The following is a 72089-nucleotide window of genomic DNA, read 5'->3' as shown; positions in this document are numbered from 1 at the left end:
ATGATATATCTTGAGACCTGACAAAAATCCAAGTAATACATAGTTACCAAGGAACTTTGGCAGCTCATGGCTCAGGGGTACTCTTCACTGGTTAAAAAACTGGCTGGACGGCCGAGCCGAGAGAGTTGTGGTGAACGGAGCTAAATCCAGTTGGCAGCCAGTCACGAGTGGTGTTCCCCAGGGCTCAGTGTTGGGGCCAGTCTTGTTTAATATCTTTATAATGATCTGGACGAGGGGATTGAGTGCATCCTCAGTAAGTTTGCAGATGACACCAAATTGGGCGGGAGTGTTGGTCTGTTTGAGGGTAGGAAGGCAGGAGGTTTAACAAGGCCAAGTGCCGGGTCCTGCATTTGGGTCACAACAACCCCATGCAACGCTACAGGCTTGGGGAGGAGTGGCTGGAGAGCTGCCTGTCGGAGAAGGCCCTGGGGGTGTTGGTTGACAGGCAGCTGAACATGAGCCAGCAGTGTGCCCAGGCGGCCAAGAAGGCCAACAGCATCCGGGCTTGTATCAGGAACAGTGTGGCCAGCAGGAGCAGGGAGGTGATCGTGCCCCTGCACTCGGCACTGGTGAGGCCGCACCTCGAATTCACTACAAGGACATTGAGGCGCTGCAGCATGTCCAGAGAAGGGCAATGAAGCTGGTGAAGGGTCTGGAGAACAAGTCTTATGAGAGGCAGCTGAGGGAACTTGGGCTGTTTAAACTGGAGAACAAGAGGCTGAGGGGAGACCTTATCACTCTCTACAAATACCTGAAAAGAGTTTGTAGCGAGGTGGGTGTTGGTCTCTTCTCCCATGTAACTTGTGATAGGACAAGAGGAAATGGCCTCAATTTGCATTAGGGGAGGTTTAGATAGGATATTAGGAAAAATTTTTTACTGAAAGAGTGGAACTTTCTTTACAGAAAGATTGTTCCAGGCATTGCAGCAGGCTGCCCAGAGAGGTGGTGGAGTCACCACCCCTGGAGCTGTTAAAAAAACCGTGTAGATGTGGCACTTTGAGACATGGTTTAGGAGACACGGTGGTGTGGGGTTGACAGTTGGACTTGATGATCTTAGAGGTCTTTTCTAAACTTAATGCTTCTATGATTCTAATTTTCTCCATGCAACAACTTAGTTCTGTGAAAGTCCATCTTCCTGAACAGTCAGTATAGTACTTGTAAATTTGCAAATCACCAGGGTGCCAAATGAAAATCCGATAATACTTAGAAAGACAGAAATAAAACCTGAGTCAAGTGACAAAAGGCTATTAGAGGAATACTAGGTACCTGGACAAATCCCTGCATCCTTCAGTTTCCGAGTAGTTTCATCTTCCAAAATATTCAGAACTTCTTTTGATACTGCAGGTGTATCTCAAACAGCTTTTACAGTTCAGCTAAAAAAATGTCACCACTGTAAGAAAAATGCTGCATCTGGTAAAAGTACTTTAAGGAATGTGGACCCTGATCTGCAACCCTTTTCTCACACAAACAATCTTCATAGCTTTTATTATGACATGAGTGGCATTATTTATGTAATAGATAATGCCAGGTAGGCATAGGAAGTTACAAATTGCACTAGTATAGTAAAGCACTGTAAAATGACAATAAAAATGGTATTTAGGCTCTCTCAAGTTACATCTGTTCTGCAGTGCAGAAAAGGGACAGTAAATTGAACAAGTAGCTTTTACAAAGCTGCAGCCAGCAACTAGTGGGACCTTGTAAGAAGAAATCCCAGGTCTAACCTGAATGAATAACCATGTAAAAAAGAAAGTACTGGAAACAAGCAGAGTCCATACAGAATGCCAAAGGTACTGTCCACAAACTAAAAACATCTGAGAGGTCAGGAAGTACAAAGACAAAGTTTGAATTGCCAGGAACCCAACTGAGTAATATCTTGCAAAGAACATGAAAACAAATAGGAAAAGGCTCTTTGGTAGTATAAATTTAAAAAAAAAAAAAAAGACAAGGAAAAACGTTGTGCCACTGTGAAGGAAGGATGGAGTACAGATTAAAGACAGCACAAGGAAAAGCCCTGAATTAGTATTTTGCCACAGTCTTCAATAAGTTTAAAGTTGAATTTAGAGACAAAGTTGAATGTGGGTATGCAAATAGAAACTACCACAGCTAACACAAAAGCTCGACTCAAAGAGTTAAATGCATCAAGCTTGAGGTCTGGTTAATCAGAGTCTCTGACTTCTAAAAATTTCTGACATGCATAATGCTGGTCCAGTGAGAAATATTTTTAATAGCACCAGCAAGTTGGCAGTGAAACGGAAAAATAGTAAATATGGTTTCTTTCCTTAAAAAAAAAAGTGAAGAAAAACAAGAGGAGAAGACAGTTCAGAAATCACAAGCTGTTTCATTTGACCTCATTAGTATGAAAGGTCTTAAAGTACATTTTGAGGGAGACAATATATAAAGACACAGAGAAATGAAAAATGGGATAAAATGCAACAGCAATTTACCAAAGGGATACCATACAAACTATCAGATAGTTTTCTTAGATGAGGTAAGTGTTTTTCTGAACAGATGAAGTGTAATAGATCTCATCTTTCAGGACTTTAGGAATGCATTTCACTTCATGTTATACATTATTAAGGAATCTGAGCAATAAGGAGAAGACTTTTGGTGGTTAAAAAACAGCTAAAGGAGAAGTAGTGACAGGTAAGTGCAATTAAGAAGGGATGCATCAAGTCGATTGAGATTAGCAGCGAGGGTCTTCAGGATCCATCCTGGGGCTTCTGCTGTCCCTTCATAGCCCTTCATCATTGTGACCCAGGCAGAAGAGTGCTTGGGCACTTTTGTACTGTTAATGCAGAAGAGTAGTAAAACTATACAAATAGAGCAGCTTGAAGATGGGAGCCATAGGAATGGTGTGAACAGCAAGGTCACGTGCAGAAAATTCAAATGTAACCTGGGAGAAGACCAGGTACAGACAAATGAGGACTGTAGTTGCCAATGAGAGGATGACTAAATGGGTAACATGATGAAAAAGGCAAGTGAGACTGTAGGACATGAGGATGACGATTCTCAGTAGAACCTGTGAGACATCTCTGATCATGTACAAAGTACCTCACCTGAAATCCTATACACATTCAAGAAAGATGAAGTCAAATGGGGGAAAACGCAGACAATAACTTCTAAAAGTGAAGGAACAGAGATCCTCCATCCAAACATACTAAGAAGAGCGAAGTTGTTTAGCCTAGAAATAAAAAAGGTAAGTAAAGATATAACTGCTGCCTAGAAATGCCTTGAGGAACACACCTCCAGGTGGGAGAAGTGTTATTTAAGTTAAAGAGCAACAAGAGCATGAAAGCAGGAAAAAAAAAAAAGAGGCAGTATACATGCCACACATTCATTCAGGCTGTAAAGAAGGGACCTAGCAATAGGTCTGTGAGCTTCTCAAATAGTCTCCCAGATAGAAGAGTTAGGGCAAAATTACCACCTTCAAGTTGGAGCCTGAGATACAACTGGAAGCGTCACGTGCTAGAACGCCCTTTACAATTGCCCAGTCCCATTGCTTGCATCCACTGGTCACAGAATGTCCTTTAGCTCCTCCACGAATAACGTGGTGGTGACATTTTTACTGCTTTGATGTTACTGGTGTCATTTTAGGGGACATATCCAACACCATTTACCATTCCATTTTTCACATGCAGTCTTTGTTACAAAGTCCATGTAAAACTAATTACACAGATAAAGGTTTTTGTGATAATGCAGGCTACTTGTAAGTGAAAAGAAATAAATAGAAGAATGTAGGGCCCAAGATTATTTGAATAGCTAGGGCTCAAAAAAATATAATCAACAGGAGATTTAATTAAGAATAATTAAGTCTTTTATGAAATAATCCAGCACAAATGATGAAATTGTTTTAAAATTGTTATTAGCTGCCCAGGTGGAGTTCGTCAGATGGGTTTTCTGTGCTCTGAAGCTGAGAAATTTAACATAAATAGTATGTTGCTGTATTTTCAGAACTTGTGGAGAGATGCATCTCTCCTGAAGAGAGTGAAGATTTGGCACTTTGTACGAGCAGAGAGGATCTGGCCCAAACATTCCTTTTTTCAGATGCTGACTTTACTGTATTATATACTTTGTCTTCGCACAGTCAATCTACAGGGGAAGTGCAGCGGAAATAACAAAGCCTTTCCTTTATTTGCTGATAAGATTTTTAGCAGATTTAGGGAGAAATCTGAAGAACCACAGTCATTTTTGCACCTCAGAAGAAGTGCTGAGCAGAGAGAACAGGACAGAGAGGACATCTGTACTTGCAAAATACCAGACAAAACCCAGAAAAATGTCTCCAAAAGGGGAATGTGAAAAAATAACTCTTAAAATACATTTTAAGGAACTATTTGAAAGTACCTTTCCAGGACACAGTGCCTATTTACGCTTGCTAAGTTTACACCTATTTGAACACAAATCATTGGATTTATACTAGGGATGAATCTAATCTGTGCTATGTATTCAAAATAATAGGTTCAAGGGATAAGCCAGGACATCAGCATTTTATCAAATAGAATTCCTTCGTATCTATCCTCACATTACCAGAAACAAAGCTATCTCCTAATTAGCACATCTCCAACTTTAACCTTTTGTCTTGACTGCAGTCTCTTAGATTAGCGGTGATGTTCAGCCTCCTCAAAACTTCTTTCATAAATTGACTATTTCCATGGTAACAGCTGCCACTTTCATTCTACAAGCATCAAGAAAATGTGATTTCCTTTATATCAGTGGGCCAGGCTGAGTACACAACTTTGGCCTTTGTCAATGCTCTTTTCAGACAAAACTGTTTATTCCAGAAGAAGAGGAAACAGGTGCAAGCACAATTCAGGAGGCAGTCGTTGGCTGATCCATGAAGCAGGATTGGCAGCGGTCCAAAAGGGAGCTGTCGGATGACCCACCTGCAATGCCAGTATGTTCTGCAGCTGCAAGAGGGAAGGACATGCACATTCAACACCAGCCACCAAACTTAAATCAATATTTTCTGGGGGGGTTTTTTGTTTGGCTTTGGTATTTTTTTCCCTTTTGCTTGTTTCTTTGGTGGCTCCAAACAGTAGCAAGACATCGGCTTAATACCCCCACAAGAATAGTTGAGAAACATTTAATGTAAATCACGGGTTCTCATTCAAAGAGCATTGAACTTAAGCCAAAAAGAACATCAGTTCATTGCTGAGAAGCTGACACAGCTTTAATGATCAGTGTCTCCATCTTCAACACTCACACCAGTCTATCACCAAAGTCCTAATCTCAGCTGAAGTAAATTCCCAAAGCAGCACCAACTTCAGTGGGACCAGCAAAGATTCACAACAAAGGTACTCTGTCTCCTGCCAGTCATGGGAAATTTTTCTGGAGGTTTATCAAATTGGAGGCTTTTTCCAGAAAACCCATCTGTTCCATATGAACTCACTCTGACACCTTTGCCTTCTCTGAAACTGAAGGTTTCCAAGTCGATCTGTTAAGATGAGAATAGATAAAGTGAGATTCACATCTACTTCTCCAGCAATCCACTGAAATAATCGAGTTTTTCCTTAGTCACAAATGTAGGATTGTGTCAGAAATAGGGCTGCAATTTTCCAAAGTTAGTACTGCATGTTCATTTTCTTAAATTGGTCTTTAAAATGTATTTTTAAATTTTTTATGAAATTTTTAGCACTCATGTAAAGGACTGGCAGATGGCAAAGAGACTGAAAAATTAAACACAGCTCTAGCAGCCTTCTTTCATTTCCTCCTTAATTCCTTATTAACCCTTGCACTAGACCAGGTGATTGCTTTCCTTTCCTTACCTACTTTTAATTCCAGGTGTACCAATACCTGTTGTTAATTAGACACTTGGAAACTCTGTTTGGATTTGGGCCTACTGTTTTAAACCAAAATTACCAAGCGTTTGAGGATAGAAAATCACAGACCTGCTTTTCTGAAAGTGAGCAGTCAATGGTTGCTGTTGTGCAACCTACATAAACTCTTTCTCTGTCCATTCCAACAGACGTTGAGATTGTTTAGAAGTGGACTCATTTCTGACCCTCATATCTATCTGAGCATTTATCTTGCTTCTACCTCTGCAGATTTTGTTACCATCATGAGGTACCAAACCCAATACCAAAGGTAAAGCCCACAGCTTCTCCAACCGTAGCCAAAAAGGAAATTACCAGTAGTTAGAAACAAATAGCAGGCTATAAATATGCTGCGAGCACTAAGCTAGTATGTTTACACGAGTATCACAGAACCTGGATGCCATTCAGACTCAAAACCTAACTCTGTTGCTGGATCATAATCCATAAAGGGCCATATTAGAACTCTCAGTTCTGGGCGCACATTGGGAAAGCCTGGGTTTGAGTTTGAGATCATGTTTATTTTCACTTCAGCTCACAAAAAATTGGTGAATAATCCAGAACTGCTCATCCAGGAAAGATTCCAAAGGCTTGCCAAATTCCAGACAATAGTTCATGGAAAAAAACAAGTGCACAGATCTGCTGGCAGGAGATGCCTCTATCCATGCTCAACCCGCATGTGTTTCTAGGTGGTTCTCAAAAACGGAACACCCTTGGGAAGGGAAGGATGAGGGAGTTAATTGAACTGTACCTGTTAATGCCATGAATACCCTTCAGATTTAATGCAAAGGAACACCAGAGAAATTACTGCAGATTAATGAAAAAGAGAAAATCATTGGCAGGAAGGGTTGCCTGCATGACTGGCAACATCCCAGCAACAAAAGCATTTTACAGGACAACTCACAGACCCTGAACTGTAGATGTTTGCCGTCTCAGTAGTAGCAGTCTATATTCTGATGCCACAGCCCAGTTTTGCAATCGTACAACAGGCACCAGGATTGTTAAGGCATATACTTTGGTACTCCACAATACTAGCCTGCACCCTGTTCAGTGGCTTCTGGCACAGCCTGGCCTGACGTCCACCTGGGAGAGGGGTGCAATTGTACCTGCACTGGCTTCTGGAGTCAGGAGAGGCACAGGAGGCAAGCAGTGCTCATTTTCTACTTTCCTCAAAGGCTGTCCTTTCTCCCCAGTAAAATACCAGAGCAGAGCAGAGTTGCTGTGCCTGTACGTTTTCCAAGGATCTGTGGATCCTAGAGAGTTCATGAACCAGATGGTGCCAAGGGGGAAAGTCCCGCACTGCAGAGGACAGAGAGGAGGGGATGTCACTTCTTGTGCCTTCCAAATTAAATCCTTAGAGGGTAAGTTCTGGCTTCTCTCCCACCACCCCTGCAACAACATCAGCAGATCTTAGAGGAAGCAGGCTAGGGAGGAGACTGAGCTGACCCACAAGTTCCATTCACTCTTTGCTCAGAAATGTTAACAGGATAGCCATATTTAGCATCTTTACTATACTTTTTTTCCTTTTTTATCAGTAATATGGGAGACTTAAATGGTGTTGCTTTGTCTCTACACTGCTTGTAAGTATCTCCAACTTCTGGCAAGCTGTGCATCACAGGCCCTTCCTACCTTATGCCAGGGAGACATACACAGCATCCCTGCATCACTGTCTGAGTTTTGAGCTTTTCTGCATGCTTTCACCATATATTAATGGAACTCGGCTCACACCAATTGGTGAGCTAATTGCTGTCAGAGCAGATGGTAAGACAGGCCTGAAAAAAAAATACTTGGTACTTTTTTATCATGTGAGGGAAATGTAAGAGGGAAAAGATGTCTTTTCCATTTTGTAAGCACTGCAACAGAAGTTAAAGCAAGCTTTTATAATCAGCGGAGTTTGAGGAACAATTATCTAGCTCCAGTGGATGCCTACCTTACATCTAGCTCTATCTGATTCCCTCCTCTGTGGCTTAGTTTGCCCCCTGGGCACGTCATGTGGTGAGGGTTCACAGACTGCCACTATGCTAGTTCAGCCTGCTCCAGGCACCAGTGTTCAGTGAGCAGTATTGTGAAGCAATTCAAGATACCAAAACCAGGAGCAAACTCATAAGGTGCTCGTGATAAAGAGGTAACATTTGTTTCTATATTCAGTGCAGTTGTCTTGGAGGGATGCTAGCACAGTAATGCCCTCTGTGGGAAACTATTGCTCAGTGCTAACTTTCCAGTGGCGGACACCATAAATATTCAAACAGAGATATAAATAGCACTGCACTATAAAAAGTAACAATGGCAACAGAAGTCTGTGTGAGGATCAGACCTCAAAACGTGATACTGCAGAAGAGATGCTGCATAGGAGCTATTCAGGCAGAAGGCTTCATATTTGGACAAGAAGGAAGAATAGCTTGCCAACTGGCATTCCAGCAGTTAGCTGCTGGCCACGATTTTCAAAGTTGCACTTTATACCCTTAGTTTCACAAAGGTCACACTAGCAAACTGGTGGGGCTTAACAGACCACAGATGCATTTGGCTTTTATTACAAGGCCCTTTCCCTGATTTTCATACTGATGTCAACGGAACAAACATCTCAATAGCTGCACAGTAAGGCCAATGCACAAATGTGCTATAATCAACATATGGAAGAAGTCTGAAGCCTTTCAAAGTACTTATGTTTTTATGAGAAAGCTGTGGATATCAACAGCAGAATGAAAAACCTAACATGGGAGGAAGAAGCCTACATCCCACCATGCTGAATTGTATTGTTAGAGAGGAAGGTATACGGCAACATTCTCTATGAGGATGTTTTTATTTATTTTGGGTTTCCTTTCAAAAATAATGTTTTAATGAATATGCAGCATGCTGGGTCTGTGGCACTGGTACTGTGTCCATCACCATGGTACCTGAGCACTCAAGCTAATGTTTAACCAGCAGAGCAAACGAAACAGAAGCAGAGCTCCAACAGGCACTGTGACAAGCTCTTCACAGACCTGCCAGTATCTCTCTATTTGGACCTTTACTCCTTCAGGCTTTCCACTGTCCTTTCTTTCACCCATGCTCTTGTGATAACCAGGTCTTTCTTTCTAAATAGTGCTAAGGAATGCAGAGATCTCAGACTGGCTCAGAAGGAAGGGTGAGATTAATAAAAAAACCCAAGACACATATATTTCCATCAGGAAGACTTTGCCTAAGGACACAGTAAGCAAAAAACCAAAAAATTTCATTTGCACAAACTAAGCCCGATTATGAACTGACAAAATTTGATATGCCTGCTATGCCACCAGCCTGGCCACTTTAAAATGACTTTTCTGAACAGGGAAAACAAGCCTTTCCATCACTGAGGGCAAAAATGACCTTTCAGGAGGCTGATGCAGACCATACATGAACACTACCGTTAGCGTTATCTATTAATAATGAAAAGAATACACAAAAACATATGGCTATGGGCCTTCTGGAAGAAGTCTGGAGATTGCATCAGCCCCTCTCCACACTTCAAATAAGCAGCAAGTTAATGACATCTCTGATGACATTTGTTTAACAAACGTGCATATAACTACTTGGAGCTTTTTCTGACTTGGGATGCTTAAGCAGAGACCTCTGGGGTTTTAGAAAAAAATGTTCTATTGAATCATCTACCCCTTGCTGTTTTGTTTTCTGTACAAAATCTCTGAGGAGCACAGGAAAGCAGAAGGCCTTGCATGCGCGCCAACTTTAGAAATGCTAGCTCCTTTCAGTATTGGGGAATTATGCAGCTGTAATACAAACCTCACTGAAGAAGTTTCCTGTTTTCCATCACTCCTCAGGACAATAATATTGCAGTGTAATTAAATTACTGTCACGTGGAGTTTTTCCTCTTTACTGTAGCTGCTTCAGCCTTATGAAGTAGTTACATCCTCTCCATTCCAGTTTTTCCTTTAAAAGAGAAATAAGTTTTGGGGGCAGTGCTACATCACTAGCAGTGAAGACTCAAGTGCTCTCTTCCCATTGTAGATAAAATATGCTCTGCTACCACTGTGCCTCAGCGGCAGTTTTGAAGCAGATAAGAAGCACTGCACCACCCACCCATATTTGACTGTGAAACTCTGTCTTAAAGTTCACTCTGAGCATCAGTCTGATTCTGTTACCTCTCTTCTGTCTAAATTATACCCATCACTGTCATCTCTAAAGATTCACATCTTCTGTGCACTTTATCAGGCTTTATAATCGAAGCTAATGGAAGATATGTTTGTTTAGCTGTTGTAAATGGCTTTGAAGATCTCAGTCTCAGCAAGGGTGATCAATTAAGGATGCCAGCTGGGCAAACAGTTTAATTTTGAATGCATTTAGCCAAAATTGATTACTGAAAAACTGATATGAATCTTTCAAGTTCGTATTATTTCACATACCCTAACAGTAAATATTCCGCCCCTTCTTGCCATCTGACTCACCGAGCATACAACTGGAAGAATCAGCAATGATGGCAGTTTCTCAGGCATAAGACCAACTTTGGACACTATAAACAGGTGTGAGAAGCCACTTTTCAACTGCAGCAGGGAGTACAGCCCTCAAACAGTTTAGCCCTCAGCTGACTAAATTTCTGCACAAAAGCAATTCTGTTGAGTAGCCTAAATACAATAGCTGAAGCATTTATAACACAACCCAGAAACACAAAACCCAAAATCCAACAACTGCAAAGAACAATTCCATGACATGGTTATTTATTGGAAGTACCTGCTTTTCAGTCTCTCTGGTCCATTTTCAAATGAATTAAAATAATAACTTAGGGGGGAAAGAAAATTATCTTAAAATAGTAATGTTTTTTTTTCCTCTGCCAGGTAATTTGGAGTCAGGAAGAATCCAAAATAACAGCATGAGTATTGAAAATTACACGGTAAGGTTGGAAACCTCTAGAGGTCACCTAGTCCAACCTCATGCTCAAACCAGTGCCACCTTCAAACAGGTTGCTCAGAATAAAAGGAAAAGAAAATAATTTAAAGCAAAAAGAAATTAAAAAATGAAGACTTCCCTATCCCCTTTTTGCACCAGAAGAAAAAAACAAAGGCAAGAAATGTTTTCCTGAAACATATAGCTCTTGGGTTGTTCATAAGTAAATACAACCACTATGGAAAATACCTACAGGTGCCACCTTTGCTTGACTTAGTTCCCCTTCCATCTTCATACAGCTAACGTTTAGCACAGAGTGTGGAAAACTCCAGCTCAGTTGCCAGAACTGTTCTGCCACACTCCAGGCCAGAAAAGGCTAGGAACGCTGCTCGTTCAGCTCCACTGACAGAGAAAATGCTCCGTATCATTCATTAGCAGCCCCCTCCACGTTAATTCAGGAAGGGAGCTGACAGCTGCTGAAGAAGGTTCCACCCCATCTTTTGGTTGGGAAAGCAAGGCCTCTAGGGCAGGGGCTGGACTACAGAGCAAAGAAGAAGAGGGTGGGAGAACCTCACAAGATCTGAGTGAGACCCAGATGACTCATCAGAAAGTAAAACGTTCCCATCCTGGCAAGAGGCTGAAATAGCAGCCCTGGGTTGTGCTGCAGTACAGCAATAAATGACCCTGAGCGCTTGGGACAAACCCCTGTGCACATTGATATTCCTAACAGTAGGGGCTATTTCACATCTCATTAAGCAAAGAGGTTTACATGACAATTAACACATTAATTAGCAGCATCTTTTTCACAGGTGGAACTTCGCCTTGAGAATTTAACATTTTTAGACAACTGTTTCGTGAGTGAAAATGAAGGAACAGTTTCTTAGGACTCAAGGTGACAAGGACTCATAACCAGAACTGGCATAGGAGTGTATTTGTCTGCATGCTGAAGGACACTGCAACCAGATGATGGCCTTTCCCATAACTTCTGTGGAAGGAGGCCCTCCTTGTACATCTGCAGCCTGCCATTCAAAGCCTAGCCCTCAATGTGGTCAAGATGCCAGGCTGGCCACTTCATAAGCTGACCATAAAAAGGCCCAACATACCGCAAAGTCACACAGAGGCAAAGCAAAGCCTGGACTTGAGCAAGCAGTGGCTCCCATTTCTCAGCCCCAGCTGCTGATCTGTGTGGCTCGCCACTACAAAACACCCTTAGAGTGTATCTGTAGAGGTACGACCCGTGAGAAAACTCTTCAGCGAACGCCAACAATCAATCATGCTCATTCACTGAAAATAGGTATCAGCTATAAGAGAATGTTTATCATCCTAAAGTTTCCATTTTAGATACGGAACTAATAATTTCTACCAGAGACCGCTTTAAAGAAGAGTTGGTACACAAGTATGTGTTTCCTTAAATTGCAGGTATGTTTCTCTTTGAGGTTTTTGTTCAATACCATCTTTAATTTCTATTATCTTTTGAGAGAATGGATTTGCAGGTATGCAAGAAAATCTAGAGCACTGGAAATGGAATAAAAGGAAGAAAAAATTGGAGACTGGAACTGGAACATGTAGCTGTCAAGACCAGAGGGATTCTATTATTCACTGAGTCCCTTCCCTGTCAGATGGATGTTGCCAACCCATGGAAAATAGTGATATGCTTCATATATGTTATCCCTCACTTCTCTCAGGTACATAGCGCAAGGTTGCTGCATTCTAAACAATGTATAAACAATCAGTATATTAATCTTTTACACATTTTGGCACTCGAAGCACAGATAAATCACTGTGCCGTAGCATTACCTATCATACTACTTCCAAAATAAATCCAGGCTCAGAAGGAACACTGGATAACTTTTCCTTTAACTAGCTTTTCAAAGCTGATGGTATTTTTTAGAATATGATTTATTCCTTTTATTTATCAGCCTGCCTTCTTTCAGATGGGTACTGTCTGACTGACCTCTAGATACCCTTGCACTTGCTCTGTGATATCCCCAGAATGTCAATGCTTCAATCCTTCATCTTTCATTTCCCAAACGTTTCTTATTGGTCACTTCTGGTACCAGCGGCAGCTGAAGTGGAAGTTTATCCTCTGACAATCTGTGCTGCTTTAATGGTTCCCAGCCTCCTGAGGATATTTTCCAAGTGTTACGGTGACATCAGCTGAGATCTTGGCAATAGCAAAGTATTTCATATGCTTATTTCCTAACTTAGTCTCTTGGTTTTTTCTGCTTCCCCAACCCTCTGTCAGCCCCTTGATTTCTGTGGCTCAACTCTTTTTGTAATTGCTTTATTCTTTGTTATCACTTCTCAGTATCTTTCTGATAATAAAGCCTTTGAAGAATCTCAGGGCATTCCCCCCATGCATCCAAAATCTCTTAATATATATTTCTCCAAACCTCCAAGTCACATTCGTCCAAAAGCTTAGCAAAAATCCCCTCTAAAAGGAACAAGAGTAACATCTTCTTTATGTATTTCTGTGTAAACTAGACTCGAGGAACTGTAGCACATAAACCATGTAAAATAATAAGCATGTTTCAAACAGTTCTAATACGAAATATTAAACATAAAACCAATCACCAGTTTTAGCATGTCTCCAAAATAACATATGCTTAGAAATGCTTATCCTTGTAGCATCACTATCCTTTTTTTTTTCCCCAGGATAAAATTAATCTTGCACAAACATGCCTGAAAAAGCAAAATTCTCATATAATTTCAATCCCTCACTCAGTTTGCTCATGACTTTTATACCGCTGACTGAACATCTATTATCTCACCTGAAAGAGAAGCTGTGAGTTTTGCTCACCTCAGTCACCTGCAGGATCTTTGAAATGCCTCCTCTTCTGTTCCTTCCGATGGGTGCCTTCCCGCATCTCCCAGCCCATTCCCGAGTCCACCGAACATGCAGTCATCAATAAGTTCTGGCTAAGTTATCCTACGTAACTCTGAAGAAAAAAGGAGAGACTTGCAGATGCCACAGAAGGTCTTCTTCGCTTCCTTTGAAAATTTTGTTTTCTTGGTGGTCTGTCACAGTCAGGTCTCCAGTAGTAAACTGAACAACCTATCCTCCTGGCTCTTCTTTTCTTTTTCTTTTCTGTAAACACATAATCAGTGCTTCAAATCCTTTAGGTACCACAAACTGTATTTCTCTATTGCCCTCTACTGACTGCTAGCTACCACCGCCTTCCTGGGGAATGGGCACGCAACAGATACACAGTACGCTTTCCTCCACCGCCCTCCTTCAATCAATAATGATACACGATGACCAAAAGTCAACACAAATCATTCTATTTTTTCCTTTGTTACAAAACACTAGGCAAGATTTACAGCTTGTTGGTCAGCCATAGTAGCTACAAAACACTAAACAACAGAAGCAGGAAGCAGTTAGTAACATGGGTTCGCTGATGTGGGATTTTTGGTGAACAAAAGCCAGGAAAAAGTAGACACAAATGCATTCTGCCTTGAAATGTGGGTGGGTTCACCTCACTGATGCCATAAATACTGTAGCAGGGAGATGAGGGCTATCTGGTTTTAAGGGTCTGGTCCTGCCAGCATTGGATGCACAGAAATACTGACTTTTGATGGGAGTTCTGCACAAAGGGGCCCATACAGAGCCATGAATTGGAAGCCCATGGTTTCTTGGTCACTTTCCCTTTGTCTCTAGTTTTATTTGTTCAGCACATTCAGCACCACATGAGAAACACAGCTTCTGCCTCATGAGACAGGTTCTGGGACAAGACATATGATACACTGTATATGAATGGCACTGGGAGGTGCTGTTCGCACTGCTTTTCAGGCAAAGATGATCTATAATGCAAAGAGAAACCAGCAAACTAACGTAAAAAAGGGAATGGCTCAGTGTAATTTCTGGAGCAGAAGGGGAAAAAATATATAAGCATTTCAGACTGGAAGAGACTGAAGGGCAAATAAAAGGGATAAGAAGAATGTAAGAATGGAGTGGAAGGGAGAGAAGAATTAATCCTTTGCATTATATTAGTCACGGTACAGTGCTTGTTAACCGCGTTGCTCCGGCGCTTTTTCTCACAAAACCCAAGTTATCCCAAGGTGCAAGTGCTCTGGCCCAGCTGCAGCACCCCAGGGGCAGACAGGCAGGGGGCAGGCCCCAGCTCCAGGCAGCAGACGACTCCCCAGCACCCACAGCTCCCTTTGCCAGGCACAGGCCGTGAGAGAACACGGCACCATCTCGCCCCGCCACCCCACCCCTGCAACCCAGTCCCCTAGGGGGCAAACAGCCCCGCGCGGTTACAAATCATAAAAACTGGCCCACCCTGCAAAAGAAGCACTGGAATTATTTTTACTTACCTATCTTCAAAACATATTTTGGTTTTTTTTCCCGCCACTATTAATAAATGGGAATATTTAATTTGCCAAAAATCTGCTGACTGATGAACACTGGTTGTGTTTTAAACAGATGTTACGTGACAGCCCTGTAGAGTTCGCACAAAAACTATCATCGACAAACCCAGCAACTTGGCAACAAAAAACCATAATATTGAAAGGTCCACCGAAAAATGTATTTTTAATTCAAAAATAAAGTCAGCAGAGGTCCTAATTGTAGCTATTATGAACGTTCCATTAACAAGCTCAGATTTATTGACTGTACTGTAAAGCTCTCCTATTAAAGGAAGCTCAGAAATTCAATTTTTCCTATGCTTTTCTACTTCTAAAGCCCCTGGCTACTCAATGTTAGAAAATAAGAAATAATTATATTTATTCAAATTCCTTGATAGAATATTGAAGCCTGCTCAGATGAATACCCCTTCTAAATGAACACCATTACCAATAGATCAAAGAAGAAGAATGTCTAGCAAATGAACGGGGCCAAGGGAATTAATAAAATACACATCAAACATTGAAAAACCGAGGGTTTGGTGGGTGTTTTTTTTTCTTTTCTCCTTTTTAATAGGAGCACATTTGCGGAGTGATAAAGCAAAGGATGTGGTTTTCAAAATTCATAAAAAAGCATCCAAACAGAGCGGGAGGTAGCTGATGTTCAGCACTTTTGAACATCCAAGCGGCTTGCTCGAGCTGCTGGCTGAAATTCTTCACGTAACAACTCTTGACAGAGAAGTCAATTCTCTCTCCCCCCCCCCCCCCCCCCCAAGGTAAAAGTTTTTCTTTCCACAAGGAAAATAAGAACAGGTAACGCCGCGGGAGGGAGCGGCAGGCGGCCGCGCGAGGCGGACACCCCTTCCCCGCCGCTTCTGAGGGGAGCACGGTCGGGTGAAGGGGGACGGGACCGCCCCGCGCCCCTCAGCCCGCCCCTCACGGCGGCCCCGCCAACGGCCGCGCGCAGCCCTTGCCGCCGCCCTAGCGGCCGGCGTCGGCGCGAGCCCCAGCGCGCCCCCGGCCTCCCGGGGGGAGCGGCGGTAGCACCCCGCCCGTCACCGAGCCTTCGCCAACGCAGCCCGCCCCGGCGGCCGCCGGCCAGCGCGGAGAGGCCAGGGGTGAAACGCGGGCTGCTCCACCGGCTGCCTCCCCCGCGCCCGTTCCCCCTCACTCGGCCGCACGCGGCCCCGGGGGACGCCGCCCCACCCCGCTGAGCGGGCAACCGCGGGCACCTCCCGGCCCGGAACCATGGTGCTGCGGCCACGGGTACCCGCCGGGCCTCGGCGAAACGCTGCACATCCCCCCCCCTCCGCCCCTTCCCCTCCCAGCCGCCGGACCTGGCTGCCGGCGGCTTCCGGCGGGGCGGGCGTTCGGCGCTATGGGGCGGCCGCGGCGGTTCCTGGAGGTGGCGGCAGAGGGGCTGGCGGGCGCCTGCCCGGCCCAGGCGCGGTTCCTGCTGTAAGCGCCCCACGGCGGGGCGGGGCGGGGCGCGGCGCGGCGACCCTCGGGGGGAGGGGGGGAGCGGCGAGGGACGGCGCGCGCGGGCTATTAGGGGCAGGGGCGGGGAGAGAGCTAGCTGCTGACGCACGCGGGTAGCCCCGCCCCCGGTCCTCGCGCCTGCCGTGGCGCGCCGCCGCGTGGTCGGGGCGGGGTGACGTGCCGTGACGTTGTGCCTTTCTCCCGCGCAGGTGGACGCTTCGCAACTCCCGAGGCGAGTGAGGGGGCCCGGGCGCAGCCGGCGGTGCTGGGGTCGCTGCCCTGCTGCTAAGGAGGAGGAAGAAGAGAGGGGCTCCCGCTGTCCCTGACGGGGTCCCCGCAAGACCATTGCAGCCCAGTGGGCGCTCCTGCAGTGGGAGAGCAGCACGTCAGGGTTGCCCGGGCAGCTGAAGGGCAGGAGCATGGCCCTAAGAATGAGGCCAGGCTTTCCCCTTTTTCTCCATTTTCCCCTGTGCTGCCTCCACAAAACTGTGCCAGGGTGGGCTTCAGGGCTGCTGGCAGAAATGGCATCCTTGCTAGATAGCGGGATCCAGGTGTTTCCTCAGGGTTTTAGAGAAAGATGCTTGAGCCCAGCTCTGGCAGCAGGAAATAAGGCAGACACAGGACCATACCTCTTACTGTTAGGGCTGAAATTTCTCTCAGAGCGTTTCTTCATCCCAGGCTGAGATGCTGGTCATCTCCTTGCACTTAAAATGGGCAAAGAACTTTTAAGAGGCTTTGGTGTTGCTGATCTGGCAAAAGAGTGTGCCTGGATGAAGCTCCCTGAGGAACTGTGAGCCTCTGTCATTAAAGATTTTTAGGAAGGAATTGCATTTTTCCAGTAAAATTTACTATTACATATTGTGTAAACTTATGCTGTGCGTAAAGTTAGCATTAATTGTGCTCAGCTGAGCCCATACTGGTACACATACTGGTGGTCAGCTTCCTTTTGTGTTCTAGTTGTGTCTGAAACATACAGTAAAATAATCTCTGCGTAGGTAATGTTAAAATAGAAATACACAATTTTAATGTTTGCCTACAAAACATAATTATTTCAAGTTTTACTCTTTTACCTTTATTAATTTGTAGATAATGAAGGTGGATTAGAAGGGGTATGTCCTTACTGCTTCCAGTTCCTGGTTCCTGATAGCTGCCGGGTGCGTCTCAAACCAAAGATGAAAGTGACTCCACAGATAGAGAAAATTCTTAAACGAGAGGCAAAGAACCGTAAACTTAATATGAAACAGACAAAGCTTTTGAAAAAGTACAGGGAGTCAAGAAGCATTCTGGTAAGGATATTTCCTTGGAATTGCCAAATACCTGATAACTTCCCTGAAACCTTTCAAGGGTATAAAAAAGAAGATATGGAAATCTTTCTCTTAGAAGCAGAGTTCACACCTAGACATTTTTTTTTCCATGAGCATATAACTCTTCCTTTCTCTTGGGATAACTTCTCTGTTGACAGCCAAAATTTTTTAAGTCTACCCTCCACAACAGAGAGATCATGAGCACAACGACAAGAACAATAAACTTCCCCCCTCCCCCCCCAAAAAAAAAAAAACAACCCCATGTGTCAGAGAAGCTACCCAAACAGCTCTTCCCTCCCCGTGATCGCTTTAGCAGCGGTCTGGGTAGACTCTGCAGATGTCTAAGAGCTTGCTGAAAATTAAGTAATTTCTTCCTGTCAGGAAGGACATTTCCACTGTTTGTGCTGTGTCATTTGCATAGCTTTGCAAAAACGGCAGGAGTGGCAGATTTTTTGCCTGTTCCTTTCTGCCTGTGCATGCTGTAGAACTAGGACCAGGCAACTCCACTAGATGCAGAACCTTAATACAGCCATGTAGATCCTAACATCCACTAGAATCCCTAGAAATCCATTGCTAAGAATACCCCAAAGCATACCTAAGAAGAAAAAGCTGCCATTGAATGAAGTCAGGCTGGTTTTGCCAGGATGCAAAGCTTGATGTTTACTGCCTTTGTTTCAGCTGTGAATGAGTGGGCTTGAGTGATGCATAGACTGTCAGTTTTATCAGTTGTCTAAAAGTATATTTAAAACCTAAAAGCTTTACTTCGTTTATCTCAGTAGACCATCACAGCTACATCAGATTATTGTTACCTTGAGTACAAATTGAATTTTTTACATTTGTCTGAATATTACCGTTTGTAGGAAGCCTTTCAAAACTAAACCACGTAGGTAATTTAAACAAGTTAATGTTGCTTTTGGGGCTTCAGATCTTTTTCCTAAAATTACTCAGGAATATAAGGTTTAATCACTATTTTTTATAGTAATTACTATTATTTGAAGAATAATAGTATACTTTTGATCTAGTGTTGCCAAGGCATGCACTACTATTAAGACAGGTTATGTGAATGAATGTTTTAATAAATGAGGCAGCACCCTGTTGTGCCCAGCAGTAGCTGGCATACTTGGCATTTTCTCAGATGAGAGTCTGCTGCTCTGGGGAGTAAAATTTGCAAAACCAAAAATTACTAAAGAGTCATTAGCACAAACTGAGGAAATATCACAGAGGTTCTCAGCTGTCAGGGCAAAAAAAGGTCCTCCAGAAAGGCACCCTTGCTATTACTCTCTCCAAATTGTAGATCACAGCTGAGCAGCAGAAAGGGCATCTGAGGAGCTGGAATCTTTGCTTTATTTTTCTGGCATCACAAGCCTTTAGTGTAGGTTAAGAACTGCCTCTTTAGATAACTGAGTAACAGTGTCCTACAGAGTTACGACAGGTCCTTAGATTTATTCTGTAGCTGGAGAGGTTCATAGGATGCACTGTGCATTCATATGAGTAGTTTAAAATTCAGTTTTAAATAGGTCCAGTTTAAACTCTAGGTAATATTCTAATCTTGGGATGTAATTAAAGTTTGCTGCACTTGTGTTATGCTTGGTTCTGTTTGCATTTGTGCTGTGGGTTATGATTTAAGTATTTTTGGCCTTAAGTATTTAAAATACTGTCAGCAACTTTGACAGCTTTCAAAATTAGCAATGTAGATCCCTAGAATCTAACACCTGAGACTTGAGAAAATGAAAATTCAAGTGTGGTTGAAAATTAAACCAAGCAACAATATGACAGGTTGTCCCTCTGATACCTTTCTTAGCAAGTAGAACTTGATTTGAGAATGCTTCTGCTGTGAAATGGCATATAACATGAACTGTTTCAAGGCTTTTAAACTTTTTGGAGTTAACTGTATATGCAATTCAGAATGGAAAGTAGCTGTGCAGTGCTGTGATTAATCACTAATTCCTGCGCTGTAAGGTGCTCACCTCCATTTATATTCCATGGAGTGCTAAATCATCATGTGATGCTGGTTTTTTTTTTCCCATCTGAATTTCATTTGGAAGAACTAAAAATACATCAATAACTGAACTGTATAAGTTAATGATCTTTCTCTCTTTTTAGTTTGTTAGGCTGGCAAAATAACATCTAGAGACCGTCAAAGCACCTTACTGAAAACATTTCATTTCAGCATCTCTGAATGTAATTCTTACTAGGCAATCTGAATTTAGGTAAATTTACACACTTTGAAGTGAAGACCGATTTGGTATGGATGTTTTCAAAACTGCGTAGACGTTTTTGTCACATTCTGTTGAGTAGGTTTTTCTAACCAGAAACATCACGCAACTGTGTTTTTTCAGTCAGTGTAATGGTGTGCCTCAAAAAGTTGTCTGGCTGTATTACCCTCATGTCTCTTAATCAGAATAGTTGCCATGGCAGTCTCTGTGGCTGTCTGACATTATCTGTTCTGATGCACCTCTGCAACATACTGTGCTGCTGGAAGTTCCCTGCAGCCTAGAAGCAAACAGAAGAGAAAGTGCCCCTTGTTTAGAACCTTCTCTGTATTAAGTATTTTTGCACTAACAGAAAGCCTCTTCTTGTTCAGTAAGGCTTGCTGTTGTTAGTTATGGATGACTATTTTTGAGAGTTTGGCAATTTAAATATTTTATCTCAAGACTCCCTGGAAAATGTGTAATATAACTTCACCAGGGATAGAATATGCTAATGAATTTAGATCACACTGTGTATCATGTTTTTTAGCAAAATATGAATACCCCTTATTTATACTCAAGATATCATATCTCCGGTTCAGGTGCTGTTTCATCTTTCTGTTTTGACACGGCTGTTTTCCACATTTCAGTGTACAATGTTACATTCAGAGTTATGGGTCCCCTGAAATTAGTTGCTAGGGGACTGGAGTCGTTTCTAGATAAACCCACAGAATGTGCTTGGCTTAAAAAGCCTGAATGAAAATACTAGGTGTACAATGTGTTGCTTTTTAATATCTCTTGTTTCACTTAAGCAAATACTTAATTTGCATCAGGATATTTGGAGAATAGTTTGGATGATTCTTACAATGGCTTTATAACATAAATGTGGAAAGACTGAAAGAATGGTTGATATCTCCTTTCTTCTCTCTGTAGCTGGTAACTTGCAACTCATGCAACAAAACAACAAGACATTATGGTAAAAGCAGGGATTTTCTGGCTACCACAACACATAATTCTGGCACTCCAAGTACTAAATCTAGCCTGAGGACACCAGATGTAAAAATGCAGCCTGCAAACAAAGCAACACCTGTGAGCGGCAGTAGGTTGGGATCTAAAGGGAACACTCCCTCATCACTTCCCAGGTACCAAGGGGCACTTGCTGAGTACAGCATATTCCGTCTTGTTGGGGAAGGGCGTCATCTACTGATTTCAGATCAGTCACTTTGTAAACTTTAAATTGATAACTAAGTATTTTTCTTCAGTGGTCTGATTGAGGAGGTCAGTTTTAACTGTTCAACCTTTAAAATCAAAGATTCTAATGAAAAGCAACTGTGTGCAAAGAATGCACAATTACGTTTTTGTCATGCATGTGAAATGTCGGGCTTAAAATTTGCATAACAAAGTTATGCTTCTGAGTGCTCATTTTCACATGAAAATATGCTATTTATGTCCGGAATTTTTCACTCTGGTAATATATCTGCACTTTCATAGCTACTTTATGTTAATTCTGCTTCCTCACCTTTAAGACATTTGAGTCTTTGTTTTTCAGAATGTGTGTATCTGGACAGGCGACAACCGGCTCTGCTTCCAAGACTCGCCGAAATTCCAAATTTCACTTTTCTAAGCTAAAACGGATGCTTAACCTAGAAGAAAAAGAGAAAAGCCAGAAGGCAGATTTGAAAACCTTCTTGACTTTACTTTAGTTATACATTATTTTAAAGTAATAAAGATAACAGCAATAAGATTTGTTCCAGTTTTAGTAAATCATTGGTGACTTCTTTAAGACTCAGGCTAACAGCACGTACCCTGGGAAAGCGTAGACCATCATTTTTAGAAGGAAGCCCTGGTTCCAAGGGGGCTGACTGTCCGCCAGAGGGAGATGAGAAAACAGCCCATCTAATACGCTTGGGAATCTTGAACATGCTTTGCAGTCTTTAATGGCCCAAGAATTAAAAGCCAGGATCTGTGCTCTGAGGAAGCTGACAAAACTGGATCCATCAGTGGGTCCAGCGGGGCCAATGGGTAAGCTGGCAGACCTGAAAGCAATTTGGGGGTGGGGAGGTGGCAGTCTGCGCCACCTCACTCTCCCACTGTTTTTAAGATAATGCATCGCAACAGAATTTAAAAGATCTTATCCCTGCTTTGCATGTTGAAGTAAAACAAAGACATTTTCACCAGCACTTTCTGCAGGTACGATATTTTCAAGGGTCTAGTGTGGTGTCCTGTAGCGTTCCTGTCTTTTGATACCTGTGGTAATTTAAGCGCAGTCCTTTACATGGCCTTTACAAAGGCTCCAAAATAACTTACTCTTTAAGACAGTGTACATACACAAAGAGACATAAACTAGTGTATCACCAGATTCATTTTCTTCATTTTCTTAAGAATGTTGTCTGTGATTTGGACTGCAGACAATACTGCTCCCAGAATAACACAGAACCTTGTAAAACTGCGCTCCAATGTGGGTGTTCTCAGTAGCGACTGGCAGCCCCACGCTCAGCTGATCAGCAGAGGCCTGATTTGTTACTGCTGCCAGAGAGGAGGCACAGTCATAAGGAATACGGGATGTTCCCTTTGAAACTGCTCTGGTCTACTGAAGTGGGTCACATTTGTCTCGTTCAGAAATGACTACGGAGAGAACCTCTTTCTTCAATGTCGTTTGCTTTTATTGCCCTTCAGAGTTGCTTCCTTCCTGGGCTAGGTTTGCCCTGGACAGCAGTCAACTCGTCGCACCCAAGCATTTTGATGTGAATAGACCATTGTCAAGGTTAGAGCGGTCTCTGCTATCAGATTTTACGTTTTCAGTTTGGCACAGAGGTAAGAAAGGACGCAGGAAAGTCACCATTCAGGACTGAAATTATAGCCTGCCCTGTGTATAGTCTGCAGCGACAGTTCTGCAAATTGTGCTTCAGATTTCCCCTCTGAAGAGGGAATCAATCATTTAAAAACATTTAAATTCTTGGGTTTAAAGGTCTGTATTTTCCCTTTTCTTTTTTTTTTTTTTTTTTTTTTTGTATTCTAATGAATAGTTTCTTTTCAGTGTATTCATACACCATGAAGACTGTGTAAGAAATAGGACCAGCAAATAAGTTGGCAGACTTGAAACCAATCCAGGGCGGGGGAGAATAGTTTGTTGCAAATTCTACTGACAGTCTCAGAGACTGGCATGCAACCCTTTTATATCTCCTGTACACTTGCACAGTAACTTTGAAAGGTTCACTGCTGTGTGTTTCTTATGTACGTGTAGGATCAAATTAACTGTCATTCTTTGATCAAAATACAGACCGTGGAGTTACGCCTTTTCCAATGTAGAACTTGGCACCTGTTGTTGCTGTATTTATGGTCCGGTCCTCTGGAAAAATACTTCAGTCTTGTTGATAGAAAATGCATTATACAAAAGTATTTGAATAACAAGTTTTGCAATAGATTTTTGTATTAAAAGTACACGTATTAGGTCCTCTGCAGCTCTGCTTCCTACAGGGCTCGCGTGAAACCAGCATGGACATCTGCTGTGCTTTGAGGTGTGCCAGCATTAATGTGTTAGACGAAGAGTATGCTTTTGAAGGTGTCCCAATTGTCCCTGTTTACTGTGCTTTTTACACAATACCGAGTGGTCTCAGAGGACATGAGTCACATCCCTTGTGGAAAAAACAACAGATAATGGATAAAAGACGTGATCCAGGTCACAGCCAGGGTTCTGGAATGCTAACAGGCAATCTGTCCGCAGGATCACAGGGGAGCTACTCTGAAGTACGCATCTCTAAAAAGTGTATTGTGGCTGCCGGGCACTGAGCTTCAGGTATGCAGCACTCCAGGGGTACTGCTGTTACAGTGCTGTTTGTTAGCATAGACAGAGTCCTGCCATGCTCCAAACAACATCTTTTTCTTGTAATTACCAGAGTTGTCTGACATGTCCAGATGTGGTGTTATAGGTGATCGCTACTGCAGACTATCAGACTTGACTTTGGGAAAAAAGGAAAAAAAGCCACTCAGTGTGTGCCATTCCTTGTTTTACAAGCGTGCTTCAAAATGCTGGTGTTTTCTTTCTATCTGAAGTGCTTCTGTGTTATTCCTGAGCCTCTAATATGGGCTTTTTCTGTTACTGGGTTTTCACAGAATCAGGGTATTGAATATATTAGTTCAACAAGGAGAAGTATAAGATCATGCACCTGGGAAAACATCCAGGAGTGCAGCACAGACTGGGATCCACCTGGCTGGAGAGCAGCTCTGTGGAAAGGGACCTGGGGGTCCTGGTGGACAGGAAGCTCAACATGAGGGAACAGCGTGCTGCTGCAGCCAAGAAGGCCAACAGGGTGCTGGGTTGCATCAAAAAGGGCATCGCCAGCAGAGATAAAGAAGTCATTATCCCACTCTACTCAGCGCTTGTCAGGCCACACCTGGAGTGCTGTGTACAGTTCTGGTCCCCGCTATACAAAAAGGCTGGAAGGGGTCCAGAGAAGGGCCACCAAGATGATCAAAGGACTGGGAAGCTGCCATACGAGGACAGGCTGGGAGAGCTGGGTTTGTTCAGCCTTGAGAAAAGGAGGCTCAGAGGGGATCTCATCACCATGTACCAGTACTTAAGGGGCAGCTACAAAGAAGATGGAGGTTCCCTTTTTACACGGAGTCACGTGGAGAGGACAAGGGGGAATGGGCACAAGTTGCTCTTGGCGAGATTCCGATTGGACTAAAGAGGAAAATTTTTCACAGTGAGAACAGTCAACTGTTGGAATAATCTCCCCAGGGAAGGGTTTGACTTGGCCACGTTGGACACCTTCAAGAGTCGTTTGGGCAGGGTGGTGGGCCATCTTGTCTAGCCTGTGCTCTTTACAGAAAGGTTGGACTAGATGATCCCTGAGGTCCCTTCCAAGCTGGGATTCTGTGATATATATCTATATATATACACACACATGCATATGTATATACATATCTATATATATGATGTATATAGTTATATACACACATCAGATGTATATCTATACATATATATATACACACACATCCCTATACACGCATCTGGTCCTCTCTTCCGTTCAGATTATATTACATTCCTGTACTCGATGAGACACTGAAGGTTAATTACTGGCTGTGACAGACAATCGCTGAGCCTCCCTGCTAGGCCTCGCCACACAGTGTGACTGGTTTGTGACTGAAGAGCAACTCTTTACAGAGGGGAAACGGCCTCGCTGATTTCCGTGAGGCCAGAATTTCACCCAGACTTTGTGAAGCAAGACCAAGGCAGCTCTCTTAAGCGTACACCCCTGCGTACAGGTATTTAATTACAGAGCGAGTTATTTCCCAGCTCGTACAAATTCTACTTACACAATGGTATGTTATCATGGACATTAATAGCATTATACCATATATTGAAAATGTTACAAAGTCTGTCTTAATATAACCAGCCCAACTAAAGCTGTTTTATTTTGAAACATCTGTTTGAGCCACTTTCCATTTTTGAGCACTGGGAACCTCGTGCTGGCACATTACAGCTGGTTCCCTCATGCCCAGCCCCGCCTCTGAAGAGATGCAGACTTCAGCCGAATGATACGATATATGAACAATATTTCTTCTTAAGAAATGTACAGTTCCAGAGGTATGACCTCAGACTTCTTAATGCACTGCTTCCCCACTGAAAATTGTCACACAAAATACAAATCCAGAGAGTAATAGATTTCGGAATTAGTAGCGGCCACTTCCCCAGCATCGCCGTGAAATTTTGTTTGACTCGTGTAGGGAGCGGTTTACATTAAAGCCATCTCACGTCACGAGATCGACTAGGCAAGCAAACAATGACTTCAAAGATGTTTTTACAACATTTTATTCTATTAAATATGAAAGAGCGTACATACAGGTGTTATTCCGAGGACATAAATTACACAAGGATTACACGTTCTGTCAGAAAAGCACAATAATGAAACATCTTTACATTTCAAACTTCTCTTGTTAGCTTTTAACAAATGAGTCTATTTCTGTTGCAAACAAGTAACGAGTGCTATTGAACTTTTGCAAATTCCCACAAAAACATCATGCTTAGTAGGATACTTCAAATATTGTAAAGATGAAATCAGAATTAGATTTCTAAATAACAAGATGGAAGAGATTTACTACTTAATCAAGATAAATGACACACTGAAATAGGAGCCGAGACAAAATTGGTCATTCATTTAAAAAAAATTCCACTTCAGACACTACATTTGAGTCTGCTTTCTTTACTTGCAGGAACAGTCACTGTGATTAAATGCATGACTAATGAGCAGAACTGGCCCTAAATATTTATAAATGTAACTGTCAAATTTCAGACGTGTGGGTTTTCTAGTTCACTAATTTTTCCACTGAAAAAAGCCCCCACACCCATCAGTCTATTGGCTTCCGTTTCAAAAGGTTGAAATCCAGCTCTTCTATAGAGGCCAATCAGGCCTATGTGTGATTTCCGTGTCTTCCGTGGGCCTCTGCACAGGGGGCTCCTGCATCCTATCTACATGTTTTGGGTCACCCTTGAAGTACCAGGCTGAGTTAGCACTGACTTTGTGAGAGCAGCATTAGCCTGTGAAAGTCCTAACACATTGTCTTTTTAAACTTCAGGTAAACAGGAATGTAATTTCGTCATAATGAAAGCTCTCAGTTCAACATTCAAAAGACTACCCAGATAAAATACATAATAAGCATGTAATTTGGGTTGTGTTGCTAAGGATTAACTGAGGGGTTTTAATATATTAATACAAATATTAACAGAGTGAAACAGACAAGCTAATGTTACCTGCAGGCTGTAGTTTAATTTTCAAAAGGAGTAATGAAACACAGTTTCTAAGAATGGTAATTTTCGTAACTAAGGACTCCACATCTATTTTTAAAACCACAGAAGTGGGATAATATTCCTGATATCTTTCAAAACATTCTGCAAAAACACAGCTTGAGCCTGCAAACACTAGAATATACAAGCAGTCCCAGTGACCTCCAAGGTAAGCATTCTCACATGGCAGAGAGCTGCAAGAATCTCTGCTTTTTTCAGAGAATGCTCAATAAAAGTGCAATATAGTGAAGCAAATTATCTATTATGCTTTTATTATTAGATGAAAAATGTTCAGACGTTTTATAATTGTGCCTTTTGTAGGGTGGGCTTTCTGGTTTGGGCAGAGTCAGACCACGGTAGAAGAGACAGGCAGGGTACAGCCACACATTTTCTTTCCCAGGGTGGTATCACCCCAAAGCAGTTCTATTGTAGAATCCCATCTACGGCTAAAACATTGTGCTGCCCAGCTTCACACTGGTGCTTCTGTCCTGAGGAAAGCGGACATTTGTTTTGCTTTTCGTTTCCACCCAGGCACGTTCTTCCTTTCAGCTCCTAACCACCCCTCCTTTCTCGACCCAGCCTCTTTTCTTCCTGAGATGTCAGAAGTACGCATGTTAAGCTTTGGAACCTGAGAATTTGGAGGTATTTTTTGATACTACAGGGCTGCATTCGTATCGTACCATGTTATCTCCTGCTATACTATTACAGTTACAATATAAATCTTCTAACTAGTTCATACCTGATGCCTTTCCCATATAAATAAAAAACAACGTACCATTCAGCCACTAATATATGACACTTGCTGTAAGAGTGACCTTGACCTTCCGCAAGTCCTCTTTTCCAAACAAATATTGAGGGATCATTTCCAAAAACCCAGCTATGAAATATTCCTTGAAGTAAACAATTTCACAGTCAAATAAAGAGAAAATATATCCATAAAATAGCACTCTCTCAAAATTAAAACTTATATACATCAAGAAGTTCAGATTTTTCCTCATTCTTTTATAAGTTCTACATTATCTGTAGATAAGCAACATTATCAGTAAGAGTTATGAATAGGAAAAACAAGTCTAGTGAAGTGTCATGTCTTTTTCCATACCCGTGGGAGATAAAGGAAATTCAGCATTCCACTTCATTATAATTATTTTTAATTAAGGTAGAAAAAGACTGTTTAAGCTTAATTCCCTATGGTTTTGAGTATCCAAGACTTAGATCCTTCAATGCACCCTCAAGAAGCCACGCCGCTGCACTTATAATCACCTCTGGGTACAAATTAAGTTTTCCATGGATGGGTTTCAACCATGAACTTGCTATTTATCCTCCTTGTTTTATGATTTGTTTTATAATTCTTAATAGATAAAGCTGTTTTAATATTTATCACAGATTTGGTGCTATTCTTTAGCAAGACTGAGCTTTAACTGCAACTGTAATGCACAAACATGTATATAAGAATTTATGAGCTGAGTTTAATGTACCGGAACAGAAATATTTAAAATATAAAAATTGTACCTGAACATTCATTTTCTTATCAAGAATCTAAGCTGAAAAGATGCCAATAAGCATTATTTTTATTTTTCATGTTAGACTTCAGAGAAACACTCCTCTGGATTCATTACAGTTAGCTCTTTTTTCCTATGGAGTGGAAAATTGCCACTCAAAAAACTTACAAATCTTTGGACAGCAAGTGAGCTCTGAGGAACTATTCTCAGCAACCTTATCTGTCAGTCAGAATTTTTGATGAAATTAGTATTCTACATTGCTTGCTATGGAATGCTATGTCAACAGCTTGTCATTTTGTCTTTTGGGTTTTTTTCCCTACTTAATTCAGGTCTAGTTCATGGCAGCTTCCATGAGAAAAGATAATTGGACTGAGGTGCTTATGTTCAGGTGTATCTATTTTAAAGAGAAAGACTATTCTCTGTTCACATCCAACAAGTATTCTAGCAATTAGCCCTGTAGAAGTCAATACCAAGTGACAGATCGCTATCTTCAACGATTTCACTCCAAGACTATTTTGAATTGTTGTGGTTTTTGAAAAGGAAGAATAGATTTGTCTAAAAAAAATTGCTATCATGTGAGAAGGAGTATTCAAGCTTGTAAACTGTGACCTTAACTTATGCAAAACAATGTCTGACAAGTGCAAACACATGAGCAAAATGCAATCATTAAATACTCCAAAGATATATACAACTCAAACACTTGCATCCCAGGTTTTTAAGGTCATCTACATGCCAAAGGTACAGGTAGGCATTTTAAAAATCATTCCTCAACAATTACGTGCCTAATTCCGATCGGCTGAAAAGCCTAAACTTTCTGGCAAACTGCTAGATGCCTGTCTGTATCTTTAGGTTTTGAAGTGAACTTAAAAGCTGGTGCATAGTATGGTAACAAGGACTTTTCACAAATTCAGCTACCTGTAGACAAATACCATGTTTGTGCCACACAAAGGACTTTTTTAAAAACAGACACTCGGCATTAACTTTCCACTGTTTGACTTATACACAGGCCTGAACTCTCTCCTCCTGTTCTGTGAGAAAAGAGGATTAAGATCTAGAAATGTTTGCTGGATCGGGTGAAGGTGGGGGGCTGGAAGCCCACACTGGCCTCCAGGGCTTCTCAGTGGAAGATGATGTACAGCATGGCTGTATCATCGTGTTGCTGCGTGTATGGATGGTACATGGCATTGTCAAATTTTAATAATGGGCATTTAACAATTGGGACAGTTTAGAGAATGACCTTTCAATTTAATTAAAGCGGTAAAATGGCTTCACATTTCTGGGATTAACCTTTTTAGATGGAGACGGATGTTCCAGAAAGGGACTGGAGTACAGATGAATGGTCCCTCAATTGAGAAACTAAGTAGGTGTAAAAAGAAAGCTACAATTTTGAAACATAATTAAACTGGGCAATTGTATAGTTTCTTACTTTGACTTTTAAATGATACTAAAATATTGCAATATTTTGAGTCATTTCAAGATCTGCTCAGTGTAACATTATTTGTTTTCCAATACAAAATTGGTTTCTAACCTTTACTTCAAAAAAACCCACCTGACTTGTTTTGGGAGTGGGTAATTTAAATGTAACGGACAGTAAGATCACTTTTAACTTTGCCTTAAATTGCATCAACCTTCTTGCAAACATAAGCTTGTGATTTCCACATCTCACTCCCTCGCTAGCAACTGAAATGTCTCGAGTCAGAAGTATGTGTTGATTATATGTTGATCTACCTTAAATAAAGGGTACGTAAGAAAAATCTTAACATGTTTTTTTACAGGGCACCCAACTAAAATCTTTACAAAAGATAAGATAATTATCCATTCTTCAATGTAATAGACACAGATGCCACTTTTATAAATGTACCCTATTGTTCACTCGCCAATAAAATAGTAAACAAATCAACTTTTTTAAACCATTTTTATAAATTATTAGAGTATTTTTACTGACACTCTCCAACAATATACAAAAATAATACTACAAGAGTACCAATCAGTCTGACCTACCCCTCACTTCACAGAAAAGTAGAGGTTATGGAAGGATGTTCTTGTAGATCAATCATCGTTGTAGATGTCTCCTGCAAACGGTAGGTGTACGTGGCTGCCCGTGACATTGGGGAGTCGAGAGAGATCAGGCAGGTTCTGGATGCGTGACCTGAGTTCTTTCCGTACTTGGGACACTCTGGCTAGTTTGCGTTTGTACTCCTGTAATGCAGAAGAATTCAACGTGAGGCTCTTCTGCTAATACCATTGCTACTCCTTACTGCACTTGATGTTTTCCAAATAAAGTATTCCTCTGCAAGTTAGGTGATTAACCATCCTTTAACAGGTGAGAAGCCAGAGAACTAGGTATTTTGGAGGCAGAGGCATCAGCTCTAGCATTTTCTCAGCATCTTACTTCAGAATCAGAGACATGAGATTATTTTGCTTTGAGTTTTAAGTAAATAAATGCTAAACAAGGAAGACAATCCCAGTTAACACAACTACACACGCCTAGTAGAGTGGGATTATTCTTAGAAGCTGTATTAAGGATAACTGATGCACATACTCTATCACTCACAGAATATGGGAGGATAAACTTACTGATGTCAAAGAAGTTACTTTAAGTCATACCAATGAAAGAATAAGAAACAACCAAATACCACCTAACCAGGCCTGTTGATCAGCCCCACCAAGCTGACCAATCACAAGTATATTGTATTAATTTCTGAAATAAAAACTGTATTACATCAGTGTATATATGGATCTAACCCTGCGTTTTCAGAAACTTTGAACTCAGAACCTAGGATCTCACATGGTGTTGGAATACAGGTCAAACCACTCATAATTCATATATGTATATACGTAATGATTATGAGGCACTTTCCACATGAAACAACATTATACAATAAATTATTTAGCGTTGTAAACCAGTGCACTAGAATATACTTAGTGCACACCTATGAAGAATACGAGACATAATGGAGAATATCAGCTTGTATAAAATGAACAGTTATTCCAAAATGTAGGAAGATTAGGGTACAATTTACAGGAATATTTACATTTCAAAAACTCAGAAACACATTTCTTTGGAGAGCAGAAAAGAGTAAGCATTAGCAAGCAAAGCGGCGCTTCATGAAAATGTACTGTAATTCACAACACATCAAACGCAGCTGCGTTCCAGTGCGGCTGCGGGTTTTGCTGCAGCCTGGGAATGGCTGGAAATAACAAAAAATAGTTAACCTACAACTCAGATAATCAGCCCATGGGTAACCAAGATCTCACAATTACAACCGCTTCCAAATAACAGTGGGGGGAAAAATCAATATCATCCTGTAAAAAGTGCCAAATATAAACACTTGAAAGTTCCAGCAAGTATAAAAACACCATGCAAATGTCTATAAAAGATATCATGCTATTTACAAGGTCTAAACATAATTTTTAACATTCTTCTACACTGTTAACAGCATGGACAAGGCCAATGAAAAGACGTTTTGGTAGTGAAGTCCAATAAAGTAATACAAATGTTACACACCTGGGGCTGGGACATGATCAAGATAATCTGACACGGTCCAAGACACATAAAAATGAAGCTTGTAACTACTAGCAGCAGTGTGGCCTTCTTACCAAGGGCAGTAAGACAACCACAAGAAAACTTAAATTCTTAATGAGAAGGTAATGCATAGCTAAAAAAAAAATAATTAACTCTTTACATAGAAAGAGAGAAAAAGGTGTCCCTGAATTAGGATCATCAATTCCTTGATATAATTGATATTTAAAAATCAAATACTACATACAGTTCAGAGTTTTGAGATACTAAACACAGTGAAAATACTCTAGATGCCTAGCCAGCAGAACTGTAACGCTTGGTGATGGTACGCAGGGCAAAGCAGTGTTCCTTTTATGATACAGATGACCAAAAAAGTCTTACAACTGCAAGTCCCGTGGCCGTAGTAAAACTGTCACTTGCTCACATTTGTCCAAAACATTCCCTCTGGTGCAAGTGACTTCAGGACGTGGCTGTGGAAATGAAGGGCTGTATCCTGATACTGCACCCTTACAGTAATGCCCAAAGGCCACAAATACTTTACTGTCCCATATCTAGTATTACAGCAGCATCCAGAGACCTCAGTGAGCTGATTCTGTGCAAGAGTCAGTCCTTTGCCAACATGTAAACAGCCAATACCAGAATGCTTCTTGCCCTTTTCACTATCTTAGTCCAGATTGCAGAGATATACTCCTGAATATTATTTTAGGGAATAGATTTTAATGTCAAAGATAGCTTTCAGTGTATAGTAAAACAAACAATTTGGCAATATACAGACTACGAGTTAACCAGAATCACTATTTCCAGAAGCAGGATGGCTGGAGATTGGCATTGGGCAATGGGGGCTTTGAGCAAGCTTGAAGCTAGGAGTCCTGGCCTCCTTTGTGAAAGATGTACAGAAGAGGATGAGTAGAACACTCAAAAGGCACAAAATTAGCAAAAGAAATTAGCTATAAAATCATTCCAGCAGTTTATTCCCGTAAATGGTGTTTGAATCAGCTGAATCCTGACTAAGTTCATTCTCTGTCAATGAAGAATGTGAAGCAGTAAATCAGTATGCCTTCATAAGCTCGAAGCGTGATGCTAGGCAAATATGCACAGATCACACTTAGCATCTATATTCTCTCAAGACTTCACTCCAAAACCTGAAATGTGCCTTAAATTAGATTGCCAGTTGCTTGACTCCATTAAAATTCCTTTTAGGTGATAATGATTCATTTCCATAGTAACATCACATTTCTAACATCCAGCATTTTCCACATAAATTTTGCCTGGGACTTGTTGCCTAGTGAATATCAGCTAGATCAGTATTACTAACAGTAGGTTCCTCTCTCTCACCATGGAAAATGTTCTCATAAATTTGGTCTCCCATATAATACAGCCTTCCTCGTCTCACCAACACCTTTAGCATAATGCGCCCTCTCAGGAAGTCAAAACAAGTGTTCCTTGTGCCTTCTCAGAAATACACACCTCTGAGAAAGTTTGCTCAAGGTTTTTACTGTAAAACTAGAGTAAATAAAAAATTAAATAATGTTTTATAGTTGAGTCTCTTATTGATGCAGTATAAACTACAAAATGCAATTTTAATACAAGATTGGTAATCCAAAGCACACGCGAGATCTGCAGCTACAGGTTAGATGTCCACGACAATCCTTCCCCACAAGTAGAAATATCATTCGCCTTATCCAGAGCACATCGTTTTCCATGACACTCCCAAAACCATTCTAGAAACCACTGGAAATGTCGTTTTCATCCTGGTGAGCAAGTCCAAAAGAGGGCTAATTTTCAAGTACAGTAACTTAGCAGTTTTGAGGTACTTTCAGAGGGGCTGCTTTTCACTGTTTGATTCTATTTAACATCTCTGGTCACTTCAGAAAGGGTTTGCTTATATATTTTTAAGGCTGCTACCATAGTCCTGGCATTACCTAAGTAGTCCTGGACTGCTGGAATACAAGTATCAAGTACTCATTATCAACAATACTCATTACATGTACAACTTTTATTATTTTATAACAGCATGCACATGTACCTACAACCTTCTCCTTCAGTGTGTATATTGAGAGTGTGACTTAAAGCAGAGGAGTGAGAACGGGGATATCTAGGTGTTACTTCTGATATTGTTGCTCCGTTAGAAATGCTGTATACTATGCGACCGAGTAAAAATTTACCCATATTGTTGACACTTTTAACTACAGAAATCCTCATGGAGAATTTCCGTTTCATTTTCATTATGTTGATTTCAATATATACTTCAAATTATCCCTGTGTAAATGAGCCAAGATTCAAGCTATTTACTTGAAAGTGCCAAGGACAGGCAGAAGTATGATGGGGTTTTTTGCTACTCAGAACATAATTTCCATTGCTTGCTACCTGTGGAGAACCTTACTCTTGGGATATATGGGCAACCTGATGTATGGAACTGAAGTCTCTTCAATTTCTTCAGCAGTCTAAGACAACACTGCTTTCAAGCAACAATTTTTTTGTACTTCCAGTCATAAAAGTAGGTTTATGAGATAAGTAGAACTTATTTTGCTCATTAGAATCCCACTGATTACTACAGTTTCCATTACTCGACAGTGCAGAATACAGATATTTTGTGAAGGCAATGTCAACAACATATGGATTCCACACTTAAATAGTAATTCTCTATCAAGTAAGTACCAGGCAAAAAAGCCAAATAACTTTTGATTAGACACTACAATCATAATGAATAATAAAAACGTGGGCAGGCTAAACAAGCCGTGCGCTGCAGAGAATGTTTTCCCTTCCAACTGAAATAGGCTGAAATAGATCTTTATAATATAGAGTTCCTGCAATTACTGTAGAGAGGTGCTACAGCTAAAACAACTTGGAACTTCACATATACGCTTTCGCTTTACAACATTAATAGGACTTTGAACCCTCTTCTGATCACTAAGGCCATGGCATGTATCAAAATACTGTGTGGCAGAAAATGCATAGCAAAGCGAAAGAAACAAAGTCTGATTCCAAAGCAAGAAAAAAAGGTTTGCAGAAAACACAAATATTTAATCTGCACCCTTGTTAGCTACAAAAAGAAAGGTAAGGTGGAAATCAATACTCTCAACATAGAAAAACAAACCCCAAAATGTTTAAAAGGCTTTCAAGGTGTTGAGGGCATGTGTGGACATCAGCATCCACGGTCTGTATGTACACTGTATGTAAAACTGACAACCTTCCAGTTTCAGGTGCAGACATCGGAGCTGTGTCACAGAGCAAAGGCTTCTCATGCACTGTGTCCAACAGCACAGAAACCACTAGAAATCTTCAAAGGCTCAGCCGAAGGCAAATGGCATGTGATACCCTGATAACTAGATTTTGAAGTTTAGAAATGCGGTGTTTATAGACTCCACCTTGTTAATATCTAATGCCTCACCCAGTCTGGGTATTTTTCTGCAAAGATGACTGACAACTAGACTTGAAGGAGTCAGGTAAGCCTCACTATCACCCTGGAAAACAGATGAGCAGGGTTAAATTTTGTGCTGCCTTTAAAAATTTGCCATGGGTCACGTTCCGCACCAGTATGATTGAAGGCTCAACCTATTTACCAGTGTTAAGGATGAACAAAACCCTGAAATAACTTTCATTTAAGACACTGAACAGAGTCTGAACACATCTATATGCTTCACACACACCCCCAAGGTTGAAAAATCAAGGACAGCTATGACAAGCTTAGGAACGGACTGACTTGGATAACCTTCCAATAGACATTTTGCCTGTTTACTAGAAAATAGATTTTTGGAAGAAAGCTTCAGCTTCCCAGTATGTTAGCATCTATCACTTTTCCATTATGTCTTACCACATTTAGAGAAAAATAAATGCACTGAAGCAATGAGCACCTACCTAGTGACTGCTTTATTTTCTATTGTTCTATGCGTTGCCCCACACATTACTTACTGTACACATTACTCTATGCAGATTTACTAATATTTTCATAGGTTTTCTAATGGCATACTTCACCATTACAAAGCACAATTTATTCTTCAGAAAAATTCTTTGAGCTAACAGATCAAAATGAAATGCATCATCTAATTTTGAGTATCCCATTTTTCTTAGTACTTAAAACTACCATGAACTTAATCCTTCAAAGCAAATATTCTAAATTAAGTTAAAATATTAGGGACGACTCAGCTTGTCTGCAAATGCAGCAACAGAAAGCAATGAACTCAGAAGTTTGAAACCCACAGACTAAACTAGTGACCATCTGGGGAAAGCTTGATTACGTCACTCTGTCTACCACCACCTGTTACACTGTGGTACAGACAGGAATACACTGCAGATCTTCAAATCATAAATTCCTGAGTGCAGCAGTAGTAAGCAGGAACAAAGCATTTTACCAGGACATTTCCCATCTGAAGGGTGATTATCAGAAATGTGAAGACCTTCACAGTGGTCACAAACTATTCTCCCATTGCTTGAAAATGCGGTTCCCTTGTCCAGCTCCTTCCAGCCTAGACCTGGGTCTCATATCTCATTCACCCCAGTCTTGACTCCTGGTTTCCATCTCCATTCCTTGAACACAGCTCCTAGAACCTGCCTCTTTGTCCAGCAAGGCTGTTCAACGCCTCTCAGACTCCTGTCATGCCTGCATTCACATGCAATAAAAACACTTACACCTGGTTTTTGCCTAACTGTTCCCATTTCCTTTCTTTCTGGCTCCATATCTGAATGCCTTCCTCTCCAGTCCTGGGCTGCACTTATCTCTTTGTCTACAGTTTTGGCTGCATCTGGTTCCAGTTGCACCTATTTCTCCCCAGTCCTATACTCAGCCTGTCCCTGCTCTCTGCTTACATATCTCCATCAGATCTATCACCTCATACCAGTTTTTGCTTCTATTCTCTTAGTCCAAAGGAATTCCAGTTCCTCCCATTTCAGTCCTGCATGACATGCCTCTCTGGCTGGTCACTGCCTTTCTTCTCAGACAGCTGATCTCCTATTCCAGTCTCTACTGTAATGTCTAGATCTGGATTCCTTTGTAATCTCTGCAGCCTCTGGTGCCAAGTTCCATGGGAACTTGTCCAAGTTTCACATTCAAACCCATCGGCTTCCACCTCCCCATTACGAAGACTCATGGGAGCCATGGACAGCCCACTCATGCAAGAAGTGCTTGGCCCATGGCCAGCCTAGCGAACGGTATACAGTTAGAACTGCGGGAGAAGCCTTCTTCAGCCCAAGCTGGAAAACTCTCTGGCAGAAAAGCTCTTCATGGAAGTTATTAAAGTTTTAAGACATCTCTGATGAGCATATTAAAAGTATTCTCCAATTTACTTCCATTAAATTCAGGTTGATTTTCATTAGTAAATCAAAATGCATGCCCCTGACAGAAAGATTTCCTCATGCCATAATATTTTGAGAAAGAGCATAAATTATGTCATCCTACGGAAAAGGTCACTTTGTAAAATTGTTTTATTACAAATTTGTCCTTAGCTTTATTCTTGAAGATTGTGTTAGCAAAAAGTTGGTCAATGTTTGGGAAACTTAAAGCAAACAGGGACTTACAAGCTTAATTACCAGGCTCACTTAGTTTATATTTACCTCCATTGAATCACAAAAGGTCCACAGTGATGAATATTAATTTATAATATAAGTTTCTATTTAAAGACATTGATTTAATTAGAGAGTGTCTATGGGACAATGATTTCATTTAAAGCATTTCAGGATGACAGACATAAGCAGCAGCTTAGAAATAGCTTCTTGAAAATTTACCTATTCACAAACTATCTGGAGGAAATCCAAATTAAAGGATATCAGGGTTCAATTTTGAAGGAATCTACGAATGAAAAAATGTGATGGTCTATTAGAAAAAACACATCTTTAGCAATGCATTGAAGAACAGTTGTGTAAAGGCTGTAGGCTGAAATATTTACTGACCCTAACAGCTGAACTGTAAAAATTGTGTACATCAGATGCACATTTCTCATTTCATGCAACCCTTGCCTGCAGATCATTACAACAGTCTCAGTTCCAACTTCAGAACCCACATGTGCAACTCATCTTTCTAAAGCTAATGCTGTGGGTGTCAAACCACAAAAATGTAGACTTTGATGTTCATTATTGAACAGAGACAAATGGGCATCTGAAAGTATGAAGAGTCTGTAAAACCCAGACTGCATGTAACTATTTTGAAGATGAAAAGTGTATCGGAGAATGGAAGTAACACTGTAGGTCACTAGGTAGGGGATTTATCTGTAGCTAGCCAAGAGAAAACTGTTTCAGATCATCTTCTTTTGTCAAAGACAGATCTACATAAAGTAGAAGCATGAGACCTAGTTTTAATGTAAAGAGGTTAAGTACTAGTAGCAGTCTAATACAAGCAGCAGAGAGCTTAAAGCAAGCTAATGTATATAACTTTTACAACTACAGTGTAAAGCCACTCAGTGTTAACTTGTGAGCAAGAAAAAATGAATGAGAAGTGTTTGAATCAAAAGCGCTTTATTAACCTGAGATTGGGTATTAACTATATTTCAAGTGAAAGAAATAGAAGTGATACAGATAAAGGACCTCAACTTTCTGCTACAGGTGAGCCCAGGCTGTTGACCTTGTTCATGTAAGTAATCTACCAGTGCAGGCCTATCTATGCAAAGCTGGTCTTGGATATTTTGAATAAGCTCTTCCAACTATTGCTTTTTAAATTATTTCTGTCTTTTATTTTCCCAGTTCATAAATTACTCCTATCCAGCCTGAGGAAACAGCTGTGAAGGACAACTACCTTACAATTCCAGAACAGTCTTACCTGAAGAGCACGTGGCTATTTCTTAAAGAGATTTTTTAGAGACTGGTTGTCAAAAAAAAAAGCCAAGAAATGCCAGGGGAGTCATCCAATGTGTGTACACTCTAATAAATTTTATCAGCTATAGAGTTTCATATTACAATTGTCAACTAATTCTCACAATTTCATTAAGCAGGTTGAAACATCCAGTTTAGAGACATGGATTCTAAAGAGGATTTAGTTACAGCTCAGAGATAAACATTTGCAAGCCTGATTTGCTTTAACGGTAGTTGGAAGTGCTCAACGCCACTTGAGAATTGAAACTATAGTTTACATGACTAATGAGAATAATTATCTGTGTAAGACAAACTGTTGATATGCTGCATGGTAATTTTGTTTCTCTCTCCTTTATGAGTGTGAAACAGATATTTCAAATGCAGTGTTCAGTGATGGGGACGGGAGCGTGAGAAAGGTAAAGCTGGAAAGGGAGAACTACACAGCAGCAGCAGATATTCTGACTTATTCTTGAAACTGCCCTTCATATGTCCTGTGGGAATATCTCAAATGAAAACTCCACCATGCACGAAGCAAGCAAACCGCACCCTTTTTACAGCCAACAAGAAAGGAGCAGAATCTTAATTTCCTAGCTATACACATAGATACAAGTTCTGTCATTTAAAAAACAGCGCTTACCCTCAAGCTTTAGTATTAAAATATTACGATGAGAAAGTTTTGCATAAGGGAAGCGATACCAATAGATAGCACAGAGGAATTACAAGAAAAATTCACAATGTAGAAGTCTCTTATCAAACAACAAATTTCAGGCAGCAAATTTGGCACCCCCACCCATTTTTTACATTACTTACCCAATTCTAAATTGATCAAATAGCTAGTTTTATTTTATAATAAAAAGGGTATAAAAAGAGGTTGTCAGGGCAAAAATTATGAGCAACCAGAGAAGAAAAAGTCTAGAGAGAAAACAGAACACAGAACAAGTAAACAACATTAAATCAAACAAGAAAAGACATTTACAGTGTTTTTCCTGAAGTTCTCTTTCCCATTATGAACCACTTTCCTCCCAAAAGCCTACAGCTTGCAATAACCCCACTAATGCACATCCTTCTGTGATCTACTGATAAAAGAAAATATGTATCAGAGGTTAGCAATCATTTCTATCTAAAATGTCTTAGATTTTTAAAGCATCTTTCATCCATTCAAGCCACCTGCATTTCATTAAAAAGGTCTTTAAAATTATTATCCTGGTTTATATAGAAGCTCTAAGAGTACCTGTGGGGTTTCTGTTTTGTAGGTCTGTAATTCTATCTAGCTGTGAATGAAGTGACCTTGGAAGATCGGATCATCAGGAGAACATAGTAAGTTAAATGTTGTTAAAGTAATTTATTACTATGATATTTACAAATGAAATCACAAGTAATTCAGTAGACACGTTACAGAGGAAAACTGCAAATAATGTACAAAATTCGTTTGTTCTTTCAATTTTCACCCAATTTTTAATAAATGTGTAATTTTGGAATGGAGGGGAACACAGGGAAGAATTGTTTGTGAAGTACAGCATTTCAGCTATTCCTGATAAAGAATCTAATGACTGAAATTTCTGACTATTGAGTAAGCAGTAATAAAACATCTAAACACAGTTACTCTTCTTCATCAGTTCTTTTACTGTATTACCTAAACTAGTTATTTGGATTTCCACAGTGTTGGAAAAAAATTGAATTATACAAAGTAGTAAATCACTTAAATTCCCTGTTTTGCCATGTGCTTCTTGCATGTCAGTATGCAAGTACTTAGGTATATGTTCACCAGGTACGTTACCCTGGTTTTTTTTATATGACAGACACTCCAAACTGCCCTCTTATTCATAGAAAATTCACTCTCACAAACTTGATACCGTTTTAGATTTGTATCAAAGGTTCCAGAGAAAAACTTATGCTCTACTTCCATTTGTACAGGCTAAAATAAGAACCTAAAATCTTTTAAAATGCTGTTTTTCCCTACAATACCTCAGGAAAGCAGGGAAGTATGCGGCTTTATCAGATTTGATGTCCAAAATGCAAAATAATTACATCTGTCTTATTTTGCTGGTGAGCTGCTCCAAATTTCCTGGGAAAACAAGACCTGAAGTAGCAATGGAGACCGTACTCTTGCTGCAGAAAAGGGCTTATCATTGTGGCAAATTGAATTGAATACAGATTGAATACACATGGCTTGTAGGGCAATTTAAGAACTTTTAAAATACTTGTCCATCTCTTCCCTACTTGTTCAGTAAGCTCTTAGGACTGGTCTGTCCATAAGCTCATGTTTCCAGATCTCTCATAAACACGAAGTTTGAAAGAAAAAATAAAACTGAACTACACCTAGCACCTGACAACTGGGACTTCCATCAAGGGAAACAAAACCAGCAGGTCTGAACCTGCAGCTGAAGTTCAGTCAAGAGCTGTAGAGCGTTTATGAAAAACAACATAAATGCCCTCTGTGTATATGTTTCCAGCTTGCTATGAGATAGAGGGCTCGAGTATTAGGCCTGGATACGCCACTTTGCTTTCACTCTGCAGTCCAACCGTCATGCAAAAGGGTAACGTCTCCCCCAAGCAGGAGGGGAAACATGATAATGAACAGCATTAAATCCAAGGTACATTTATGGTAACTATGATTTAACAATGACTTATAATAAAATCTAAAGACTTGCACCCAAACTTAAGATACTTTCTTAAAGAATGACCATAAAAGTCACCGTGCATTCAATATTTTTTTTTTAAAGCGCTCACCTTGTAAAGCAAAAGGTAATTTCTCTACAAGCACTCTGAAAACACACCTGCAAGTGAAAAAATAACAAGCTAGCCAGGCACTCCAAGCTGAAGGGGCTTAGCACCCCAAAATGAATCCCTCAGTGACCGCCAGCCAGCTCTAGCTTGTCCTTGATATTGCAACAACATAGCAAGAGGTGCCCCTGCTGAGAGGGCACATCTGTCCCCCCTTTCACAGCTAAAAAGAACAACCTACAGAACCATGCTTTTGCCACTGTTCAGGGAAAGTGACTTGTTTGCAGCTACGTTACCAAGAAGAGTCAAGACAATGGGGCCAAGTAAAAGCAGCAAAAAAACCCTCCCCATAATCATTCATATGTAGGTTGAAATCTGCAACTGTAGGGCGTATTTTGTCACATTTCCAGATCAACTGAACTTTGGAGGAGAAAGTTTATTGTGCGACATGGCAAAAGCTTTGTGATGTAGCATAAAAGCATGCTGGGTACTCAGATACTTGAAGAAAAAGTAATGTTAAGCACATATGTGCCATGAAAAAGCGGGCAACAATTAAGCATGTATGCAGCAGCATAAAAGAAAGCTTTTCTGCCATCAATCATTTTGCGGGCTGTGCAGAACCATTTTAATTTAAGTTTGGACCTCGCAGAGTTGTCAGAATTGTTCAGGATTCCTCCTTCCCACTGCAGCACGGACAGCCTGCCTGCTGTCCCTCACAACAGTTTGTGCAGTCATGTTGTTCACTAATGGTTTTGTTTTTATTGGAGCTCTAATGAAATCCAATATTTTCCTGCAACTTTCTCCTACTGAAAATTGGGCACTGGCTCACATGCAGAAAATTTGTTCTAAATCTTAAATCACATAACAAAATTACAATTTCTTAAATTAAAAAATACATATTTAAATGCTAAGCCTTTATCAATTACATTGAAAGATGCAAATCTGAAGTCTGTGCTCAGCATTTCATAACTCACACTGACTAAAGCCTAGATTATACATCTAGGTCTTCATTACTTTTGGTGTTTTCAAGAGTAGCTTCTGTAACCTCTCCTGCTCTTTTAGTTATTACCTAACTGGATGTTAGCTATTCAAGCACTGGAAGACAATGAATACTTATAGGTAACTCCAAAACCGAAGTTCAAGTGATGAAGATTATTCTACACGCCACATACAAAATTGCCTTCAAAAGCCTAAGAATTCCTGCTTCCTGTTTTAACAAAAGCATAAAGTTAAAACCTACAGCTGCTATTGTGTACAATTTTTCTAATCATGTTGCATGAAAAGAACATTAACTTTCCACTGACTACAGCGGCTGTTATCCAGCATGGCTTCAAGGATTTGGGGCTAGGATATTTGCCAAGTTGTGCATGCATACATAGAGCACAGAGGCCACAAATGGAATGAGATGCTCCTACTCAGTACAGCGACAGGATGCTTCTCTTATCTTGAACTCTAAGATTTGAAAAAAATTATGCTAATCATCATTTTATGTTTTGCATATACATCAAAACAACAATATTCAACTACCTGGTTTGAAAGCACTTGCACGATCCTTTGGAGTCCAATCTTAGTAACACTGACTGGCCTGCTAATAAAGCAGCACCCCAGTAGGACTCAAGGATTAGCACTAAAAGTGTAACGGCTCTACTGCAGTGTGGGTTGAGAATAAAGGAAGAGCTCGGTGTTCCACAAAACTGGCCTGGATTCTCTCCACATAAGGCAGAAGACACTAATCAGCCAGGAGTTAAAAAATGAATTTTCAAGGTGCTTCTTTCTAGAAATACTGAGAAGATGGGTACAAAAGGGGTGCAGAAGAAACAGCCCATTACATTTTCAATGGCATTAAGATGACTTTCACCTACAGGCACTGCAGCAAGACGATGCATTGACAATCCATATAAATTACAGGTGAGAAGCTAGCCAGGAAACCAAAGAAGTCATGGTTTAAAGATTACTTCCTGGAGGACAGCCTAGTCATGTTAAATTTCTTCCTGCTGTCTGTGTTCTAAGACAGCCCTATTACACAAGAAGAAAGCCAGAAAATCAGGAATTATTAGTTCTTGAGAGGAACGTGTTGTCTGAAAACGTTCACGCAGGTTCCCCAGAACCAAACCAGCACGTAGTGACTGTACTTTCTGCTTTGGGTTTGTACCTGTATCACTGTGCTCTATTCCACGATCTTTCAGACTTAGGATAAAAAGGCTTTGAGATAATAATGCTGAGCAACAACACCCGATTTCTTCCACAGATAAGAATATTACAAATAGGAACTTTCCACTCCTACATCTTCAGATAATGCCATAGCTAAGCACAGTAACTGTGTTATAGCCAAGAGAGTCATACCATTACACATAGACAGAATTTAATTGTCTCGACAGTGGTTGCATCAAATATCATCCTATGCCAAAGGATGGGTTTCCTTACTGGAAATGGCACTCAATTAAGTAGATGACCTGTGACAGCAAGCACAAGAAATGCCTGGCTTTCAAGATAGCATGCTAAATTGTTCTGCTGAAGTCAGTGTATGCAATACTAATTACTTTGGTACAGCTTCAGATCTAAATCATTTAAAACTAAAAGTTGTTTAATGTACCACTGGTTTAAAAAACAACAGCAGCAACAAAAATCACCACCACTACCACCAAAAAAAAAAAAAGAGTTTTCCTAGGGCAGAAGGCAAACAATGGGAAAAGAGGAAAACATGATTTACTGCAGTATCTGTCACTTACACCGGTTATTATGGAATCACGGATGAGTGAAAGACTGAAAAGATATGCCTGGAAGCTACCCATTAAATATCAGTTCAACTAAGCCCCCGATTTTTCTGGAATTTCAAATGATTATCAGCGTCTCAGAGGCCAAATACTCCAGAATAAAGCTGATACAATGATGGCACAGCTCACCCAATTTATCTATCAGATATACTGACCTTATAAATAAGCCACTACCTTTTGACCACGGCTCACTATGGCTGATGGATGTCACTTATCTCCATCAGAAAAGTTAACTTAAAATGGGAGATTTTATGATGTTTCTAGAATACACCTAGAATTTAACCCAATTTCACTTTGAACTCTTAGGCAATGAGTAGCACCAGATTCAGCTTCAGCTTCACTGTCGAGTCTTGATGTGTAGGATAGCAAAGATGAGGTGGAGGGAGAGAAAGGAAGAGGAAAATCTATACAAATGTAACATTCACAGTGTTTTCTTACTGACCACGGTTGGAGGAGACAGCAAAATAAATAATAACGCAGAAAAGAAATAAAGCAATGGGTCAGATCACTGGTAGTGAATTTGGATGTGACGCAGGTAACGACTGATTTCCTGTCTACTGCCCTTCCAGAATCATTCCTCCTACTCTGGTAGTTACTAGCAACCTAGAGATAAATCACATTAAGACTTTCTGTGTTTGAAACATTGCCAAGTTTATCACTTGGGGGAGTCATACCTTCTGCTCAGTCTTCTGCCTTCTACCATCTTCATAATCAAAGGGTTCACGCTTATTGAGATCAGGACAACTCTGAGGCTTGTTTTTAAAGAAGTTACAAGGAGCTCAGCACTCCATGTAAAATCCAAGAACTTGTTTACAGGCACAACTCTGGAGCAATATTGTCCCTCTACCTCCTTTGCTGTCTGATGAATGAAGTATTTGGGCCAGAGTAAAATGAACCTTATCCAAATGTTACGGACTGAAGAGAAACAAAGGATGAAAAGAAAAATATAATTAGGAATGGAAAGGGGTAATGAGAACATAGCGTTTGAGGAACTAGAGCGAAGGATGTACTTGACCTCCAGGACCACTCAGTTGTAAATCTTGCTTCTCCAGCCTTCTTCACATTGTTTTACTGCTATTTTTGATGTGCCATTGATGTGCTAACAACAATCTTTTGAATAATGGAACTCAAAGCTCAAATGCTTATCTTCAACTTTCAATTCTGTGTCTGTTCCTCTTGCAATGTACTAACCAACAAAGCAGCCACTACACATTTCCTACACGCAAACTCTGCATGCAGCAGAGCTTTAAAACCATTGCATATGCTGACTGCAAAACTGAATCTCCACATCTGGTTTACAGGAACTCAAAGGTGGAGCAGCATACAAGAATCTGGTTTGGATGTGTGGGGAGGAGGGAAAAAAAAAACAGAGGGAAACATTTAACTTGCAGGAAGATTAAAGGCTTAATTTTACAGTGATTTCTACCTATTAGTTAACACTGGCCTACACTTAAGTACTAGCAAAATAGCTTCAAATGCTTCAGCGCTTGTGCTAAATAACAAAATACTGATAATATTCCAGCCCTCTGGTGCACATCTACTGTAACATCTACAATTATTTTAAAAAGCATGTGGCGTTCTTCCTACTTCTCAGCTTCCTCCCTCACCCTTACTTACAAATGATGTGTGTGCCATGGCAAACCAAGCCAGCTATGGCGAGGGAACTGATCTCTGTTGGACTGAGAAACCAGTCTGATTCAGGCAGATAAGGCTGAGGCCAGATAATGCTGTTAACAGTAACCTAGCTCCTCAGAGTCCTTATTTTGTCCACTAACAAAAATGTAAAATGTATGTCTCTTCTGTCCACTAAATTTTCTGTCTAAAAAGTCACAGTACGTTCCTCTCCTGCATATGCCCCTCAAAAATACCATTCTCACTGGCTTAAAAAGTGAGGTGCTTTTTTGTTTTGTTTTAAATTTGGTAGTGTGAAAGTGTGGAAAAACAAGTAACTAAAATTCCTTTCTGACACTTAGACAACAAAGTGTTCCAAATATTCCAATTTAAATGTGTACTGTCCCATTTCAAATACTGAAGCGTTTCTTCAATTTGAAAAAGTTATGACAGCAGATTTTTCTTCATTTACTTGATGGAGCAGTGTACGCTATTTGATAACTATGCAAAAGGGGTTTTTTAATCAACCACTGAGAATTTAGAACCTGCTGTGAGGTCAATTTCACAGATGAAGAAAATGAAACAGAAGGGTGCTTTTGTAAAAAAACAAACAAGAATTTAATCTAATAGTGAATCAGGCAAGAGAATAAAGCAGCTAGTGATGTTGGAGAAAGCAGCTCAAAACACTGGCTCGTCAGACTAATACTTTCAGCGAAATACTGTCTCAATCCTATTATCACATGCAAATATTTTACACCCTCAATAGTACCACTTATTCAAGATGAGGCAGTGGTAAAAGGATAGTCAGTGAATGGTGAGGCTGATTCCTGTAAAGAAACAGCTAAATGTCCTAACTCCATCCCACTCAGCCCAATTCTTCATCCCACAGTAACTCCCACCCAGTGTGCCCCCTCCAGCTCTCCCATTCCAATATCCCCAATGTCTTCTACGTTGCCTGACTATTGTTGCAGCAAAGAGCAGCGGAGGTCTATGGCTGGTTCCACACCACCCTACACAGGCCAACTGGATAGCAGACTGAGGAGAAGAGCTCCTGAAGCATTCCTTTGGGCCTCTCTTCTATCCACTTATTCACAAAACTAATTTTATCAAACTTTTAAGGAACTCAATTATTAAGGTTGTTTCCCTGCCAAATGAAAGAAGAATTGATAGACTGGCAGCATGGCTGCAACAATCAAGTCTCCCAGGAAATCAAGCCTAGCACAACACATACAAGCCTTCTGTAACAGCAATTGACACTCTCCTCTTCTGCCAATCACTGCCAGCAGTAGCTGAGAAGCATTAGAAAAATGTTTTGCCCTCTCTAATCAAGTCAACTTAATGCACGTTTTAATCTCAGAGATATATCTTCATACTCTATTAGTAGAAGGGAATTCCAAGACAGCATAAGAGTTCATTTACAGGATCTATACATCATCCTGAGTTGTTTCCCTGCATTCTGTCTCCTTACTTCCATCATTTTTAGTCCACAGCATTCCAGATTTTGGCAGTGGAAAAACTTTACCAACAACCCCAAAGTATTCTTTTCCTTTTGGCAGAACTGGAAAACATTGCAACTGTTTCAGCCTGAATGCTGAAGTACATGTACTCTGGCCATTCCTTTGGTCTAGAATTGTATTTTAAGGCAACTGTAAGGATGACTTTACATCCTTATCGGGTGATTGTGAGCACTCCTGTAACAAAGAACAACTTCCAATTCTCCCCAACTAAGGAACTAATTCTCAGCAAGCACCACAGATGAGGAATACATTGTCTCCTCACTGTTGCTGAAATAGCTCTCCCAATTGCCCTCTTACTGTTCCATTATACCCCCCAGAATAACTAATGCATATACCTTCAAGAGACAGTCAATAATGAGCTGGTGTTTTCATACTGTCCTCAACCATGTTTTAATTCATAGCTTCCAAGTTGTTCTCCCCATTTGCAGACATCTGTACTGTACCCCACTACATCAGGGAAATCTAGGTATGAAGAAAATAATCCAGCTTCTAGAACAGCACATTTAGAAATAAGGTGCTAGGAAAAAGAAGTTTGTGTGCATGTGTGTAAAAAACATATAGTCATAAATCTTAGCTTTGAATTCCAATCAGCACAAGAATAAAAACTTACACCAGGTAGCTGTAGCCTCATGTGAAAGCCCTGCAGTTTGTCTCCTCCCATTCCCCCCTCAGCATTTTGATTCAGAGTACAGGCACTGTGTGTGTGTGTTTCAGTATGGAGGTAAGCCTTCCAGATTGGCTTCCCCAGGGAAAAAGGCTATCATTATTCTTGGAGATTAATTTTCAGGATCAGGTGAGTATTAACTAAACTACAGTTGCTACTAGCTGAAAGGAAACAGTATCCAAAACTCTGTATTCCACCCGTGTGCTTTAGCAGAAAGATAAAGACAGTTTTTAAGAACTGGATTTTTCAGCAACAGCCCAGCTAAGAGAAGCATTGCTTTCCCTAACAATTTTCATCTTTTCTCAGCTGGGGCTCTGGGCCTACTGCACCAGGAATTGGCCTATTATTCTTTGAGCTCTTTTTAAGAATCAGGAGTGGCAGATTTTACAAGACATCTGGATTTTACTTTATTTTTTGAAGTAAAATTCCCCAGGTTTACTCTACTTAAACATTGGTGTAAGTATGATGCTTTTGATCTACAAAATTCAGTTTCACTTTGAGTCCTACTGAAAAGTATTTCTGCCCTCTACATTTAGCCTTAGCTGAAAAGATATAGAAGTTACTAACTTTTATGATCTGCTACTTAAGCAATCAGCAGAGATAACTTAAAGAAAAAAAAACCACACTGGAGAGCTACTGGTCAAACAAAAAGACTTCACTACCATATGTTAAAACTCCACCTGTTTGCTGATGTTTGTCTACTTTTCTGTACCTTTATTAAGAACTGCAGATGGAGAATTTATAATTAACAGAAAAGTTGAAGGTGTCCTTCAGATAATCAGTAGCTATTTGAAAGGAGCATACTGACCATAAAAGACGTCCAAAATTTAGTTGTACCACTGCATAACACCATCATGAATTCAAACTTGGGAAACAAAATAGTTTTGGTGCCTGATTAAAGCAGCTCGACTATGAACTCATTTTGATTCAAATGGACTCAACTATTTTGATTTTTCAATTGAATTATTAAAAATAAAATTATCAAAAATAAAATTGTATCTCAGTCATGCAAAATTCCTATGAAATCTTCAATGTTGTTCTTATATTCAGTGATTTTACCCATAACTGATGGGCTTAGTATTAAGATGAATTCAAGCTCTGGGTTTCAATTAAAAAAAAAAGTTGACATATTCTAAACCAAGAACATTCTGCTCCTACTACATTTTTTAAATGCAAACAGGTTTTTGTCATAAAGATATCACCTACACTTACTAATTAGTTTGTGCCCATTAACATTTCTTCCAGTAAGAACTTTTCTTTCCCCTATGCTGATATTAAAATACAACTAATAAAAGGTAATTTATTATTTCATTAACAGGCTCTGAAAACACTTGCTGCCTCAGACTGTTACAGAAGCTGATTAATTACTTTCCCATGCACATGTGAGAGGACACAGCTCAATATGAGCGCTCTGCCCACGATCTACAGTAACGGCACTAGATGCAAAGTTTCTTTAAACGCTGTCTCACAACCAGTTGGTTGTTGTCCACTTGTAGACTTGTTTCCCTGCTGTATACAATTTTTCAAAAAGGTATCAGCCCTGTCTACAAATGCATAAGTGCTACTATGTTCTGCATCACATTTTAAGCAAATCACTTTTTTCCGTCTAACACTACGCTGGTTTTAAGTGGAAACATCAAAAATTTGTAACTGAGATAGAATGAAGTTTGCTTTGTGTTGTTTCAGCAAGGCTGAGAGAAAAAGCAAGCTGATGTTCTAGCCATTTCTCTTCTTTCTCCTGCTAGATCCCTAGAAGCCCCTCCAAGCAACCAGCAAAATCATAACCAGAAATGCAGGACAAAAAAAAAACAACACCCAAAAACTACTACTGGTATAGGTCATAATAAAGAATAACTTGTGTGTGGTGCTTCCTTTTATCTTCGTATAGAAGCTTGTTAGACCAAAAATTATAAAGTTTCTAGATCTTAATGATGGCAGAAAATTTTTCCAAGTGTAACTTTTGAGCATCAGCCTAACGACACAGGCTTTAATTAGGACACAATTTAAAGAGAACACTAAGGAGCACAGCATTTTGAGTCAAACACGATTATCTTCAAATACACATGGGCTTATTTTCCTGCCAAACAACACTACCAGAAGACATTAGCTAAAGCAACAGATTTCTATTCAGTTTGTTCATACAAGTCATCTCAAACTGTGAGCAGAGCTTTCTGATCGCTTCCCTTCCCTTTCCCTTTTCATCCACAATGTTCAGTTTCTTTTTTTTTTTTGAAACTAGATTACAAACTTCGCAGGGCACAAACTGAGTGAGAAAGCCCAATGTTTAGTCTGTGTAGTTACTACCTGTCATTCGAGTGCAGTCTTATCGTTCTGTTTAGAGTTTACAGTTGCTTCAACAAAACAATTCCAAAAGCAAGTTTCTAGTTGCTGGAGGCAGGGTCTACAGTCCTGCTGACTTTGTATTCACAATACAGATTAAAAAACGTTGTTCTTAAAATTTATTAGGTCTAGAGAGACAAACAGAATTTCAAGAAGTCTAAACAGCAACAATATTACTGTGGGAAATTAAGGCTTTTAGAAAAGGTATATTCTTAACTTGAAAAACTACATTGCTACTACTGACGTAAATAGGCACTACCATTTCAATATTTCTTACATCCAGTTCTTATATCCATTCCTTACATCCAGTTGTGGGTTTTTTTCTTCCAGCAAACATCTGATCAAAGCAAAGGGAACACGTGCTGCAGAAAGCACCAGACGAAGTCACTTGCCAATTTACAGCTGTCCTTCAAAAACTTATGAAGCTCTAGATAGAGCACTGATTATTCTGTTTTCAATTTCCCATCATCTCAGATGTTCGTTTGCACAAAAACCGAACCCATTACATACCTGCAAAGCTTGTTCTTCTGAGGATGACACAAACAGATCCACTGATTTTGGTTAACAGTGTCAAGTTTTTGGCTTGCAACAGCCAGGAATGGTCTGTCTAAAAGTCTCATGAACAACAGCAAGTCCTAGCTAGGTAAGACCAGTATCTTCTCTCAGTATTTTTATAATGAGGAGTTCAAAAGGTACTTCAAGGGTATTAGATTAAAGTACCCAGTATCTTGTACTTCCTTTCTTTTTTTCTTTCCTTTCAAATAAAAAGTAACGGGTAAGCTGCAGAGTGAAGGTTAAAAAACCCCTACCGTTCAGAAATAGTAAGGATGAAATTGGTAAAAAGTTTTATAAATACAGAAGTTGTATCATTTTTATTACCCTGTTTCAAAAACAGAGCAACTGCAATGCGACAAGCAATGATGAACTGAAGCAAAAGGTTATCCTTGTTTTACAGAGATGAGCAAAGTACAACCTACAACCTGCCCAATCTGTTAGAAACACCAGGATTTATACTCAAATATCTGGTGATTCAATTTAGAAAGTGGAAGTCTTCAAGTGTTTCTGTTGCTCTGAATGACAACACATAGCTCTGAAGTCTAATACCCTTTCAGGTACAAATTGAGAAACTATGCAGCACAGCATCTGAGGCTGCAGTCATTAAATCACAATATAAAAAAAGGGGGTATTTATTGCTCAAGTACAGAGATGTTATAAGAAATGGGGCAAATAAGCATTATTCTCATAAAATGGATACAGCAAAGAGGAACAAAATGCACCGACTGCTTGACTTTCCTTTGCTCGCCACTCTAGTCCAGCAAATTACTTCTATAAAACTTAAACCTTTACAACTGTATCCCCTGCCACTGAAAAAATGCTCACAGAAACAACCACCACCACGTTTACAAGATAGGCCAGCAACCTGTAAGGATGCTTAGCAAGCCTGCTTCTACTGCAGGTAAGAGATGCAACCTGTGTCTTATTTTAAAAATCCCCTCACATTCTTTAACTTCTAAGTTAATAAACCTTAAGGAAAGATGAGTATTGCAGTATTTGCTTAATTCTCCCCAGTCATCTTCAGGTAGATAATCAAAACTACTGAGCTTATTGAAGTTTGGGTTTGGTTTTTTTTTGTTTGTTTTTAAAGAAACACAAACCCCCCACTGACTATATTCACTAAAGGACTTGCACTGTGCAACTCAACTGTAAGATGAATAGAGCACTTAAACTACATGAAGCATCCCAAATGCTCATTCGAAGCCAAACCATGAGCAGGGACTTTGAACTGATCTACACAAATCTCTAAACACAGTCACCTGTTTCTGAATCATATTCCATTTGGTACAGGGTAGAAAGAGGAGACCTAGAATGAAAAGAATCTATCCACTAGATCCTTAGTCTACATTTCCCTCGTGATACATTTCTCTGATAAACAGTGAAAGTTACTTGAAATTTGCCCACAAAAGAAAGAAAATAGTTCTGGTCAAGGCTCTCCTTTCTTTTTTTATTCTAAAGAAATCCAGAGTCATGCTCCCCTCAGCCAAGGAATATCTGGATCAATTCAAACACCTCTTTCAGTAGAGGTCACATACTCCCTGAACTGGAAGTACTGAACAGAAATGAATGTGATGGTTCATAATGTCAAGAGACCACACAACATGGTCTGTGCGGTATCAGTCACTACTTGCAGGGAGTCTTCTGCTGCCAAGCATGTATCAGAAGATCTTAAATACTCAGAACAGACTTGAGGAGTATTGATGAACCTTATTGCTCACTTCCTGGTATTTCCCAGCTACAAGTTCTATAATCATTGCATTGTTAGCAGCAGGTATAGCACAGCTCAGTTCTAACTCAAGATTAACTTACTGTGGTGCTGCCACATTTAGGGAGCTGTAGACCACATACAATGCTACAAACTCCACCTATAATAAAAAGCCATACAGGATTCATGCTACAGATCAATATTGCTCAATTTCAACCAAAGCTCAGCAAAATACTTTAGCTGTTCAGCTGCAAGGTTATGAAGAAACAAATCCCAATTATTTAAGTGGGCCTGAAAAGTATGAAGCATGACTGAATGCATTACCCTAAGTTCAACTGGCACTGAAAGAAAGAAGCTAGCATAGAAAGGTATAGGTAAGTATAGAGGGTCTAAAGAAAAAAAAGAAACCAGCAAGGAAAGCACTATACCCCACAATAACACAAAGGCCATGGTGGAGGGAAACAGTAGACAATAGTATCAATCCAGTCTTGCACTGAGAACCAAAACATGAACAAGAGGCATGTTATACCCCTGCCATCCCTAAATTCTTTAACATTTTTGCCTGTGCTTGAAACTATTAAGCTGAAACTGGAGAAAGCATAAGGAAGGGGGGGGGAAGTGCCTTTGACTCCAGAGCTGCAGACTAGGGTGACTAATTGCTTGCTGTTTACCTATAAAATCCCATGACAAAATTAAACCCGTTAGGAAGACAAGTCAAGCTATGTTGAGCTATAAAGCTCAATCATGAAATAAAAGTGCGTTGAACATATAATACTCTCTCAACATGCTAAGAAACCAAACAATTATAACCAGATGTGAGTGTAAGGATATGAATATTGTTTCTACAACTGCAGTAAATAAGGAATGCAAGACAGCAACATCATAAATAAAAGTGTCTTAATTAAATCCAAGCTGCTAAAACACAGCCGGCCTCCCAGAGTAGCACTTCCTTCATTAAAATTTTGTTTTAGCGACAAGATGTTCCCCAATTTAAAGTGGTAAGTTCATAGAAACACTATGTAAGAAACTAGGTCATCCAGTATATGCTACGTGTGGCAACGCTACATTTTTCCGTAACAAAGTGAAGATGAGAAGAGGCTGTCTTGTTTTTCTATAAAAAGGTTGTATGATCCCCTGCCCGCACTTGTTAATAAGTTGTGTCAGATTTTGAACTATCAAAGCCTTTATTTGAAATGAGTCCATTTACTCTGTAATCAATGATTGTGGAAAAAGCAAAGCAATATGAAAAATGAGTATATCAAGTACTTCTCGTTTGCATCACCCCTGTATTTTTAAGGCCACGTTAATTCTAGAATGTCTACAGGACAGTCTTTATCACAATGAGATGAGCACACCTGGCTAATAATTTATGTACACCTTATACATAAAATGAGCATAAAAGCTCCTTCTATCAGCCTTCAGTGAGATCAATAGATCAACCAACACTTCTGTTCAAAAAGTAGAGAAGGGGCAGGGAGGTAGGAGGGTGACACAATGATGAAGCAGAGAGGGAAGTAGTAGAAAACAGGAGATTGTATTAGTCCTTAAAGTTCTGAGAAAAAAGGGCTGCTACAACTATCTTTCTGCAAAAAGTTCCATTTTCTCTAACAGAATCACATCTACCTATAAAGCCTGTGCAAGTTTCCATGTACAGCTACAGTACACTGAACTTCATATATTTATACTACTTTAAAACTTACAAAAGTGAAGGTAAAATGCTCTTTAGGACAATCTTAAGTTTGAGAGGGCCTCTAAAGGGGCATAAGAACAGTTAAATACATTTGTTACCTATATAATATGTAAGAAATGTTCATTAATAAAGTGAAAGTTCTTTATTGTGCTTGTGAAGGACAAGTTCTACATCCATCACTTCTCATTTCTGATGTTCATGTACACCCAAGAACTAGAGTGCAAGTTAGAAAGTGAAAGTCTGAAAAAGTCTTGTTTTCACAGCTCTTTCGTTTTGGTAATTGCCGCTTCAATGCAAGTGACACCCAAACTTCTGCATTTGGAATTTCAAATGATTTAACTTAAATGACTTGTGAGTTTTAGAAATAACCATGTGAAAGTTTTAATCTTCAAGACAAAGGAATGACACTGGATAAATACTTATCCATCTCAGTCAAACTCGGTAACATTTGTGAGAATATAGATGAAAATAGCAGAGGTTTGGTATGAGTAGTTACAGAACTGTTTAGTTTTCAAAAACAACAGACAATACAAGATTTTGATTCTTAAATTTATTTTTAGCAGGATGTGTGTACTAATGGATGGTGACATCATTAGAAGATAGGTCCATGTCCACCACCTGCAACAGAAGCTAGACAGATGTTAAAGAAAACAATTTAAAAGTTAAAGGTGACACTACTTACCCAGAGCAGACTTATGAAAGTCACCTACTAAGCAGTATGGTTAGCTTTTAATGCAGACATGATAACTCATAATATTTATCTGTTGTCAATATTTTCTGTCAAGATTTAATGCACACATTACCTTGATTTTGATAGGAATCATGCAATTCTGTTTAGAAATAACTATTAGAGAAACTTATTTTTAAAAAGTACTCATGGAAAGAGTGGTTATTCGAAGTTACTTACCTGTAAATTTTCTTCAGAAGAAAAAATATCTGCAAATTTAGGTCTAAAGCTCCCATCTAAGCTTTAAAGTTAGTAAGAATTTGCTGGGAATTCAAATTCTAATACTGTTAAACCAGGTCAACAGCAGGTAACATTTCTAGATTCCACTAAGAACACAGCCGCTTGTTTCTTACCAAGAAACAAAGGTGTTTGACAAAGCAATAAGGTAGGATCTCAGCCATATACTTACAGATGAGTCATACTAATTCAGAAAGAAATGAAGACTTGATATGTCACAAGCCAGAGACCATGTTATACTCAAAAAAAGTCAATGGCCAGAAGCCTGACAAAGGAAACAAGCTTGTCTAGAACAAATTAATTTCACAAGAAATTAAACTTGAGATGCAAAACCTAGGGACAGACAGTTCAGGAAATACATTCTCAAAGAACCAGGTGACATTTCAAATGAGAAGTCAAGAAGCAAGCTTCAATCTGAAGTATGTGTTTTTACAGTCTTGGGAAATACCAGAGTCCTTGCTTCAGGAAAAAAAAAAATAGATCTGGCCACACGTATTTGGTATTTACATTGGAATACAGCCATTTCCTTAAAAACACACACACAAAAAAAACCCCAAAAACCAGAACAGAAAAATTCAGTCAGCTTGCCCTATAGGCAGTATCATGTAGACATCCTGATCTTACATTTCAAAACTCCAGAATGTTTATCAGCCTGCACTTCCCAAACCAACAGGCACTGCTGGTAGTAAGATAAAGTCACTTCACTCATCTTAACACAAGTCTAGAAGCTTGTTCTGTTCTTTACCATCTCTCAGCTTATAGCTATACCTTGGGTTGACACCATCTTGGCTCACAGTTCTTTATTAGTAACTTGCATTTATACCAGACTGACATTCTTACAGTATACCTCAACATCCTAGGACTTCTGTTTTAAACATACTGCTACAGATACTGAAGACTGGCTCCTGCTTTCTGAAGAAAGACCTCTGGAGCCAGTCTGAAACTGGAAGTGTGCTGTATTAGAATGAGATTCTTTAAGAGTTTAAATAATTCAGCCAAGAAACCCAGTTTTAAGGACCATGACAGCCTGGGAATAAGCAATTGCTTTCTCTTACAGCTGTGAACTCTTTAATCTGGTAATATTGGGAAATTAAACTTTTGTATTTGTTGAAAACCACCACCAAGAGTGGAATCTGTTCACAGCTGCACTCCATTTGTAATTTCTGATTAAGCTCTTTCATTTTTACAGAAATATAAATCTGTCTGAAAGAAAGTCACTTTTGAGCAACTCACTATCCCAGTGGTCTACTATACCTAAAAAGGGTCTAACTGCTGATCTACAAGAAGTGTCTCAAGACAATCAGTCTTACACTAGTACTTTGGGAACTTGTCCTTCAAACACATCACACACACGCACAAAAAGAAGGTAGGGCAGGCGATTAAAAACCCAGAAGCCTTGAGCTTTCAATCTTCCAGGTTCCATTGTGCAGTTGGATCAGTTGCTACTGCAATCACCACTACCGTGCATACCATCTATCTTACGTGAAGTTGGTTGATATTCTTCCCACAGGATAAACACAGTGAAGTTGATAGGAAGAACCTTCATCAATTGCTTTTCTGTGAGGCATAGAGCAAAGGAAGGAAGTCAGGAAATAAGAGTAGTCTAAGAATGACACAACTGATCTGAACAATCACTTCAGATACACTGCGAACAGCATTTTCCTGAGCAAAGACACCACAAAATCTGAACTCAAGTTATAAAAGGGTAAAGAAACCACAGACTGAAGAAAGTGTTCTTGACAGGCCTATGTGACATGAAACCTGAAGAGCAATTATTTTGTGCACCATGTAAGGACTACATGCATATGCTGCCGTCACAGGGTACCGCACATATTCAGCTATCTCCCCTTGCAAAAGGATGCAGCTTCAGTTCAATTACTGTAATACCCACGTTAGTGCTCGAACTTATGCGTCAAAGCTGAGACAAGGGATTTGGGAAGCAACAGACGTGAAACTATTTAGGATATGTGGTATGCTCAGCAGAAGGCTTGACAGTATTATGTGGTTGGAAAGGAACAGAAGACTGGTAATAGTGAATAACTGAATATCTTAGGGGATTATTTGCCCATAATGAGCTGTTCACTCTGCATTCTTTATTAATGATTTGCCCTGTCCTAAGGGTGCTCGTGCTACAAATGTTGCTAACCAGTTGTGTTAGAGGCTGTAAAACCTAAAAATACATTTTACCGAGTTTAATGGATGCTTGAGTCAGGTTAAAAAGCTGTGCTGAATCCACTAATTAAATTCTTATGCTTTAAGTGGCTTCACAAATCTACAACTCCCAAAACGATGACTCTGTTCACAAAAAGGATATTATTAAATAATTTAACACAACTAAGACTTACAACAATGAAAAGATAAAGAAAAGAATTTACTCTATGAAGAATTAAGTTTGTACCATTCAAGGATAAGACTTTCACTGTACCATTAAAACTAAGTCTGTACATATAGTGAAGACCGCATAGGCTAAAAAGCAAAGACAAACACTGAAGTGATTAACAGTTGTAACATTACCTAATGTTGAGCTGGTTTAATAGATTTAGAACACTAGAACACACACACACCCCCACCCCACCCCCCCCCCCAAAAAAATATCTTGTTAAAAATGTGCTGGAAGCAAAGACCTAACAGTGGCAGTTAAATATTTACCTTTGGAGAGAAAATTTGTTTAGACAAACTAAAAAAACATTTGCAAGAACAAGCTTTAGGGAAGAATGGACTAAAACAAAACATTACGCACTTCCAGCTTATGTTCTTTCTCTGCAAGGAATTCTTTTTGACATCGGAGGAAGTCTGACAACATTCGAGTTAGCTGTTTTCTATCATCTATTTCAGCTGCCAACCTGCCATTGTAATCCGCCAGCAACATACATGCATCATCTACCATTTTGGAAAGCTGCTCTCCAGACTCCTTATCTAAAAAGCAAGCAGAGAAAAACAAGTAAAGCATGATTTCATTATATACCTTTAAGTTCTCAGAACTGCATCTCAGTTACTGGATCCCCAACCCTCACCTGTTATTCTGTCTAACAGGGACACATCTTGGACCTCTATAGGCAAAGAAGCTATTCTCTGATGAACTGCTGCATCCCCAGAGGCAGCGTTTTCTAGTTCTTGTAATGCTCTAATGAGATCTGTGGTCTGAAAAAAGCATGCAAGATTGAGAACTAGTTTAAGTAAACAGATCCTAGTACAAAACAGTGTTTCAAAATAAGTTTATGGAATCTATTTGATAGTGATTTTAAAAGCATTTATGATACTGGCATTATAGCAACATTCTACGCCCTCTCATACTGAAAACAAAAAACCCTAAGCCATTAATTCTCAGAAAAAACACACTGTGGTGTTCCTAGTTTTAAAGGTCACCTTCCTAAAATAGATTTTTCATTTAAATTCTTGGTATAGGACTACTTATAAATCTTTTTTTGACAGTAGTGATTATTTTACAGTACCTTTCATTTTACTACACATTTTTGAAATTATTTTTTCTTGTAGTTTTGCTTCACTAGGGCATCAGACTAGATCAGTGCACTTCTTTTGGAAGTAGGGCTGATGGCCATTAGAAGCCCAGATGTCTGCTACAGAGAAACATACTGAATTGTGATTATTTGAGGACAGTCATTCCTTGCCATAACAAAAAGCCTTTTGAGATGGGGCTGTACCATAACAAAAAACCCACAAGAATTCTAAGAGCCATAACAATGCAAGGTAGACAAGAACTTTTCCCAACCATCATGATTGCAACAATGAGAAGTATTTTGTTGATAAACCAATAACAATCTTATTCTAATGCATGTGTAACTAGTTGCCGCCCTGGAAACCAAATGAGAGCCTAGAGCACTGTAGAAAGTAATGATGAAATCCTGACTTGGACAAAGCTGAATATATAGTTTATACATCCTGGTTTAGTGTTCTACTGACTGAAGTTACAGCATGCTCAACTTCTTAGCTTCACTTGTAACCTAACATACTGTGAAGAAAAGTTTCAGGTGTAGTCACCAGTGCTCAAAAACCTCATTAAAAAGAAACACAGACCATTGAAAAGCAGGAGTAACTGAAAAGTTCTGTATGAAACCATATGCAAAGACAGAATTTTATAAACTTGCTTTTACCTGTGGAGGGTCAGTGGGAGAACTTCGAGGTGAACAGTTATTTTCATCAACTTTTATCTGTTCATATGTGCGCTTCCTCACCTTCCTGTCTCCATCTAAATGAAAACAAACGAGATCCTGTCAGAGAAATAATATTTCAAACAAGAGACTGAATCTTCATACACACACAAAATACTTACACAAAGCTTGCCTAAGCTGCTCTAATACATCATTTTCATAAACAGACCTTTCTTCCCAGATAGAGAGCACTCGACCAAGGTGTTTCTTACAACTCTCATCAGACTCACTGTTACAAGAAAAAAAAAAGGCAAAAAATCAGCACCAGGTAGAAATACGGCACTGTCATATGATTATCTTTCAAAGAAGGACTTTGGCATACTTTATCAATATCAAAGTATCAGAAGCCCAATAATCTCAGAAAACAACAAAATCCCATATAAAAGAAAAGAAAAAGACTAGTTCAAGATGTCTTAGCAAGCACATAAAAAACAAGCCAACCCCCAATTCTTTCAGTTTGCTTGCTCAATCCATAAATCTGTAGGTCTGCAACCTTATTACACAAACACTGCAAACAGGTTTGTGCTGCTTCAACAGCTGTGTACTATGTGAAAGTAATTCTGTATCAAGGCTCTAGCATCCTCATGCAACGAGATGAATGGCTGCTGGGAAAAAAAAAGTCATGCAACACTAGTAATGAGACATCAAACTGTTGTAGCACATAAATGCAGACTAAAAGCAAGTCTTAATTTAAGGCATAGCTAACAGCTTTCTAACACAAAAGGGACTGAATGCAGATGAATCTACCATGTAACTTCATTCAACATCAAGACCATCCAAGATCAAAAGAACATTGAATAAAGACTTCAAGTACAGAAATAGCACACAAGGACTAGCTGGGTCAGAAAAGATGAACCAAGGACTTCTCTAAATCCCTCTCAAATACAGTACGATGAAGGACACTGCACATGACGGTTTACTGTACCTTGAAACATGCTTGAAAGCCTCCACTATTACTGGAGCAAAGTCTTTTGTAAATTCTGGTCCTTTCCTTTTGCTGTTCTGTATGACATCATTGGCCAAGTACAGGAATGTCAGCTTCCTATTTGCTTTTGCTAATAAAAAGAGTGATAAACAAGAACAATGAGAAATTTTAGTTCCTCCAACTAGTACCTCTTTATGTGCATTTATACTAAACACAAGAAGCCCAAATCAAATATGCTTTTTCTATTCTCATTACTGCCTGCAATGTTTCACTCAGATTTTGTATTTTTAAACATGAAAATACTTTGGTCACCTATTGGCTTTTCTCTCTCTCCTGCTGTAACTCCTTGCTTGGATTCTTCCTCCCTCATAATATGACACAAGTTCCTTCTAGCCCCATCTCCAAAAATGAATAGGAAAAACCATGATATTCCAAATTGTTCTTCAGTCCCCAACTATTTTCAGGTGTTACCCTGAGCACAATGTCATTTGTCCGTTTGGTGACCATCATGCATTTCTTCCATGTACTTCAGCTTCCCCTGGAGCCTGCATAAATTTCTTACACCCATGAAATCCTCTAACAAGGAGCTTCACAGATGCACAACCATTCACGTGAAGAGTCTCCGCCTTTTGGTTTGAATTTTACTCAGTCTCATTTAATCACCCCTCATTTTTGCATTTGGCAAACTGAACAATCAATCCCTATTTCTCCATATCACTGTGATATTCCCCTCCCTCATCTACTAATCATTAACACTCATGTGTTTTAATGCAGCTGTAGTATCAAGAAAACATTTTCAAGAATCACTTTCAGGCTGCCGTGGTGTTTCTCTTCAAGCATCTTAAGCATTTTACCCCCTTCCCATTAACATGCAATATGTTACAAGCTTCCAATTTATAAGTTGCCTTTAAAAAAAAAAATCTATTGTGTTTTCTAAGTGTTCCTACTCATGTTTTTCATTTACCACATTTCATCTAATCTTCATCTTCTATAGGATTCTCTGAGCTGCAACTCTTACTGCAACGCTTCTAATCTTGTGTTAACACCAGAAAAACTTTCAATATCCAATACCACCACACAGTCTCAGTATGCATGCTCTGACTTTAAAAAGTGGCTTCTCTTGAAAGAGAAGATGTAGGTGTTTTAATCCTCAGCAATGTAACTCATTTGTGACAGACATCAACTTCCTTGTTTCCAACATGTAACCAAATCAACTGAGCTGGTAGACAGGAGAGGTATGCAGTGCCGGCAAGTCAGGTGATGCTGATTCTCACAAAGCCTAGACCTTATCCATTCACTAGAGTGAACAGATCAATACACTGTGTTCAGAAAAAGCATGCTAAAACCAAGAAAGTCGCTTTCAAGCTTATTCCCTCTAGTATTACCTTTTCAGCTTCCTACTACAATCCAACAGAAACAAAGCTACATTTAATGAACAAAAATCCTCAAAACACTATTGAGCTATCTGTAGCTTTGGTTAGAAATTCAGCCAATGTTCTACCCTTGTGTTCACAAAGAATATTGTGAAGTAGAATTTAATTCTTCTTGCTGTAAGAATGCTCTGTGCAAAATTCTAAAGCTAAAAATTACACCTACTCTCAAGAAGTGTTCTCTTTCACTTCACAAATCTTCAGGAGTTACACACTGGCCTACTACTGCTCGGCCTTACATACAAATGCAATGTCACCTTTAACGCAACTGAGGTTGACAACTCTGAGCTGAAAAAACCAGAAGTGTTCTATTGCTGCTATGACTGTAAATTAACTGTTTAAGTCTGAAATACAAAATTAAATTCCAGACCAGATAGATTTGTTCTGAAAAAAAAATTACCTGTGTAAAGCACCTCTCTTCAGCAGCAGTGGCAATAACTTTTCAGCCCTGGGTTTTGATATACCTCAGAACACCAAAATGGATCAAAGAACAGTTAGACTATTTATAAAAGTGCCCTCAACGCAAGGCAAGGCTATTGGCAAAATCACTTTTACCATCAGAAGCAAATGGAAGAAAAAAAGTATGATCTTAGGTTAAAGGCGGCACATAGTGCCAGAGTGTATAGCGTTAGAAGTAGCTAGCCCACAGTAACTCTGGTACACTAACAATACAGTCTGCAAACATAAAGCTGCTAAGAGATCATACATGTTGGACTGAGTCATCTGTTCAGAAGCTCTGTGTGGTGTTCATGTAACTCTTCTGCTTGTTTCAGTTAGATTTACCATTTACCTACCAAAGCAGTCAACGCAGCTCCCTGAAGTGCTACATTCTGAAATATTTTATCAGGTCAACAGTGCTGACTGGTATAAAGGCCATGTAAGCAGATTACTCTTAAAGCATCCACAATGAGACTAACTTGGATTGGCACCTCACAGTTGAAACTACATCTGCCTCAAAAATGTATCTGTATTTAAATGCCAATGAAGACTCTGAGTATTCATGGTATTTCACCTGCAACTAGCATCATCAGGCATCTACGATGGTGAGACTTAGGATCTTCACCCAAGTCTTAGTTTTCTGCAATCTGTACTTCTTCGGAACACATACTTGTTAGCCTGGCCTGGTTATTCCTGGTTCTCTACCAGGCCAATATAGATGCCCTGACATTGTATGCCTGAGCCCATAATACTGAGGGAACTCTAATACTGAAAAACCACCACTTTAGTGTAAGAAACTATTATCCTTGGAAGGCAGTAAGCATGTGGTTTTCACCGAGGCTCACTCTGGCAATCAAAGCTAGCATAATCACCCATATTTGTCTTCTCCAGGTTTACCTCCTGGCATGGGAAACTGAGCTCCCAAGATTGCTCGAAGCATGCCCATTAGTTTCATGCTGTTCTACACCTCTTCCCTAAAGCCAAGAGATATTTGCTGTCACAGACAAAGGAAGAAACTACAGAGAAACACACAGGTATAAGGGATTTACATCCCACTACAAGTATATAGACTATTGACCCATCTGAAAGTGTTAACATCAGGCTTTAAAATTTGACAGGCCAGATCTGCTATGCCAACTGACCTTGAATGAAAATATCATTTAACAAGAGGTTTTCAGAAAGTGTGCATCAGTAGGTTAAAATCCCACAACAGTTATCAGCACTAACCAGTTCCTTTTCTACTAAACTTCTCTAATATGAATTCAAATAAAGATTTGACTCAATTGGTTTTTAATTACATTAGTCTACATATACGCAGCAGAGCACCTAAGAGTCAGCATTTCTCCCAAAATCCCTGGGACACTTCCTATGTCACGACATGCTTCATACCTTTGCATAAGAAGTTACATGACATCTTTGTAAATATTTGACAAGCTTTCAAGCTTTTTATTACAAGACCAAACTCATCTTTTGTAAGTCAAGCAGCACTGAAATTTGAGTTCACTGACAATCACTGACCCTGCACACCAGGAGCTAACCTGAGTTTTTATGCAAACTGATTAAGTGCAGCATCTTTGGTAACATGACTGAAAGTGTATCTGTAAAAAGTCACTTGAGAGGCTACTGCCAGAAAGGGCAATTCAAAGATAATACAATCCATAAAAGGCATGTTGTACAACAAGCACTTAGTCTTAAAATTCATTAACCTTCTGTTATGAAAAAGTTAAACTAAGTGTTCAACATTGCAGTCACTTGATTCTCCTGGTGAATTTTACCAAGGTTTGAGAACTGCTGTGTTTTCTTTTCAAAGAGGGGAATGAAACGGCCTATAAAACATGTATTCAAGGTTTGCGGGTCCAAGTATCTTGACTTCGAGTTTGGAGGCTAGTAGACAAAGGGAACAGCATACAACTGCTGCTGGGAAAGAGGGCATCAGCATCAAGTTACTAAGGGGATGCCAGAAAGTTGGTCACAAACCAAGGAAGCATTCCAACATAATTACTCTGCAGAAGCTTCCTACTGCACTTAGTGTATCCTGAATTACCTGGACATGTGAAATAAAGCCTTTTCATTGCCTAGCCTGGCTGGCACAATGCCAAGATAGATACGCACTGACAGCAACAACAGTTTTAGGATAGGAAAAAGACACTGAACTTAGGTATTCAAAACCAGAATGATGGAAGACAGATAGGTACAGGTAAGATACCAGGAAACGAATGGCACCGCAATAAATGAATAAAGATTTGTACACACTGCATTCTTTCAAGACTAATACTAGAGTCAACTAGTCAGGCTGGATCACACAATCCAAATGTGACTATTTTAAGTGAAAGATTCTTATATTGCAAATTTGTTGCTCCTAACTGTAGATAATTTTGTTAATCGTATATATAGCAAATACATTCCTCTAACTTAACAACTCATGTTCGTCTGATGTTCCTTCTGTTGGTTGATCACCAACCCTTTTTGCATAGATGAGAAGATTAACATGGAGGTGCTTGTGGGTACCTTCTGCTTATCCATGTGAACTATCTTACTGGCCTCCCCAAGATCACCTACTAACCAGTGAAATCAGTAAGCCATAGTGTTGTTTGTTTTAAGATAATAAATAATTTGTTTTATTTAAGTGTATCACATTGGCCAATGACACTCTACCACCATTAAGTAAAATAATCTTACAACCACCTTCTCTTGGCAAAAGAGCTACACTACACAGTACAGAAAAAAATTGCTTTAAATCAGGAACTTGTTTCCTGAAATACACTTCACATCTGCAGGGCAATACATCCCCACCACTTTTGGTTGTGGTTCTGCTCCAAAGTAGTTGACTGAGTATCAGAGTAATTGATATGCAGTACAACTTTCAAATCCGGTTTCAATGTTGCTAGGCCTTCTCAATTTGTCTCCCAAGATCCTCCCTCTTCCAATTTTCAGCAGCATTGACCAACTGCCACAACAGCCATGAGCTTCAGAAAACTGTATTGCATCAGTGCCAACAGCTACAATGAGCGAAGACCCAAACACTAGCATGTGACCCAACAGCAGAGGCTGTAGACAAACAGCCATAAGTATGCAAAAATAGTTGCTGCTTATACCACAGAATGACTTCAAAACCCCCCAAACAAACAAAAAGTTCAAGCACAATAAACTGAAACAGCAGGCAAAGTGGCAGAATCAAGTGCTAAAAACGTGTGTCTCTGTAGCAGCCCAGATGTACTTACACAACCGTAGCTGTCTTAAAGACAACGTACAATGGCTCTGCTAACCTGGATAAGCTTTGCAGTGACAACAATGATCAGTGTGACACAGGTGGGGTGACAGATGACAGCCAAAACAAGCAGTCAGCTGATTTGGGGGGGAGGGGCACACAACACAGGGTGTTCAGCATCCATTTCTGAGACTGATTAATCTATGAGCCTGACATGTCAGGCTCTGAAGAAACAAGATACCTGAATCTGAAATTAGGTTTAAAGATACAGCAACATAGTATCACTAGGACATAAATACCTACCAAGTGACAGAGCTGAACGTGGAAAAGCTAACAGAAAAGCAGTTGACAGGAAAAACATACTACAGACAACTAACTGGAGCTTGAAATAACAAGTCCCATATTACCAAACTCAAACATTTAGCAATTTTATTTTTTCTCTTTTAAACAGAACACATTTTAACCTAGTACAGCAAATATCACACGGAGCCTACTGAACAAGCAATTCCTATTCACCCTTGAAGGCTGACACTTTTGTTTTGAAATGAAAAATTTCAATTCTGCAATTCAAACACCAAACAACAAATCCAACAGCTGCAGACAACCAATATATATACCAGGGAGCAAGAGGTGTATGCAAAAGCACACACCCAATTTGCAAATAACGAAAACTAAGTCTCAACAGCCTCCATCTCAGAAAAGCCTCTTCAAGGGGGGTTCCTAAGGGTTTTCTCAGCAGCCACCTAGTGGCTGCAGGCTTACACAACAAAATTGCATGTGTAATCCCACTACTCAATTTAAAAAAAAACCCAACAAACTAAGTCAATCCCTTTATGGATACACAAAATTAAATAGCTTTAACGGGCCTACCAGTTGCATTTAAGGAATGAGTCATGTATTAACATTGCAGTTAATTAATCAGTACTACTTAAATACTGAGTAACCTCATGACTTCTAAGTAATTAACTATTTAACTTTGAGTGTTACATTTCATACATCTGAAATCTAGCTGAAGCAGGATCATTTTCCTCAGTGCCCACTTTTCAAGGCTTTACAAAATTCTACCTAACCCCCACTCAAAAGGCCTCTGTAAAATAATTAGATTATGTGGTAACATTATCACAAAAGTTAAATCACAGAAGTTACTTTGAAGCAATCATGAAGCTGCCATATAACAAGTACCAAAGAAAAAACACCATACTTTTCTAGAATAAAAACCTAAACATGAGATTCTCATGTTAGTAATACATTTACTACAAATTAAGTACTGGAAGAGTAGCCTCCCCACCAAATTATTTATTCCATAAATCAACTACAAAATTCAAAAGAATGCAGACTCATGACCAGCATAAGCCAGTGCTAACACAGGCTGCAGCCTAAAGGGGTGGTACTATCCTCACAGTCTCCTTTATGCCAGCACCAACTTTCCATCAGGGAACTCATCTATTTTGAAACTAATTATTGGTTTTGCTAGATTTTCACCAGCAGCACAGCACAAGACACTGTCAGCAAAAAAGCATCAGAAATATTGAAAGACATTTAACCAATAGCAGAGTGGAAAAGGAGCTGTTCTGTTGTTATTGTAGGCCTCTGCTTATCTGTCAAAACAGGAGAAATCTTTGTTACTTCATTACAGTTATCACTGAAGTTAAAGGCATTTTATTAATCTTCTCTTCATTTTACTCATCAATGAAAAGATCAGTGAACTACAAAATCTATTCTCCACTTATTATAGTAATATAGCAGAAAAAACCCTACTAAATCCACTATAACATGGAGTACCTGGAGTGGCACCTGAGTGGTTTTGCACAGATGCAGAATCAGGAATACTTAATACCTGAGGCAGAGCACCAGCTCTGCCACAGCCCCACTGTGGTGTCCCAGTTCATCCATACCTTTTTCATCATCACATATTTGAGGTCAGCCATTAAGCAGCATGTCTCTATGCTCAGTCCCTTGAAGTATATAATACGCAACTCCTTATCATTTCATCAAACTACTGGTTATATAAGACGACATCCTTTCCTTAAATATTTATGAGAGTTTCTAGGAGTGTCTGACCAATTCAGACTTATCAGTACTTTTGTAAGAGTCAACTCTAGAATGCATTGTACTATATTTCCTCCAATTTTTGATTATTTGTAAGAATGACCCTATGAATTCTGCATGCCAGTATTTTAAGAACTATATATAAAAGTTATGGCAGTATTTGGGGGGAAAAACATATGCATACTCCTTCAGTAATCAGAGCTACATCAACTATCTTGATACGACTTTAGCAACACTGGAGTTCAGCAAGGTGAATCCAATGTCACTTAACTACTCAAAGTTATGACAAAGATGTGCCAATTTTGACCGTTCTCCAAGTTTACATCTAAGTGCAAGAATTCACAGAGAATCAACGGAAGTTCAACTGTAGAAAACCTGTAGGTGAAGGTGTATGAAACCTACGATCTGTAGAGATGCCCTAATATGGCACCTGAACACTACCAATTAATCAAAGTAAGCAGAAAGGGACTAAGATTTTATGGTGCCTAAGTTATATGCATATTTGAAAGCTGTGTCTTCACCTCTACTCCAACATATGAAAACAATGACTATTTTAAAAATAAAAGAACCAGAACCAAATATTTAGGAACAAAAGAGCTGTGATCCTAGCACTTGTTTTCATGAATAACTAAAGACATCTTCAGAAGGGTCATTTGATGCAAGGGATCTTTTATCAAAACTGAAAGCGTCCAGGAAAAAATGTAGTATCACACTGTATTATGTTTAACTCAGTTGGTTATACAATGTTTCATAAGACTGAAAGGGACCAGACTGGAGGGCAGGTCTGGAGATGGAAGTGACAATAGAAAAGGAATACAATGAAAGGAAATGAAATTTATAAAGGCAAAGTTCAATTTTCAGTTCCAGGACACTACTGGCTAGCAATAGCAGCAGACAATGCCAGTAATTTTTTTGTCTGTATTCTCCAAATAGAGACCATTTTCCTCTCAGGTACGAAGGAAATCATGTTTCTGTGGCTTGGATGGTGAGCAAGTCAGAAGCCTTAAATTTGCTCTATTTATGGCCTAATTTTCAGTGTTCTGCTTTGTGATGTTTTACGCAAGTCATTTCACCACAGCATACTGGTTTTCCTTCTCAACTTCAAGATGCTGCCTACTTAGACCACTAAATCCACCCTTTGGGTATTAGGGACTGCCTTACAATTCTGTGCTGTGTTCAGCAAAAAGTTAGGACTGGGCAACTATAAGCTAATACTTATGAAGCTCAGGTGCTGTTATCAGAGATGGAAAATTAAAATATAACCCATGTATCTTAACCATGCCAGCTTCAAATGAAGTGGTAGAGGAACATATGAAAGAAGAAACACTTCACATGAGGCCTAGAAGTCCAGAAGAAAAGGTGCAGGACCTTGAAGGCAACTAACCTACTCTTACCAGGAATAGGCTATCACATGCTTTCCACAGACCCTTGAAGGTTGGCTTCCAAAGAGAGGTCACCAGAAAAAAATCTTACTTTGAAGCAGCAAAAGCTGGATGACAACTTCAACAAACTGAAGATAAAACCAATTATAGCAGCTATGCCCACCCAAAGCTCCTGAGCTACATCCTCCAAACAGGCTTAAAAGCAGAAGCCAGACAGTGAAAGCTGAGAAAAAGCAAAGCATTCCCATGAGTTCTTATGAAGCCATTATCCTTGCCTCTCAATGCCACCTTCCAACATGTAGCCCATGTTTAAAACACTTTATTTCTCCAATCAAACAGCATAACAGGAAAATTACGTTAACACTGAAGGACTAACCATTAATATTCTAGATTATTATGAAATGGTATTGTACATGTTAAGACAAGCAACCAAAACTCTGGCTGTGTGCTAGTTAAAGACACCTTCCTGATACTATTTAGAACACCAAACATTCAAGTTGTTTGTTTAGAAGGCCCAGAAACCTGAAATGCTTCAGATGCAGATCGGAGATCCATTCATTTGTTCTCAGAACAAGAAAGAAAACTTGCAACAAACATATAGTGAAGACATTTATTTCGTAAGATGAAATATGCCACCATAGGCAACATAAAAAGAATTTAACTCATGCCTGAAAGTTCAAAAGATAGCATTTCACACAAAAAGCACATCTTAAACAAAAACACAGTAGCTGTGTGAAAACCTAGGTTTCATAAACTCTTAAAAAAAGAGTTTACAGGAACATATGTCCATATTATACTTTAAAGTTTAGTATTACTTCATACTCAATATTTTTATTTTAAGGGTGGTTCAATCAATTTGCTATGAAGTGATGCCCCCTAAGAGGTAGCTGTGATCCAGCCATACACTCTTTGTATTCCATTACACATCATTTCTGCATATCGACTATTCCTCTTAGTTGCATGAATCTAAGGGAGTGGTTTCTCTTTCGTAAGTCCTGTAACGGCTTAATGCTATTTTCCCTCCCCACTTGCAAATCTAGGCTTCTACTTTTCCCATTAAAGACCCAGATATTAATGGGGCTCCAAAGGAAGCTACTGGAAGACAGTAGGATTCCCCAGAGCAAGGTAGTGTTCTAGCAAGTAATTTTTCTTTTTCTTAAATGAGTCAACTTAAGGTCAAGTTATTTTCCAGTCAGGTCAAGTAAATCTTCACATGCCATTTTTGCCTTTCAGACCCTGAACTATAATCTATATATATGATCTACAGATAAACTATATACTATTATATGAACTAAATACATGAATCTATATATATGATCTATAGATGAACTATAATTATATATCCCTGAACTTGCCTATAGCTGCAACTTCTTTCCTGTTAAAAGGAAAGCCACATAAGAATCTAAGTCTACACGCTCAAACTCAAGTACTCAAAACAGCTAAAACAATCACACACCTTTATTATACTAACATCAGTATTAGCCATCCGGCAAAAACAGGAAGTAAAAAAGAAAAATCGCTTTGGACACATTAAATTGCTCTTTCCTCAGCGTACAGTCACCCTCAACTGCCTTACAAGAACAGTTGCTGGCATAAGTGGACAAAGCCACCGTGTCAGGAAATTCAAACAGCATTACAGCTAACCATCGTTATAGATGATGAAAGACAGCGCCTAAAAAAGGCCGCCTTGGAAGAGCCGCAAGCAACTACCAGCATTAAAACAAGAAGGCCTAAACCCCGCGCTTGCCGCCTTCCTTCCCTTTTCCCACTTTCCTCTCTCCTTCCACAAAGAAAGGGAGTAAAACATGAAAAGTAACCTACTCGGGGGCACCTCAGTGAGGGAGGAAGGTGGAAGGAGAGGAGCAAAGGGAGCGGAGAAGAAAAACAAAACGAGACCGAAGAGAAGCACCTCTCAGCCCGCAGTCATCAAGAAATCGAGACTCGGGGCTTAACACTTGCCCCAGTAGCCCCGTTATCCCCAGCTGCCTGGGGGGCGGCCCGACCGCCCACTCTCCTTCCCTGGCTCGACAGGCCAAGGAGCGCGGCCACCCCCTCGCTGCAGCCCCACACCCGAAGGCAGCCTCCTCCCACCGCGGCCGCTCCGCAGCCGCCACCCCCGGGCAAGGCCCCACCCGGCCCCCGAGGGCGGGCGGGAAAAGGCCCGGTGGCAGTGTGGCGGCGGCGCCGCCACTCTCACCTTTCCGCAGCTCCCGCTCCCACACGCTGACGATGAGTGCCGAGTGCTTGCGGTGGTGGATGAGCCACAGGCTCAGGGTCTGCACGCTCTGCTGCGAGTTGCTCAGCTCCGACAGCTTCCGCTCCAGCGCCGCCTCCGAGAACGCCGACATAGTTGGGCCGCGCTCGCCTCGGCCCCGCCGCCCCCACCGGCGCGGCCCGGCCCGGCCCGGCCCGGACGCACTCAGTCCCCGCCTCTCCGCCCCAGCGGGGGAGGAGCCGGGCCAGCCCCGTCCTTTCCCGCCTCGCCAACCGACACTTCCGCGCTCCCCGGCAGTCTGCCGCTGACAAAATGGCGGCCGCGTCGCCTCCCGGAGCGCCGCCCGACCCCACCCCCCTTCTCCCCCGTCCTCACTTCCGCCGGCCGCCCAGAACGAGGCGGAGCGGTAGGCGGGGCGGGGCGGGGCGGGGTCTCGGGCCCACGCCCACTCAGCCGCGCTCGCCCCGCGCGCCGCCCCTAGGCTGCTGGGAGCGGCGCGCGGCAGGGCACGTGAGACCGTTAGCCCTAGGAGGCGGAAGCAGGGCTGGGGCCGTTAGGGCGAGAGAACGGGCGCATCAGCGTTTTGCCCCGGGAAATGACAAAAAAGCAAACACAAATAACGGCCCAAAGCAACCCAGGCCTTCGGATTTCTTTTGCCTAGCAGGTGAAGGAACTTGGCATGCAAGGGGTGCGTGGCATTTCATATTCGCAGGTGGACATACACTCCATAGATATGTCTGGCCTCGTTTTTAAAAGCTGCCTCTTTTTTTTTAATTTGTGGCATTGACAGTACCACGTGTCAGAATTCCACTGTTCAATGATGTGATGATGCACGAAAGTGTTTCAGCTTTGTTGTTTCAAACCTGTTCCCTTAAAGCTTTATTGAATGCTTGTTGCTTCTACTATTGCAGAAATAGTGAAGAAAAATGGTTTTCTGCTCACCTTCCCATTCTTTCATAGAATTTGTATTGTATCATCTTCAGTAATGTTTCAGGCTGAAGGATCCAAGTCAGTTCTCCTTGCCTGGAAGGTGCTCTCTGCTGCTGAATATGAGTAGCATTTCTAGTCTTAATGTGAGCACCTCTACCCTTCCTGCTGCTCTTCTAAAGAACACCTGATATCACTTATTTTAAACATTACCAACTAACTGTCATTTTCAGAGA

The 72089-nt window shown here is 40.2% G+C and overlaps 2 protein-coding genes across 6 annotated transcripts; one reads left to right on the top strand and one right to left on the bottom strand.

Moving 5' to 3' along the window:
- Positions 1-16024: 16024 nt before the first annotated feature.
- Positions 16025-21721, top strand: RMP24 (ribonuclease MRP subunit p24). Its single transcript, XM_075084403.1, has 5 exons — positions 16025-16463; positions 16694-16716; positions 17571-17770; positions 20911-21119; positions 21527-21721. The coding sequence occupies exons 1-5, from the start codon at positions 16384-16386 to the stop codon at positions 21678-21680; spliced, it is 666 nt and encodes a 221-aa protein (XP_074940504.1). The 5' UTR covers positions 16025-16383; the 3' UTR covers positions 21681-21721.
- Positions 21722-28112: 6391 nt separating this feature from the next.
- Positions 28113-71272, bottom strand: RPRD1A (regulation of nuclear pre-mRNA domain containing 1A). Of its 5 annotated transcripts, XR_012659106.1 has the most exons (8): positions 70909-71191; positions 60205-60334; positions 59402-59508; positions 59223-59317; positions 58125-58251; positions 57851-58026; positions 56055-56667; positions 54682-56008 (listed from the first exon to the last, which is right to left on the bottom strand). XR_012659106.1 is itself a non-coding variant. In XM_075084402.1 (7 exons), exons 1-7 carry the CDS (start codon positions 71057-71059, stop codon positions 30313-30315), a joined length of 936 nt encoding a protein of 311 aa, XP_074940503.1. In that variant the 5' UTR covers positions 71060-71272; the 3' UTR covers positions 28113-30312. The 5 variants fall into 5 exon arrangements, 4 of the variants coding, with proteins under 4 accessions (XP_074940503.1, XP_074940502.1, XP_074940500.1 ...); XM_075084402.1 differs by lacking the exons at positions 54682-56008; positions 56055-56667 and adding an exon at positions 28113-30462 and having other exon boundaries at positions 70909-71272; XM_075084401.1 differs by having other exon boundaries at positions 54682-56667.
- Positions 71273-72089: the final 817 nt, after the last annotated feature.

This window comes from Phalacrocorax aristotelis, chromosome 2 (assembly GCF_949628215.1).
Source record: "Phalacrocorax aristotelis chromosome 2, bGulAri2.1, whole genome shotgun sequence".
NCBI classification, from domain to species: domain Eukaryota; kingdom Metazoa; phylum Chordata; class Aves; order Suliformes; family Phalacrocoracidae; genus Phalacrocorax; species Phalacrocorax aristotelis.
This window is presented reverse-complemented; position numbering and strand designations above follow the sequence as displayed.

What these genes read in the sequence shown, in the direction of transcription:
- RPRD1A (XM_075084402.1), bottom strand. Translation starts at nt 71,059, where the DNA reads ATGTCGGCGTTCTCGGAGGCGGCGCTGGAGCGGAAGCTGTCGGAGCTG. An exon ending in CTCCCACTGACCCTCCACAG is followed by an intron (nt 58,252 to 59,222) that starts GTAAAAGCAAGT and finishes TGCTTTTTTCAG; the next exon opens with ACCACAGATCTCATTAGAGC. An exon ending in AGAAAGAACATAAGCTGGAA is followed by an intron (nt 30,463 to 57,850) that starts GTGCGTAATGTT and finishes TCTGCATTACAG; the next exon opens with GAGTACAAACGCAAACTAGC.
- RMP24 (XM_075084403.1), top strand. Translation starts at nt 16,384, where the DNA reads ATGGGGCGGCCGCGGCGGTTCCTGGAGGTGGCGGCAGAGGGGCTGGCG. An exon ending in GACGCTTCGCAACTCCCGAG is followed by an intron (nt 16,717 to 17,570) that starts GCGAGTGAGGGG and finishes ATTAATTTGTAG; the next exon opens with ATAATGAAGGTGGATTAGAA. An exon ending in ACTCCCTCATCACTTCCCAG is followed by an intron (nt 21,120 to 21,526) that starts GTACCAAGGGGC and finishes TTTGTTTTTCAG; the next exon opens with AATGTGTGTATCTGGACAGG.